The sequence below is a fragment of the Lolium rigidum genome, chromosome 1 (assembly GCF_022539505.1).
Source record: "Lolium rigidum isolate FL_2022 chromosome 1, APGP_CSIRO_Lrig_0.1, whole genome shotgun sequence".
NCBI classification, from domain to species: Eukaryota; Viridiplantae; Streptophyta; class Magnoliopsida; order Poales; family Poaceae; genus Lolium; species Lolium rigidum.
This window is the reverse complement of record NC_061508.1, coordinates 307,124,717-307,196,805: the sequence shown is the minus strand read 5'-3', so window position 1 is coordinate 307,196,805 and position 72,089 is coordinate 307,124,717. Positions and strand designations below refer to the sequence as shown.

The 72,089-nt window shown below is 44.5% G+C and overlaps 1 protein-coding gene and 1 pseudogene across 1 annotated transcript; one reads left to right on the top strand and one right to left on the bottom strand.

The window, feature by feature from the left end:
- Positions 1-56,833: 56,833 nt before the first annotated feature.
- On the top strand, positions 56,834-60,466 carry LOC124661077 (annotated as a pseudogene).
- A 335-nt stretch (positions 60,467-60,801) lies between these two features.
- Positions 60,802-66,172, bottom strand: LOC124697336 (MA3 DOMAIN-CONTAINING TRANSLATION REGULATORY FACTOR 1-like). Its single transcript, XM_047229946.1, has 3 exons — positions 65,885-66,172; positions 63,111-63,205; positions 60,802-62,913 (listed from the first exon to the last, which is right to left on the bottom strand). The coding sequence occupies exons 1-3, from the start codon at positions 66,156-66,158 to the stop codon at positions 61,123-61,125; spliced, it is 2,160 nt and encodes a 719-aa protein (XP_047085902.1). The 5' UTR covers positions 66,159-66,172; the 3' UTR covers positions 60,802-61,122.
- Positions 66,173-72,089: the final 5,917 nt, after the last annotated feature.

Genomic DNA, 72,089 nt, shown 5'->3' with positions numbered 1-72,089 from the left:
TTATATCCTCCAAGTGAAATTCACAAAGATCGGAACCGCATATATAATTTCCGGCCTCATGATGGAGAAAGTATTGCCCAAGCTTGGAGGAGATTGAAGTCTTTAATGCTCAAATGCCCCATTCATGAGCTTCCTGGTAATATTATTCTTGATAATTTCTATGCAAGATTGTCTTTTCAAGATAAGACTTTGCTGGATACTTCTTGTTCTGGATCATTTACACGCAACAAAGAAGAGTTTAAAAGGGACCTTCTTGATCGGATCCAGGAGAATACTGAAGGATGGGAGAACGACAAAGATAGAGAGTCAGGTATAAACTATGAATATAAATGCATTGAAGTTTTTATGGATACTGATAAATTTTGTAATATGAGTGCTACTTATGGTCTTTATTCTCAAGTAGTTGCAAATTTCTATAAAGCTTTTGCATCTCACTTTGAATTGCCTAGGAAGAATTTTGATAAGTATCATGAACCTTATAAAGATAAAGTTGATTGATCTATAAATAAATGTGCTATAATTGAAACTGTTGATCATATTCTTCCTAAAGCTTATATTGAGAAAACTCGTTTCCTTGCTAAAATGAAGGAGTACTCTGTTATATCTAGTGCGGTTAATAAAAGTGCAAAGAAACCTGTAGAACCTGAAGAACAAATAAAGGTTGAACGTGCTGTTGCAATAGTTAAAGATCTTGTGACTGAAAATGTAGAAGATGGTCATATTATTTTCCTGTGAAGATGCTTCTAATATTGTTTCGCATCCTAATAAGTCTAGGAAAGCTAGTGTTCCTATGCTCTCTGTTAGAATTGGTGATCATTGTTATTATGGTTTATGCGATATTGGTGCAAGTATTAGCGCCATTCCTTATGAGCTTTATACGGAGATCATGCATGAGATTGGTTCTTGTGAACTTGAAGATATTGATGTGGTTATTCGGCTAGCTAATAGAGAAACTATCTCTCCTATTGGTATTATTCGAGATGTGGAAGTTCTATGTGGTAAGATTAAATATCCTGCTGACTTTTTGGTACTTGGTTCTGCTTGCTAGTAAGTATTGTCCTATCATTTTTGGTAGACCTTTCCTAAATACTTGTGGAGCTGTTATAGATTGCAAGAAGGAAAAGATTGTTACTAAATTTGCTGGTGAATCTTATGAGTTTAATTTCTCTAAATTTGCCAAAACTCCTTATAAAGCTGATTTGCCTAATAATGATTTTAGAGTTGAACAAGTGTGCGTCTATTGCTCTTGCTCCTAATAATCCTTTTCAGCAACATTTGGAGAATAGTGAGAGTGAAGTCTTTAGGGAAGAAAGAAGTGAGCTTGATGAAATTTTCCTTCGTCAACCTATTCCGAAACATGACTTGCCGAGTTGAAGATCTAGGTACAACACCACCACCAAAGGAAGATCCTGTTTTTGATTTAAAACCATTGCTCGATAATCTTAAGTATGCTCATATTGATGATAAGAAAATATATCCTGTTATTATTAGTTCTAATCTTTCAGATATTGAGGAAGAAAGGTTATTGGAAATATTGAAGAAACACCGAGGAGCTATTGGCTATACTCTTGATGAGTTGAAGGGGATTTCTCCCTCTATTTGCCAACATGCTATCAATATGGAAGATGATGCAAAGCCTGTTGTTGAACATCAACGTCGTCTAATTCCAAAGATGAAGGATGTGGTAAGGAATGAGGTATTAAAACTTCTTAAAGCTGGTATTATACATCCTATTGCTGATAGTAGATGGGTTAGTCATGTGCATTGTGTTCCTAAGAAAGGAGGAATGACTGTTGTGCCTAATGATAATGATGAGCTCATCCCTCAAAGAGTAGTTGTAGGGTATAGAATGTGCATTGATTATCGAAAAGTTAATAAGGTTACTAAGAAAGATCATTACCCTTTACCATTTATTGATCAAATGTTAGAAAGGTTGTCTAAAAATACTCATTTTTGCTTTCTTGATGGTTATTCGGGTTTTCACGAATTGCTTTGTTAAAACTAAAGATCAAGAGAAAACCACTTTCACTTGTCCCTATGGAACTTATGCTTATAGGCGTATGCCTTTTGGTTTATGTAATGCTCCTGCTACTTTTCAAAGATGCATGTCTCGCTATTTTTCATGGCTTTTGTGAGAGTATTGTAGAGGTATTCATGGATGATTTTTCTGTCTATGGGAATTCTTTTGATAATTGCTTGCGAAACCTTGATAAAGTATTGCAGAGATGTGAAAAAACTAACCTTGTTCCTAATTGGGAGAAATGCCACTTTATGGTTAATGAAGGAATTGTATTGGGACATAAAATTTCCGAGAGAGGTATTGAAGTTGATAGAGCTAAAGTTGAAGCAATTGAGAAGATGCCCTATCCTAGGGATGTTAAAGGTATTCGTAGTGTTCTTGGTCATGCTGGGTTTTATAGGAGATTTATTAAAGAATTCTCTAAGATTTCAAAGCCTCTTACTAATCTTCTTCAAAAAGATGTACCTTTTATTTTTGATGATGATTGTAAGGAAGCTTTTGAAACTCTAAAGAAAGCCTTAACAACTGCTCCTGTAGTTGAACCTCCTGATTGGAATTTGCCTTTTGAGATTATGTGTGATGCTAGTGATTTTGCTGTAGGCGCTGTTCTTGGACAACGAGTAGATAAGAAATTGAATGTTATTTATTATGCTAGTAAAACTCTTGATGCTGCTCAAAGAAATTATGCTACAACTGAAAAAGAATTATTAGCTGTAGTCTTCGCTTGTGATAAGTTTAGATCCTATATTGTTGATTCAAAAGTTACAATTCATACTGATCATGCTGCAATTAGATACCTTATGACAAAGAAAGATGCTAAGCCAAGGCTTATTAGATGGGTACTTCTTTTGCAAGAATTTGATCTGCATATTATAGATAGGAAAGGTGCTTGATAATCCTGTTGTCGATAATTTGTCTAGATTGGAAAATATTACTTATGATCCTGTTCCTGTTAATGATAGTTTTCCAAATGAACAATTGGCTGTAATAAAGGTGAGCTCGCGAGAAAGTCCTTGGTACGCCGATTATGCTAACTTTATTGTATCCAAGTACTTGCCTCCAACCTTTTCAGCTCAGCAAAGGAGGAAATTCTTTTATGACTTGAGGCATTATTTTTGGGATGACCCACACTTATATAAAGAAGGAGTGGATGGTATTCTGCGAAGATGTGTTCCTGAATATGAACAACAGGAGATATTGAGTAAATGTCATGGTAGTGTTTATGGAGGACATCACGCCGGAGATAGGACCGCGCAAAAGGTTCTACAATCAGGTTTTTATTGGCCAACTCTCTTCAAAGATGCAAGGAAGTTTATTTTATCTTGTGATGAATGTCAAAGGGTTGGTAATATCTCCAGACGCAATGAAATGCCTATGAATTATACTCTTGTTATTGAACCATTCGATCGTTGGGGATTTGACTTCATGGGTCCTTTTGATGACCCACAAGTATAGGGGATCGCAACAGTCTTCGAGGGAAGTAAAACCCAATTTATTGATTCGACACAAGGGGAGGTAAAGAATACTTATAAGCCTTAACAACTGAGTTGTCAATTCAGCTGCACCTGGAAAAGCACTAGCAACAGGGGTGATGTGAAAGTAGCAGTGATATGAGAGCAATAGTAACAGTAACACAGCAGCAATAATAGTAACACAGGAGCAATGGCACCAGAAGATAGTTGATACTACTTCCAATGACATGAAGAACGAGTATATGATGATGAAAGATGGACCGGGGTTCCCAGCTATCTACACTAGTGGCAACTCTCCAATAACAAGTGTTGGGTGAACAAATTACAGTCGGGCAATTGATAGGATTGAAATAGCATTAAGACAGAATATCAAGATCATTAATCATGTAGGCATGTTTCCCGTATATAGTCATACGTGCTCGCAATGAGAAACTTGTACAACATCTTTTGTCCTACCAGCCGGTGGCAGCCGGGCCTCAAGGGAAACTACTGGATATTAAGGTACTCCTTTTAATAGAGTACCGGAGCAAAGCATTAACACTTCGTGAAAACATGTGTCCCTCACATCACCGCCATCCCCTCCGGTTGTCCCGATTTCGTCACTTCGGGGCCATTGGTTCCGGACAGCGACATGTGCATACAACTTGTAGATACAATCTAAGCAATAAGTATAGAGCTCAAATCTAAGATCATGCCACTCGGGCCCTAGTGACAAGCATTAAGCATAACAAGATTGCAACAACAATAACTTCATAAACTTTGTAGATAGACAATCATAACGTAACAATCCATCGGATCCCGACAAACACAACACCGATTACATCAGATGAATCTCAATCATGTAAGGCAGCTCATGAGATCATTGTATTGAAGTACATGGGGGAGAGAATACCAACTAGCTACAGCTAGAACCCGTAGTCCATGGGGGAACTACTCACGGAGCATGATGGAGGCGATGGCGTTGATGGAGATGGCTTCCGGGGCACTTCCCCGTCCCGGCAGGGTGCCGGGACAGAGACTTCTGTCCCCCGAATTGGAGTTTCGCGATGGCGGCGGCGCCCCTGGAGTCTTTCTGGAGTTTCGTCCAGAGTTACGGTGTTTTTAGGTCGAAAGGGGTTAAATAGGCGAAGAGGCAGCGCAGGGGGCACCTGGGGGCGCCACACCACAGGCCGGTGCGGGCCCAGGCCAGGCCGCGCCGCCCTATGGTGTGGTGGCCCTCTGGCCCCTCTCCGACTCTTCTTCGGTGTTACGGACGCTTCGGGAAAAATAGGAGGTTTGGTCTTCGTTTCGTCGAATTCCGAGAATATTGCCCGAACAGCCTTTACTGGAACCAAAAACAGCATAAAACGAGAACTGGCACTGTGGCATCTTGTTAATAGGTTAGTTCCGGAAAATGCATGAAAACATCATAAAGTGCAAGCAAAACATGTAAGTATTGTCATAAAACAAGCATGGAACGACAGAAATTATGGATACGTCGGGGACGTATCACCTTTCCCTTCTTCAGAAGGTAACACTCATATACGTGTCGCTGTTGATTATGTTACTAAATGGGTGGAAGCCATACCTACAAAAAGTGATGATGGTGAGACCTCATTAAGAATGCTTTTAGATATTATTTTTCCTAGATTTGGAGTTCCTAGATATATTATGACTGATGGAGGTTCTCATTTTATTCATGGTGGTTTTAGAAAAACTCTTGCTAAATATGGTATTAATCATAGGATTGCTTCGCTTATCATCCTCAAACTAGTGGGCAAGTAGAATTATCAAATAGAGAGATTAAATCTATCTTGCAAAAGACTCGTTAATAAATCTAGAAAGAACTGGGCTATTAAATTGAAAGAAGCACTATGGGCTTATAGAACTGCTTATAAAAATCCCATGGGTATGTCACCGTATAAAATGGTTTACGGGAAAGCTTGCCATTTACCTTTAGAACTAGAGCACAAAGCTTATTGGGCTGTGAGAGAACTAAATAAAGATCGTAAACTTGCCGGTAAGAAAAGATTGCTACAATTAAGTTCTCTAGATGAATGGAGAAGTGAAGCATATGAAAATGCTAAACTCTTTAAAGAGAAAGTTAAGAAATGGCATGATAGAAGAATTATCAAAAGAGAATTTAATGTTGGAGATAAAGTCCTATTGTATCGGTCTCGTCTCAGAATTTTTGCAGGAAAATTACTCTCAAAATGGGAAGGACCATATGTCATTGACGAGGTGTATCGATCAGGAGCAATTAAAATTAGCTCTCTGCAAGGTAATGCCACACAAGTGGTTAATGGACAAAGACTCAAGCATTATATCTCGGGTGATTCTTATAATGAAGATGTTGATGTTATTCAAGTGGTAACTCCGGAAGCTTTCATCAAAGGACAAATTGACAGTCCTGCAGAGTCCGACTTTGAATAGGTTACAGTTCTGGTAAGAAAAAGTCCGCGTTTAACTTTCCGAACAATGTTTTTGCAACTTTTGGAAAATATGAAAAATTACGAGATCGAAACGGAGTGGAGGAGACGCACGAGGGCGTGCCCCCACAGGCCGGCGCGGGCCCCAGCCTGGCCGCGCCGCCCTGTGAGGAGGCCACCTCGTCGCCCCTCTCCGACTCTGGTTCAACCTGGTACTTTCCGTCTGTCGTGAAAATTTTTGCTATATAATCCGCCGGACCCCTGGAGGTCCGTATATCGTTTTCTCGTCGTGTTTTGTTTCGAGCTGTTTCTGCCAGGATCTACGTCGGATCTAGAGCCACCATGTCTTCGTCGGGAACTCCGAAGGACAGCTTCCTTGAAGACGTCGTCAACCCGTACATGAGGGAGTTGAAGATGCACCCCAAGGAATTGTTGCTCGTCAATGGAGAGTTGCAGATTGAAGATGTCCGGGGTCCTAAGGGAGAAGGAAGCTTGGAAGACAGGATGGGGAAGCTAGAACAAGAGGTCTTTAACTACAAGAAGATGGCTGAGCGTGAAGTGGACATCTTCCACAAGATCGTGTCTGAACTTATTAATGAACAGGAGAAGGAGACTGCAAAGCTGTGGAACGACATCCTCTCACTTCACGACACCACCAACAAACTCCAAGCTCAACTCTATGATGTTCAGAATCAAAACTGTGAGTATGAAAACAGGTTTAAACACATAAGCTATGCTGCTAGTTTCAGGATCCCTGAGACCAAGATGTCGTTCGTTGATGGAGAGCCTCTTCCTTGGAAGTCTGATGATGGGAAGAATTCACCACCACAGGAGGAGTAATTCGTCATCGGTATTGGCATCCCCTTGGTTTGTTCCAAGCTTGGGGGAGTGTCGCGGTATCACATCATCACTATCTTTTACCTTTTTACTTTCAAGTAGTGTCATATCATGAGTAGGGAAGTTATCATATAAGATGTGTTGCGGTATGGAAGTATCTCTCTTTAGTTGGTTATCTATGTATCCCTTGGTGTGAGTTATCGTTATGGAATATTAATGAGAAGTTTTATCATTTACATATTGCACATCTTATTTTAGTTTGCAATCTCCATTATATGATTAATCTTGTTGTTAGTATTGGTATCACTTTGGGAGCATTGAGTAAATCTATTTGGTCTTGGCAAACTTAGCATTGGTCAATAGCAACAACACCTTGAGTTTAAGTAGAAAAGAGGAAATACATGTAGATATATTATTATCTTTCTTGTTAGTTCCCAGCTTTGTATTCCGAAGTTAAAATTGTTTGTGCTTACAAGTAAGATGCATGATTGTTTCTATCACATGTATATTTGTTTGTTTCCCTCAACTCTTATGCTTGCTAATTAACCTTGCTAGCCAAAGACCTGTACCGAGAGGAAATGCTTCTCGTGCATCCAAACCCTTAAACAAAATATATGCCATCAGTGTCCACCATAACTACCTACTATGTGGTATTTCCCTGCCATTCCAAGTAAATACTTCATGTGCTACCTTTAAACAATTCAAAAGCTATTACCTCTTATTTGTGTCAATGTTTTATAGCTCATGAGGAAGTATGTGGTGTTTTATCTTTCAATCTTGTTAGGCAGCTTCCACTAATGGACTAGTGGCTTCATCCACGTATCCTTTAATTTTGCAAAAAGAGCTGGCAACGGGGTTCCCAGCCCCAATTAATCAATTCTCATTAATAACTCTCTTCACATGTTTTTCCCTGATTCATCAGTGAGCAACTTAATTTTGCAATAGACACTCCTCCATGGTATGAGATTGTTGGAAGGCACCCGAGGATTCGGTTAGCCATGGCTTGTGTAAGCAAAGGTTGGGGGGAGTGTCATCCTTAAATAAACTAAAGTACATGTGTAAACAAAAGAGAAGAGGGATGATCTACCTTGCTGGTAGAGATAACGTCCTTCATGGGAGCCGCTCTTTGGAGGTCTGTCTGGCAAGGGGGTTAGAGTACCCGCTACCATTCGTTGACAACAACAAACACCTCTCAAACTTTACTTTTATGCTCTTTACATGATTTCAAAACTTAAAAAGCTCTAGCACATGATTTAATCCCTGCTTCCCTCTGCGAAGGGCCTGTCTTTTACTTTATGTTGAGTTAGTAAACCTATTTCCCTCCATCTCAAGCAAGCATTTGAGTTGTTGTGATCAAACCATTTATATTGTGATCTATTTCATCATGCCTTTTACTCTTCCTTGTTTAGTACAAATTTTATCTGAATGAATATAGCTTTGAAAGTTATCAATGATTATGAGGAGATTACTATGATTGAGTATGCAAGTTTACCATAAGCTTTAATATGAGAGCGCTGCTCAATAGATGAGTATAATATGTTAACTGTTCTCTGACCAAGAACAAAGTTTGCCATCACCAATTATGATTCCTTGTGCACCTTTATTTGTGATTACCTTCTACTTGTTTCAAACCAAATTATATGAGGAAGTTGTTTACTAGAATGTCTCGTGTGAATGAATATGATGCTTCTTGTCCGTATTTTATTTATCGACTCTTCACTCCATAAACATGTGGTCTTGTTTACCGAGTTCAGTTTCGCTTGGGGACAAGCGGACTCTAAGCTTGGGGGGAGTTGATACGTCCATTTTGCATCACTATTTTATATCATAATTTGCTGTTATTCATTGATATATTTCATATTTTGAGATGATACTTATGTTATTTCATCTATTTTGCATGTTTCGTGATTATTTGAGGATCGCGCACTTGGAGCCGGGATTACAGCTGGAAAAAGCACCATCGGAATGCAATATTTCGGAAGATCAACGGTTGACGGAAATTATATGAAAAATCATATTTTTCCAGGGAGACGAAGGGAGCCGGAAGGGGAGCCGAGGGGACCCGAGGTAGGCCCACCTCATAGGCCGGCGCGGCCCAAGGCACGGCCGCGCCGCCCTGTGAGGAGGGGGCCCACAGCCCCCTCTCGCCTCCTTTTCTTCGCGTACATCTTCGTCCCGAAAACCTAAGCCCCGAGAGGATAGTCGCGAAGAGTCACGGCCGCCTCTGCGGGGCGGAGAACACCGAGAGAGAAAGAGCTCTCCGCGAGAGCTGAAATCTGCGGGGAAATTCCCTCCCGGAGGGGGAAATCGACGCCATCGTCACCGTCATCGAGCTGGACATCATCTCCATCATCATCACCATCATCATCATCATCATCACCGCCATCTCCACCGCTGCACTTCGTCACCGCTGTAACAATTTGGGTTTGGTCTTGATTGTTTGATAGGGGAAACTCTCCCGGTGTTGATTTCTACTTGTTATTGATGCTATTGAGTGAAACTATTGAACCAAGGTTTATGTTCAGATTGTTATTCATCATCATATCACCTCTGATCATGTTCCATATGATGTCTCGTGAGTAGTTCGTTTAGTTCTTGAGGACATGGGTGAAGTCTAAATGTTAGTAGTGAATTATGTTGGTTAGTATTCAAAGTTGTGATATTTAAGTTGTGGTGTTATTCTTCTAGTGGTGTCATGTGAACGTCGACTACATGACACTTCACCATTTATGGGCCTAGGGGAATGCATCTTGTATTCGTTTGCCAATTGCGGGGTTGCCGGAGTGACGAAACCTAAACCCCGTTGGTATATCGGTGCGGGAGGGATAGCGGGATCTCGAGTTTAAGGCTGTGGTTAGATTTATCTTAATTACTTTCTTGTAGTTGCGGATGCTTGCAAGGGGTATAATCACAAGTATGTATTAGTCCTAGGAAGGGCGGTACATTAGCATAGGTTCACCCACACAACACTTATCAAAACAATGAAGATTAATCAGCTATATGAAGCGAAAGCACTAGACTAAATTCCCGTGTGTCCTCAAGAACGTTTGGTCATTATAAGTAAACAAACCAGCTTGTCCTTTGTGCTAAAAAGGATTGGGCCACTCGCTGCAATTATTTCTCTCGCACTTTACTTACTTGTATTTTATTCATCTCGCTATATCAAAACCCCACGAATACTTGTCTGTGAGCATTTACAGTGAATCCTTCATCGAAACTGCTTGTCAACACCTTCTGCTCCTCCTTGGGTTCGACACTCTTATTTATCGAAAGTACTACGATACACCCCCTACACTTGTGGGTCATCAGGTAGCGTATTGGAATTGCTGAAATGGAAGGCAGAGGCCTGTGTGACTGACTCGGGATTTGAAAAATTGTTGATAATATGAAAGAAGCTACTTCAAAGAAATAACGAATTGCCCGCCAGTACGTATGAAGCAAAGAAGCTTGTATGCCCTCTAGGATTAGATGTGCAGAAGATACATGCATGCATTAATGACTATATCCTATACCATGGTGAGAAGTACGAGAATTTGAATAAATGTCCGATATGCGGTGCATTGCGGTATAAGATCAGAAGAGATGACCCTGGTGATGTTGAGGGCGAGCCACCCAGGAAGAGGGTTCCTGCGAAGGTGATGTGGTATGCTCCCATAATACCACGGTTGAAACGTTTGTTCAGAAACAAAGAGCATGCCAAGTTGTTGCGATGGCACATGGAAAAAAACGTAAGAAAGACGTGATGTTCAGGAACCCCGCTTATGGTCGGCAGTGGAGAAACATCGGGAGAGAGTTGAAATAACCCAGAACATAGGAACAACGAAGGGTAGATTTAGAAATGGGATGTGCATTTCATCACAAAACGGGGGAAATTTTCGCGCCTTATTGCAACTAAACCTAAGAGGGATCGAGGTTCTCTCTCATTTTGCACTTAGGGTTAGGCAATATGAGTTAGGGAATTTCGACATGATCTCTTTTGTATCTTGTTACTTTGGGGAATGATTGCATTTGATAAGTGTTAAACATTTAAATATAAACATCAACACAATATAAACAATGAATTTAAAATTCAAACACAGGATATAAATTCAAATCACTTTGAATTTCAAAGTGAATGTCAAATACAATATTTAATCAAGATTATAAACATTACATCATACAAAAGCTCATAAACCAAAACTTGAGCTTTATTGATATACAACACAAATTACAAAGTCTTTACAGTATTCTTGATACAAGAATTGAGACATAATGATCAGAAATAAAGAAAAGGAAAATTACAAGTTTATTCTAAACTAAACCTAAACTAAGTGGCTTGAGGATGATCTTCTGGCCATAGTTCAAATCTGCAAAACAAAGAACAGATACTAGACAGAATATCAGTATTAGCAAAGTTCAGTTTGGATAGTTAGCAAAAATCACAGGAAATTCAGTTTGGATAGAGCAAACTGTCACAGCACACTTGTGCTTGTCCAAATTCCTGGACAGCACAAGATAGGCATAGGCAGACCAACACTGAGCAAGCCACAGAGGCTCAAGTTTCACCATATGACGGCTGTTGCTAGCCAAGCAACAGCAAGGCAATGCAAGGGGTGAGTCATAAAGTAAACAAGCTTGTGTGTCATGGCCAGGGGAGAAGTAGATACCATATAAATAGCACACAAACCCTAGAACCATGACAGTCGACCAGATATGCAAATCACCAGGTAAGGGTGAAGCAAGAACCAGCACCAGTTCATCCAGTTCATACTCAAGAACAGAAACCAACACAACCACTCAGCCCCAGGAATCATGGTGACCTGAGAAGATCAACCAGAAACTGGAGGTGAAGGGCTGTGCACAAAAACCCCAAGTCTGCATCAACCAAATATTTCACACTAGGAGCTGGAACAAGGTATACCAAGTTCCCGGACGGATCCAATGGACCTGATCCATCATATATGCATGATATAAGCATGGGAATGAGCGAGATGCTCAAATGAGTAGATCATCACTTGGTTTTCACCAAGGATTACTTGCCGATCTAAAAGCCACTAAAAATGAAAAGCATCTAGGTACGGATCTTGTACACGTAAACTAGCACACATGCACGGATGCACACACTAGCCGGATCGGATGCACGAGTTAGCACCCAGTAGATGAATTGCAAGGATTAGCAGCTAATAAAACTACACAGTAAATCCTAAGCTATGAACCATCAGTAAACCCTAGATTTTCATCAGGCAAGCATATTGGCATTCATAGCTAGTATGATCCCCAAATATGCAAGCAAAGGTTGAGTAGCCACAAGATCCAATTAAATAGGTGAGCAACCAATCAGTAGCAAGGCCACTGAGGTCACATCACACTTACACCAATTAAAAGAAAGCCAAATATAGCACATCATTAACCAGGAATGGATTCAGATTCAATTGCTTGCTAGACAATCATGAATAGCCAAATCATTTGCAAGCAAGTCAATTAAATCATTACTGCATAAGCAGTTCATCATAACTTAATTAATTCAAGCATGAATTTATAACAGATCCATGCTTAATACTGACAACAACATAATATAAGGCAACACAGTTTAATCACTGCATCCTAGCCACTGGAGCAAGTCCAGTAGCTTGAATGAGCAACAACACAAGTAAGCCACAGCATAGTGATGCTTGAGCATCCACATCAGCAAGGAAAGTGAATCACTTAGCCACAGAATTAGTCAGTAAGCCATCACTGACAATTAATTGATCAAATGGATCAATTGAGTCAAGTCAAGCTACACGGGAAGCTAGCCAACAAGAAAAGGGTGATCCAATGGATCACTAGCTTGCATAGGAAGCACGAAGCATATCACAAGCACCATCGGCACACACAAGTGTCACTGATGCATCACAAGTACACCTAGACAAGCAAGCATGATATGCCAGTAAGCAAGCAAGCCATAATCAAGTATAGCATGGCATAGCAAGCTTTTGAGCAAGCACAGCAGAGCATGGCAAGTACAGAGCATGCTAGAAGCAACAGATAAGCAAGCCAGGCATGAATTGCAAGCAAAGCAACACTGGCCAGTACCAGTAACTGGTAATTTGGCCATGAGCTCACTACAAGAAATATGCTAACTAATGACCTTTATCTTAAGGACCATGATAGTATTGGTCATATATTTACGACCATCTCCGGCCAGTTGGTTATAAGCCATATGGGAGAGTCCAATCCCTGTAGCATTATGACCTTCTCTATCAGGAAGGACATAATTTGCCTAGACCAGTTGGTCATAATATATACAGAAGTAATCCACGACCTTAATTCTAGACTATTACAACCAATTTAATTGGTCATGACCGCATGATCCAATAATAATGTCTTAAATTGTAATGTGTTGCCATGACTAAGCAGACACCTCAGCAATCTCGCCTATGTGTCACTGCCTATGTGTCTTTTTTTGCTTACGTGTCACTGCTTATGTTTCTTTTTTTTTGCTTACGTGTCATGTGAGATCCTATTGACAGGCTATATATGTACTTAATGGGCCAATGTTTTTTTTTCACTGATTATTTTCTGGGCTGACATTATCCTCAACCGAATGGGCCAGCCCATACATGACAGCATAGGGAGGGTGGAATGGGCCAGCCCATACATGACAGCATAGGGATTTTATTTCGCAAAAATATGTGCGCGGAGCGGGGACTCGAACCCACGACCTGGCGCATGGTGCTCGTGTAGTCCTACCACTACGATAGGAAGGTGTGTTTGATGTTTCCTCGTAAGGTAGGGATAATATAGGTTCTTTCTAGATTGCCTTCTAACATGTAGGGTTCCTGTGACATGTAACGAGGAGAAAGAAATTCGAATCCCCATCTCGCCCCCGACTTCAAACCCACGACCCACGACCGGCGGCGGCGGGGGCGGCGGCGGTGGGCGTGGCATCGGGCGGCGGCGGGCGCGGCGGCGGTGGGCGTGGCATCGACTCGCTCGAGCTCTCGCCCCCGACTTCAAATCCGCCGCCCAACCTCCTCATCGCCATTGCCGACAGCACACACAGCGGAGGTCAGCCGCCGCTCCAATCCGCGGCTACGCGCCATCTCTCTCCCTCCCTCTCCTCATCGCCATTGCCGCCGCACTCCTCAAGGTGCTCCGCTGCTCCTCCTCTTCTCCCCGATGCTTCCGGTCAGCTTTGATGCTGATTCTGATTCTGCTGCTCGCTTTGATGCTGCAGGGGCTTCAGCGGCGGGAGGACTTCCCACGCCATCCGGCGGCCGCTCGCTCCTTCGCCCGTGCGGGCCGGCTCCCGCCGTGCCGGAGGTAACTGATTTCGCCTCCTCCTATATACGTGCTCTACTAGTTTTAGTTCGGGAGATACTTGTTTCTAGTTCGTGTTCGCGCAATAATCCGCCGGTTTTATCCTCCGCATTATGTTCGTCAATCGATTCCCAAGTTTCGGAGGCTTAATTCTGCGGTTACATGCTCCTGGACATGAAAAAAATGTGCTTTAGTTTAGTGGTTCTACGGTTACATGCGGGCGAGTGAAGACAATGTATATGTGCTTTAGTTTAGTGGTTCTAAACAGCAGACTCAAAAATTTATATGCTCAAGACAATGTATATGTGCTTTAGTTTAGTGGTTCTGCAGTTACATGCTTAATTCTGCAGTTACGTGCTCCTCGTACCTGTCAGGTTTCTTCACTGCCCAATTGTTTAGATTTCAGCCCATGTTCTTTAGTTTAGTGGCCTAGCTAGCTTGTTTGGTAGGAGACTGCGGGTTATTTTGGGAAGTTGCATAGATGAATCATACTCATGTTTGCTTGGTTGTGGTGCCGGTCTGTGAGCAAAATTATACTACCATGTCGGTGCAAGCTTAGCTACTGAAGTTTACGGTTTGGTTTGATTCTTAGTATCTTCGATTGAATCCTAACAATTTTCTGGTCCTTTGCATGCGGATGGACGAAGCTGGATTACAAAAGGAGTTAGAAGGCTTTCCTATGAACACCTAAGGGGAGTGGATGAGTTCATAGTGTTTGCTCGCAGAAATGCTTGCGGGGGCTGCTGAAATTCTTTGCCCTTGCCCCAGCTTGTAATAACACGTACTCGACAAACTCTACAAGATGTAGAGTCTCATCTGCTGTTGCGTGGGATGGCAGCCACCTACGATAGGTGGATCCATCATGGGGAGCCTTTACATGCTGAACCTGGAGCTGAACCTGGAGCTGAACCTGGACATCAACCTGATGCACACCATGCTGATGAAGGCGGCGAGCATCTAGAAGATGATCATGTTGTGCTAGAGAATTCTTTTAATTTGGTGGAGGAGGATGGGGATGAGGATGACAGGATCCCTGACCTGTTTAAGGATCTCTACGAGTCCGAACCATAAGGTGATGGACAGAATACAATCTATGCCGAGCTAATAGAGGAAGCGAAGCGGTCGGCTAGTGATGGTGGGACAATGTCCGGATTTGCTTTCACCGTGAAGTTACTCCATGTCAAGTCCTTCTACCGGATGAGCAACGCCGCCTTGAACGGAATACTCCATCTCTTGGCTATCCAATACCCCAAAAGCTCAATTCCCAAAAATTACGATGAAGCATTGAGTATCATCGGCAGATTGGGGCTTGGTTATGAATCAATCCATGTACGCCCAAGCAAGCCGTGTCTTGTTTCGGAAGACGTATGCCAAGCTTGACAAGTGCCCTAAATGTGATGCGTCTAGGTGGAAAGATGGGGATGGCAGGAAGCGGATATCGGAGAAGGTATTGAGGTACTTTCCAATTATTCCAAGGCTGCAAAGGATGTTTATTTCAAAGAAACAATCGAAGAAGTGCAATGGCACAAGCTGAAGCGGAAACCTGTGACTAATGAGCTTAGCCATCCAGCGGACGGAAAGGCATGGAAAGACTTTGACAGTCAACATAAAGACTTTGCCGCCGATGCGAGAAACATAAGACTCGGCCTTGCCACAGATGGCTTTAACCCCTTTGGCATGAGCAGGAAGTACAGCATGTGGCCAGTATTCATCGTGCCGTACAACCTGCCACCATGGGCATGTATGGATCAGTCCAACTTCATGATGGCTTTGCTGATCCCGGGTCCAGATTCTCCGAGGAAAGGATTTTGATATCTTTATGGAGCCCCTCGTTGAAGATTTGTTCAAGCTATGGAATGGTGTGCAGACCTATGATGCCCCGAGTCCCGATAAGTTCAATCTGCGTCGCTGCGGTTATATGGTGCATCCATGATTTCCCGCGCTGCACACTTTGTCGGGTAGGTTCACGGCTGGTTATCAAGCATGTGTGCGTTGTGACAAGGACCCGTGCTCCCGGAGAATAAGAAACAAGTTATGCTTGGATAGGGAGCCGCCGTTTTCTTCCTCCGGACCATCGTTGGCGAAAAAGCAAAGGGTTCAATGGCAATACTGAACCACGTGACCCTCCGGCAGAGTTTACTAAAGAGGAGCTCAAGCAGCAACTTGACAAGGTGAAAGATGTCGGTCCGGAAAGAATCAAAGGAAAAGGAAGCGGGAGGAAGGTCAATGTTGGGACCGGAGGTCTATTGCTGTGGGACCTCCCATACTGGGCAGATCTGAAGTTGAGGCACAATCTGGATGTAATGCACATTGAGAAAAACATATGTGACAATCCGCTTGGGACATTTATGAACATCGACGGGAAGTCAAAGGACACACTTAACTCGAGGCTTGATTTGGAAGATATGGGCATAAGGGAAGCTTTGCACCTACGGCCTGTTGATGGGGAAAGTCGTTTGAGATGCCTGGAAGCATGGTATACAATGACTAAAGAAGAAAAGATTGCATTTTGTGAGTTTATAAGAGCGGTGAGGTTTCCAGATGGGTATGCCGCTAACCTCGCAAAGTGCGTGTCTCCCGATGGATGCAAGCTCCAGGGGCTGAAAACCCATGATTGCCATATCCTCCTCCAAAGGATCTTACCGGCTGGACTCCGTGGAATAATGGATAAAGAAATATATGAAGCGGTCGCTGAGTTGGGAAATTTCTTTAAAGAGTTGTGCTCCAAAACACTGAAGCCTGTCTGTTCTTGAAAGACTCGAAAAAGAAATCCCAATTATCCTCTCGCAAACTTGAAAAGATCTTTCCACCAGCCTTCTTCACCGTGATGGTTCATTTGGCGGTTCATTTACCCAAAGAGGCAATTCTTAGAGGCCCCGTACTGATGCGAGCTGGATGTATCCCGTGGAAAGATGGATGCTTACATTTAAGCGCTATGTGCGAAACACGGCCGGACCCGAGGGGTCAATTGCTTGAGCATATATTGTTGACGAGTGTCTGACTTTTTGCTCTCGGTACTTCGATGATCTGGAAACTAGATTTAATCGGCCAGGCAGAAATATAGAGCGGGATGATTCGCATAGTGGTGATGTATCGGTTTTCAGCCATGGTGTCAAATTTCTTGGAGGGTCACAATACTTGGAGGCGGGGGATGACTACGAGAAGATGCATTGGTATGTGCTTGAGAAGTTGCCAAGAGGTCCTACCGTATATCGAGTATGTCATCTATCTTGTGCACTCGTATTTTTTTCTTGGGCTGGAAGAAACCAATATTTTAATTAACAATATACATATTTGTTGGCATTGCGAGGTTGTGCAAGAAGGAACCTGGAGGAGCAAGATAGCCGCATCAATGTTCACAAGTGGCTTGCGGATGGATTTGCTTGGATGGTTTAAGAAACATGTGAGTATTTGCTACTTGGACATGCACCTTAATTGTTAGTCCATTCCTCCTAGTACTCCTATTTTTAGCTACTGGACATGCTACTGGACATGCACCCTTTATTTCTTGCACTTGACATGCTACTGGATATGCACCCTGGTTTGTTTGTGCAGATTGGAAAATTGCACGAGGAAGATAAGGTGAGTGATGATCTCTTTGCTCTGGCATGCGCGCCGGATAAGAGAGTGGGGGTATATACTGCATGTGTTGTTGATGGTGTCCGCTACCACACCCTTGACCGTGAGAAAAATAGAAACACACGAACGAGTGGAATTGTCACCGAGGGAGAACACGAAAATACCTTAATTGACTTCTACGGTCAGGCTGAGAAGCATCATCGGGCTCCAATATAACTCCGGCGGAGGCGTCCATCGTTCGGTCGTCTTGTTCCGCTGTGATTGGTTTGATCTTGGCGGGAAGAAGAATAGCCGAGTCCGGGAGGATCGACACTTCAAAAGTATAAACACCGGAAGGTTCCGGTACAAGAATGATGCTTTTATCCTAACAACACAAGCAACAAAGGTCTTCTATCTTCACGACACTGATTTGGGTGGCCATTGGCGAGTTGTGCAAAAATTCCAGCATAGACATTTGTGGACTTGTGAAGGAAAGTGAAGTGGACAAGGGTCCCGGTGGTGGTTCGCTATCTTACCAAGATGATGACACACCGGAAGTTCCGAGTGCTAACCCGAGAACCCACTGTGGAGACCAGATCGCAAAGGCGCCGTGAACAAATGTTAGTTGATGCGGCGGTTGTGGAAAGAATGAGGAAAAGAAGGAAGGAGGTAGTGGATCTACGAGAAAGCGACGATGAAGTAGATCATACGAGTACACCAATACTTGTGATGATGATGAAGATAACAGGCAGTTCGATGATGACTAGTTTCAATTTGGATGTATGCTGTTAAAGATTTGTGTAAACTAGAAGTGAATGTTCAATTTGGATGTATGCTGTTAAAGATTGTGTAAACTAGAATTGAGCCAGATTGTGTGATCATGAATATTCCTGTTGATATTTGAATTTGGATGATCATGAATATTACTGTTGATAATTGAGCCAGATTGTGTGAACTAGAAGTGTTCTGATTGTGTGATTGTGTGATTTACGTTGATAATTCAGCCTCGTGATCTTGTGCTATCTGTCAAGTATGTTATGCAAAAAAGGTGTGAGACCTGGGAGTCGAACCCAATAGCTCAACTTAGTTTCCAGACTGTCTTGCCATTATGCTACTGTAGTGATCTTGTTACCTTTGGATAACCCAAATTTTTATAGTCTCTCCTTTGTCATCAGCTACAAGAAACTAAATCTCTGATTTGTTTGAAACAACAGAAACATGAAGCTATAAGTAGTACCATATTTGAAACAACACTGGATACCAGATTTCAAACAGTGGAGTAATAGTTCATAAACCATCCATATTTCATACCAGATTAAAGTAGTAGCATAAGTACTTCTTAATTTACAAAGGCATGCTAACAGCAACCATCCATCTTCACAAAAGCAGTCAAGCACTAACAGCAATCATCCATCTTCACAAAAGCAGTCAAGCACTAACAGCAACCATCCATGTTCATAGCATAACTACAGGACGACCAACACCAACAACAACCTAGCACTGAAGTAGTTACATGACCTTCGTAATGGCCAACTTAAGTCCAACACGAGCACTACGACGGAAGCGGAACATGAAGACATCGCCGCTTTGCATCCCAGCCGCCTTCACCACCTTGGACCACTTGCTTGTAATCTGAGCTCCGGCGCCCTTCCCTTTGCCCATAATCATTGTGACCACAATGGGTTTAGGGGCCTGGCAGTAGACCTCCAACTTGGGGTGCAAGTCCAAGTACTTCTTGATGTAGAGGCTGAACTTCCTTGGGAAATACTTGCAAAATAGAGGAATAGTCAAGTCTAGTTCATGATCGAGAAGCAAAACATCATCATACTTTAGCAATCAAAGACACTCATCGGCGATAATTGGTTTACCATTTTAGCTTTTGGCTTCTCGGTGTGGGTTGCCGTCATAGTGCATACAAACACTTTTATTGAGGGTCTCATCCTTGCAAGTTCTCTGCAGGAATTGCACCTGGCAACGTTTCAAAGCAACCTTGTTGCCATACACACAACACTTATCAAAAGAGGCATTGCCAGTTATCTTGGGACCTACATGCAATGCAAAAAAGCATAAGTAAATGAACAATGGATAAATTGGCAGCATAATAGTCTTAGCAGAAAAGGCCCTTTACCTCGACGCATAACTATCTTGTTGGCAGCGGCGGCGGCAGCAGCAGTCGCTGCTTCCCTAGCCTTAGCAGCCTCTTTCTTGGCGCGCCGCCTAGCCTTAGCAGCGAGCTCGCTGCTTCCCTAGCAGCAGCTCAGGCAGCAACAACCTCTTCGTCATCCGAGCTAATATCGACCAGCTCGTACTGTCCATGGTCACCTACCAAGAAAAGAGGGAAGAAGTCACAATCGGTCTAGCATGCTCGATATGAAGCCGTATCTTGTTTATTAAACTACCAACTAGTAAATCAATCACGTTGACAATGTATAAGGCTTGGATGCTCAAGACTGCGAGACTCACAAATTTGTTGCATGAATAGAACACGACAATGTTCAGTTGAGTTTAATGGAAATCCTAATCCACAGGTATATACATCCTACCAAAATGGGGACAGAATGATCGTGGATCCTAATCCACAGGGATATAGGTACATTTATCAATTAGCAATTCTCCCGCATGCCCAAATATACGGTTCAAAGGCTCAAAGGAGCGAGTGAATATTGTGTCCCCTGAAATTTGACAACCATGTCACACACGGGTGCATCCATAGCAAAAGCTCCACCTCTTCCAACAAACAAGAACCCTAATCCGTGTAAACCGTCCCAATCCCGAAACATCCGACGCGGAGAGATCAAATCGAGCAACCTATATCAAGAAAATTACATGATATCCAACGCGGAGAGATCAAATCGAGCAACCTATATCCAGAAATAACCGCAGCGGGAAACTCGTTCTTCCTCTACGGGGACATGCAGCGGGAAATTCCTAGAGGACGACGGCGGCCACGCTCGGTGCGCCGCATCCACCCGTTCAGAAAACCCCCAACACTAAACCCCGGCGCGGGGAGACGAAGGAGGGGGAGGGGGGCTGACCTGAGACTCGGCGACGCGGCGACGCAGCGGCAGGGGTGGATCTGACCGGCGGCGGATAGGCGAAGAGGCGGAGAGGCGGAGTGGTGGAGTGTGCGGTGCGGTGGAGGCGAAGAGGCGGAGTGGTGGAGTGTGCGGTGCGGTGCGGTGGATGCGGCCGTTTTTATTGCGGGGGAGACTGGAAACTTAAAACCTAATTTTTTAAATTTGCTATTTGAAACTTATTTTGAGAACAAGGTCACACCAAATACTTGCATTTCTTCAGGTTTATAATTTTTAATAGAAACTAGGTCACATACAATGACGCCACGCGAAGGTTTTACCATTTTTCGATTCTTTTTGAATTACTTATGCCGTTTTCAAAATGTGGTCAAAACGGCCGGCGTTGCCGTCTTAGCTAGGGTTGGAACCTATCAAAACTAAAAGTGTATCTCCGATGAAATCACATGTTTTGAACCTAAAAATATTTTTTACCAAAAATAATGAGCAACAAATGAAGCACCTCCAGTTCAACTGTCTCGGTTTTCCTGCTGAATCGGCGGGGATTTGCCTTTTTTGCCGGGAGTGCCTAAAAAGGTTGGAGTTCTCAACAGTTGCTTAGTTGTACATAAAATAGGTCCTATTATTTAAATTAAATGTGTTGGTCCATTTCCGCGGCATGTTATGGGTAGCTCCTTCATAAACCGCCGCCTTTCTGATGCTTAGAAAATAGAAAATGGCTTTTTAATATGGTAAAGTCGAAAAGTTCGTGAGACGACATTTGTACTCCACGACAAGGGACACACGTGTGCAAAATATGGGGTCAATCCGACAAATCATCCAACAATTGCGGCCGTAACCTTGGTCATTTGCCTCGAAAGCCATGAAACTTCATAGACGATAGCTCATTTTGAGAACACCTTTTCCAAATACTTGCATTTCTTCAGGTTTATAATTTTTAATAGAAACTAGGTCACATACAATGACGCCACGCGAAGGTTTTACCATTTTTCGATTCTTTTTGAATTACTTATGTCGTTTTCAAAATGTGGTCAAAACGGCCGGCGTTGCCGTCTTAGCTAGGGTTGGAACCTATCAAAACTAAAAGTGTATCTCCGATGAAATCACATGTTTTGAACCTAAAAATATTTTCTACCAAAAATAATGAGCAACAAATGAAGCACCTCCGGTTCAACTTGTCTCGGTTTTCCTGCTGAATCGGCGGGGATTTGCCTTTTTTGCCGGGAGTGCCTAAAAAGGTTGGAGTTCTCAACAGTTGCTTAGTTGTACATAAAATAGGTCCTATTATTTAAATTAAATGTGTTGGTCCATTTCCGCGGCATGTTATGGGTAGCTCCTTCATAAACCGCCGCCTTTCTGATGCTTAGAAAATAGAAAATGGCTTTTTAATATGGTAAAGTCGAAAAGTTCGTGAGACGACATTTGTACTCCACGACAAGGGAAACACGTGTGCAAAATATGGGGTCAATCCGACAAATCATCCAACAATTGCGGCCGTAACCTTGGTCATTTGCCTCGAAAGCCATGAAACTTCATAGACGATAGCTCATTTTGAGAACACCTTTTCCTAATACTTGCATTTCTTCAGGTTTATAATTTTTAATAGAAACTAGGTCACATACAATGACGCCACGCGAAGGTTTTACCATTTTTCGATTCTTTTTGAATTACTTATGCCGTTTTCAAAATGTGGTCAAAACGGTTCGGCGTTGCCGTCTTAGCTAGGGTTGGAACCTATCAAAACTAAAAGTGTATCTCCGATGAAATCACATGTTTTGAACCTAAAAATATTTTTTACCAAAAATAATGAGCAACAAATGAAGCACCTCCGAGTTCAACTGTCTCGGTTTTCCCGTTGAATCGCAGGGATTTGCCTTTTTTGCCGGGAGTGCCTAAAAAGGTTGGAGTTCTCAACGGTTGCTTAGTTGTACATAAAATAGGTCCTATTATTTAAATTAAATGTGTTGGTCCATTTCCGCGGCATGTTATGGGTAGCTCCTTCATAAACCGCCGCCTTTCTGATGCTTAGAAAATAGAAAATGGCTTTTTAATATGGTAAAGTCGAAAAGTTCGTGAGACGACATTTGTACTCCACGACAAGGGGCACACGTGTGCAAAATATGGGGTCAATCCGACAAATCACGCAACAGAAAATATCAAAATTATTTTGAATCCTTCTAAAATTTTCCAAAGTTGCAAACACTCTACTGAAATTTCCCTGAGCCAAAAATTTTTTCTCCCGCCTTCCCCTCCCGCCTTCGTCTCCCGCCTCTCTCCCCAAAAATTTCAGTACAAAAAGAGAAAAAGGGAAAAGACCAAAATGCCACACCAAAAGAGAAAAAGACATGGCATTTTGGACATTCCTCCTCGATCCCCGCGCCATCCCCATCCACTCAGCGCCATCCGCCCCCAATTCCCCATCCACTCCGCGCCATCCCCATCCACTCCGCCCCCAATTCCCCATCCACTCCGCCCCCAATTCCCCATCCTGCGACGACGGCGAAGGCGAGCGACGAGGAGACGAGGAGACGAGGAGACGACGGCGAAGGCGAGCGACGACGGGCGGGTAGCTGCGACGCCGACGACGAGCACAGGCAGAGGCGGGTAACTGCGACGCCGACGACGAGCACAGGCGAGTTGATCTCCTCCTCTTCTTCCATGCTAGGGTTAGGGTTTTGTGCTGCCCCAGTGTCGCCTCATCTCCTCTTCTTCCATGCTAGGGTTAGGGTTTTGTGCTTGCCATGGTTAGGGTTTTGTGCTTGCCAAAGGTCTATCCCTTCCGCCACTCGCCCTTCCACCCCACCCTCAATCCGTCACCCCAGCCCGAATTGTTTGGATCCGTTGTGATCCGTGTGTGACCGCAATCCCGGCCATCAATTGTTTGGATAGTTATTTATATGTTGGTACTCGTAGGATGCATAATAGAACCGAAAAGTATGAGCACAATCATCCAATCCAATTAGTTCATGTGAGGTATATGCTTCGCTTAAATCTTACTGCATGTTTCTCTTGTCTAACCAGTAACTACTGAGCATCTATTTGGTTGCCCTATGTGTCTTACAGTTAATTGATCTTGTTCTTTTTTCATTTATATCGTTTAGCTGTGAAGTGGGCACTAATACATGTGTATATGGTTAGAGGTGGTAATGCAGTATTTGCTAAGTCCATTAAGTGTATATGTTCAGATGTTGTGCTCTTTCAGTGCATTGTGCTACCGCTATCCGACCACATATTTATTGCAGGAGCCGATCCAACCACTTGGAGATCGAGCAATGACAAGGAACACGAGGAAGAAGCAGCCCGCAGTATGCAAATTGTTCCTCGTGCATTGCTCGCAAGTTATCTTTTTGTCTATGTGCTTAGTGAGGGCATATAGAATGCACTAGGGAGTTCGGGTGTACTAGTGTACTAGGCGTTCACAGCCACACGATCAAAATATCGGTGGCCCATATATAAAGAGGGATAACTTATGTACACTTCATAGTAACACCTCGCAGTTATGCTTATTCAGCCAAAGAACGTGTGTCTTTCTTTTTAAAAGAAGAACGTGTGTTCATATGGGGTTGATTGGTGGTTGAGCACAGTTGCCAAAATTCCACAGTAACTTTTCATAATATTTAGCATTTCCCAAAGTCTAGTGCTTGCACATATTCACTTAATATTTCGTTCATGTTTCTTACAGGAGCATGTGTTTAGCACATGTTCATCCGAGTGAAACACAAACCACCATGGAATTCTCGTCGTAACTCATATGCAAGTTTTATGGAATTCTGCTGTAACTAGATGTAAGTGGATTGCGGGTTAGTTTTGGTAAGGCTAAGTCTGTAACTGTAAAATCGAGTGCATGCATCAATCTGGATCAGTAACTCAGGATCCAACGGGCGGGGAATAGCTTAGTGCATTAGTACACTGGATGCACTTAGTGCACACTATATGCCCCCGTGCTTAGTATAGCTTGTTTTGCTGATCTCGCCATGTTTCTTACCCGGGACTTGTCTTACTTGCTTTTGTATAGCCTCAACACATGCTTGAATACTTGTTAGCTTTTAATTTGTTCACTAAGTTTTTATTTTCAAGTATAGAAATCTGCACGTTAATCCACTATAATTAAATGATACTAAAAGCTGATTTAAATACCTTGGCTGATTGTGTTGTCTTGCCCCCTATGCATTTCAACCATTCATCTAATGGTTATCTGTTTTTTATTCATGTAAAGAGGAACCTCTAACCGAAATCGAGAAGGCTAGGGCTAGGACAATGATGAGGAACAACAACATGTTCCAATCCCTTGGTCTCCCTGCGTTAGTATCAATGTTTAGGAAGGCTGGTGGTAAAGAAGGTAGTGCAACTATCGCTGCCTCCTCTCGCATCCGCCATAACACAAGCTGAAAGCTCGGACTACGATCCTAGAGATGATGAAGTCATTGACGAAGAAGTCGATGACAATATAGTGGACAAGACTGTTAAGGTGCAAAACTCTTATCTTGTTTGGATGGCTAGGGTCACTTGTTTGCTATCTTTTTCCTTGTTTTTTTTTCCCTTCATACTGTTCTTACAAAATTTTATTACTTGTGATCTAATGTTGTTGTCCCTGCTGTTTGTACGAGGCCCTGAAGGTTACTAAGAGGAAAAAGAAGTCAGCTGTTAAGAAGAAGAACAAGAGTAGGAAGAGTCCGAAGATACATCTAGTAAAATGGCCCCAGGAAGGATCTTTGCGGTACCTCCGGGAGGGTCAAAGAGACTCGCTAGAACTCGGAGACACCTGCTCCTGCTAGAGTCACTAGACGTAGAAGCCAAGGCGGTTGCTGCAGCCATCCATGAAGACAGCCAGCCTTCATGACAACCAAGAAAGGTCACCGCAAATTGATGATGAGGAAGGAAGCACCGTCCGCATGGAGCCCGACCATGTCGGAATGGAGCTCGGCTCCGTCCGCATGGAGCCCAGCCATGTTGGAATGGAGCTCAGCCCTGTCCGCATGGAGCCCAGCCATGTCGGAATGGAGCAAAGCCCTGTTGCACCTTTCGTGGACAGGAACACCTTTCCTGAAGAAACTGAGCAGGCTACTGGTGATGAAGGTAAGTTCATCTTCGATTGTTCTCTTGTACACTTGCATTTGCTTCTGTTCGATTAAATGCTACTGTTAGCAACATGTTTCCATGTTTGGTTGCTTGTATTCATTCTGTTTGAGAAAGAATGTGAAATGTTAGGTACTAATCAAAGTTTGTGTCCTATTCAGACGATGCGATTGTGGCTGTCAAGCGTATAAGAAAAGGCAAAGGGCTGGAAAGGATGACAAAGTCAATGGGTAACAAGGTGACCATTGAAATTGTCGAAGGGATGAACGGGCCTGAGAAGCCTTTGCAGGCGGCAATGTTTGCTTCGGAGTGTGGATACAATGCAAGAACCCACACACCAGTTCTTCCCCACTTCAAGGACTACAAAAAGGAACCCAACCTAATTAAGGACTACATTGGCAAAGTTGCAGTAAGTTAATTTCTTCTTTTCTCGAATTGTTTTTCTTTCTTCCCGTTACAACTTTCATATGACCGCTAATCATGCCCGTTCATTGTTTTCTTTCTTGTAGGGAAATTTTGATATGGACACCAACTCGCGGGCCATCAAAAAAGCGTGCACCGAGAAGCCGTAGAAAATATCAAAGAATAGGCGGCACCCGCATCAAAAAGGACTTCTTCGACAACGCAAGCACTCGGTGACCTCAGCATCAAGTCTCCCGTGGAAGGCTTGCCGGATGCTCAATGGCAGGAGCTGCTGAAGTTGTGGTCAACAGAGCGACACAAGGTATGTTGCCCTTGGTCTCATTGCATGCAGTCTTTGATGTATCTGATGATGTTTGCATGTACATGCTCTCAGCTTTTGTTCACATCTAAGTGATCATCTAGTCTTCCTTGATGTATATCTCGTGGCATGTTTTTTAGTGCTATCCCATGGTAACGAGTCTTCTTTTTGTAGAAAACCCGTGAATCGAACAAGGCGAATAGATTGAAGGTGAAATTTCAGCGTAAAACCGGTTCTAGGTCCTATGCGGCACATATCTATGCCACTCGTAAGGACAATGCATATTTTCTCTTTATTAGGCCCAAGTATCTTTTCTCTCGAAATCTTGCCGTTTGACTCTTGTTCAATAACATTTCGGAAGGAGGAGCGCAATGGTGAGGAGCTGATCTGCGCTTGACTTGTTCAAGGCCACACAAAACAGCACAAAGAATGGGTTTTCGAAACAGACCAAGATTGCTATTGTAAGTCATTTCAAATGCTTGGTCACGTACTTCCGCCTTAAAGATTGTTGGCAATGCTCGGGGATACTTGTCTGTTTGTGTCGCCTTCTTGAATATACTGTTTTTGTAAACACTTGATTGAAACATGTGCCTTTCTAGTTTAACTTGGGCGCTTGGTTTGGTTTTCTTAATTACTGATGGTCATGTAATTGTGGCTTGTTTGATTCATACTATTGCATCTAATATCTGTTCATGAAGGCTGAGATGGAGAGGAGGATGAATCAGCCAAGTACTCGAAGGTCAACATCCCATGTCGGATGTCCAAGTTGTTGGCCAAGTGTCGAAGGAGAAATGCCCCGCAAGCACATTCGTGGTGAATGTCGGGCTGGAGTCAAGGTCATCCGCCACCAAGTCTATCGCCATGTCTCGCCCATGTTCGTGACCTCAAGGACAAGTTGGCAAGGTCCGAAATGCAAGGTGAAGCTATGCGAGAAGAGGTTGCTCGCTTTGAAGAAGAAATCGGAAGAATCCGATGCTGCACAAGCTGCCCGCGACGCTGCAGTATGAGCTGCTGCCGAAGAAGACACAGGAGCAGGAAGAGAAATTTAATCACTTCATAGCTCTTTTTGGAGCTAGGGCTATTGGTAACTAGGCTCGAGCTGCCATATGTGATCGTAGTTCTCGTGAACAAGTTTGCCATGTGTTGGACTAGTTCACGTAACTATTTGTTCAACTTCGTGTTGGCTCTCTTTTTTGGCTGGAGACTTTTGAATCCGTGATGAATGTGATGATGTGAACCTCGTGAGAATTTTGAATCTGTGATGAATGTGATGATGTGAACTTGTGAGATGAAAGTGATAATGTGAACCTGTGAGAATTTTGAACCTGTGATATGAAAGTAAGATGGAAGTGATAATGTGAATGTGTGAGAAGCTGAAGTATGTCTTATGTTATTGTTGAGTTTATTGTGGTATTTGATAAAATTCTAAATTCTCGAGTTCAAATCTTTATGTGAATCTTGGCCATGGCCCAAATGTCAGAAGTGGTTAAATAGGCCTCGGCCCAAATACCGGTCAAGTAAATGGGCCGTGAAAGTTGTAATGGATAAATTCTTAAAAACATTTTATATAAATCTAAAAAACAAAACTGGTTGTAAAAAAGGCCAAGATCTGAAAAACAGCTTGGATCGTAAAAAGGCCAAGGCCCAAAGGGAAAAAGGCTGCAGCCCAGGAAAAATTGAAAAAAACTAGCTCATATGGACTCGGGAAAACACAACTCACTAGGGCTGAGTAATTGGGCTCGGCCCATTTAGAATGCTGAATTGGACCGGGCTGAATCTGCCGCCACGTAGGATTGGCCGACGTGGACAGTGGCAGATAGACTTTGACCAAAATAATTGGTCATAGGCCCATGACCTTCGTTTTGGTCGTAGAAGTCCATGACCAATTAGAAAAAAAGGTCGTGACTTGCAATTACTGACCCTCAGTATGTGACCTACTGTTTTTGGTCAAGAAAAGGTCATGAAAGGACTACTAAGACCTTTTCTACGACCAATAGGGTGGGTCACCAGTGAGCATATTTCTTGTAGTGGCTTACAGTAGATAGCAGCACTGGATGATTAAGCAACTATGGCATAGCTCTGTGTGATCACATGATCACCAGAGAGCAACAGAGCATGAGGAGGAAGAAGAACAGTAGCAAGGGAGGCGCACAGAAGAGAAGGAGAAGGTGAAGTACTTACTTACGCCTGGAAGCAGAAGCTAGGGCATGGCGAGGCAAAGGCTCGCGCGGCCCTAACAGCTGCAAATCCAGGGTAGGCGCCGACGTTACGCCGGCGAACCCAACACCACCGTAGCATGCACCTGAGGCGACGGCACGAGTACTGCGAGCAGCACCCGCGCCAGGTCAACCCTAGGAGCGCACCCATCGTCGGCGAGGACGAGAGCTCACCGGAGTTCGTCGAGGCGATTCTCCACGAGATCCAGAACGGAGGCGATTCGCCAGGAGAGGAAGAAAAGGGGAAAACCACGCGGACAGATCGATAGATCTGCACGCGGCGGTTCTGGTTTGGTAGGTGGCTACGGCGGGGGAGCTCAGAGCTGGTCGGAGCGAGGCGGCGGCCATGGCGGCGACGCCATCGCCACGGGCGTCGCAGGAGACTAGGGTTAGAGACGAAGAGCGAGAGAGGGCCGAGTGAGTGAGTGAGGTGGGCCGTTCGGCGCCACCGACCCATAAGGGTATGGCCTTAATGGGCTGTCCCTGGGTTTTAGGTAAATGGGCTGGCCCAATAGGGGCCAGGGGGCATTTTTGTCTTTTAATAATTAAAAAAAGGCCAGAACGTTATCAATTTTTAATAAATCAAATACAACTCTAAAAATCCATTAAAAATTGGATTAATGAATGAAAAATAAATCTGAACAAGAATAAAATATGAAATAGAATTTATGAAACAAATTCAAAATTATGAATTTTAAGAATTTAAATAATAACTTGGAATTTTAAACTATTATTTCCTTGTATTTAAAATTCAAGGAAAAATCTCAAATAAGTTCAAATACTTATTTTCAAACAATTCAAAATGAAATTCTACTATTCCAAGTCATTGACAAGAGTATTTTTCCAAGAAGAATACTATATTCCTTTTTATTCCAAAAACTATAGAGGTAACTCTATGATTTCAAATTATTTTTGGAATGATTAAGGGAATCGCCAAGTAAAGTAGTTTTACTTTGAATTATGTTTCTATATGTGAATTAAAATGGTTTATACTTTTAATCCATTGCAAGTTACTGTCAAAGACATAATTCTTAAAACGCAACCCTAAATTGCTTTAACTCAGCGGGGTAAAGGGAATCAACATAAAATAATACACCCATGATTGCATTATTTGGATTTTATAACATTGTCCTTACCGGACAATGATGCTTCTTACAGAACCCGAGGTCCAGGTTCCATCAACTGCATTGAACTGCACTATCTCGCAGTCCACGAGCAAGTTCACCCTTGCTCATGTCAACTTGAGTATTTTCTATTACTTTAATGCAAAGCTATATACTTATCATTCCCGCATCGCAAATGAAATGTTCCTTTCCAATTATGAATATGACTATGTGGCCGGCAATGGAACCATGGTATGTGTTGATATGGTGGAGGTTCCATTGCAATGGGTTATATCACCCTAGGATTAATTACCAATGCCGTCCAGTTGATTCTAGCGCCGTACAAACCGTGTTGACCATGAGATCTATAATGGCTCCGGGAAGCCAGCCGTATCTTTTCCCTTCGCACGCCAACGGATTGGTAGAGCCGGTGGGGTGTTGGAGGCACTGCCGCAATAGGTTGGGATATCCTTTTAAATCCCCATCCATTAGTGATGATAATCTCTACCATCTATGAAGGATTGTCCGGAGTACACCGTGAGTAAAGCCGTATTATCGGGGGAAGTCTATTGGGGGTGTACGGTTGGAAAAAAGGGTGGGTTTGCAGTCGCGGAGAAGGCGGTGTGGGCTTGGATCTTTATACCTGGACTCACACCAAAGGAAGTGTGAACGGGGGCAAGTCCCCGCGGATGGCAAAAAAGGGTGAGATCTCTTGTGGGAAAAGTAACGCAACTCTGCAGAGTGTATCAAATTGTGGCTGTCACTCCCTGTTCCGGGAAGGGAACTGCGAACGCGGCAGGAAAGGAACTCCACGAAGTTCTAGTCAACTCGTGAAGACCGACGGGCATAGTTTTCATAATAAAAGCAACCTTTTGAAGAAATGATTTCGAAACATGCATGGACTCGCGATTTCTCGATCAATGGTCGTAGCTAGTGCATAAACACCTTTTTACTCTTTTAGAACTTGCCGAGTACCTCTCGTACTCACTTTCTTTCGACACCCTTGCTAGACTCGTGATCCGGAAGTGGAGGCCATCAACGATGGAGCACCGTAAGGAAGTTACGAGCTGGTCTACGAAGAACCTGATCTTACCGGCGGAGTGGAAGGCGTAGACTATGGGATAGTCTACGGACCAGATGACACGAAGGTGGAGGAGTAGTGACATACCCTAGCATCATAGAGCCGAGCAACGTAGAACTTACCTAAATAAGTTGTTGAGCTCTCTTTATATTTGTTAAGAATTGTAATCGTACTTAAGTAGTATCTTAGGGTGTTCTCATAGGACCTGTGAGAATACCAACTTGTAAGACAATGTTTGTAATAAAGTATGGAGTGTTATGACCTGCAATGTTTCTGTTGTACCACTCTGAGGGATATGGCAATTTGTGAAGAAGTCCCTTCACAAAGATCATATCAACGACTTGTATACTACAACATGCAGTGGTATGCTGGGTCACCGCAAGAGTTCCCGGATTTTGCAGGTGAAGCAAGGAACTTATGGTTTGGTCTAAGTACAGATGGCATGAATCCTTTTGGGGAGCAGAGCTACAGTCACAGCACCTGGCCCGTGACTCTATGTATCTACAACCTTCCTCCTTGGTTGTGTATGAAGCGGAAGTTCATTATGACGCCAGTGCTTATCCAAGGCCCAAAGCAACCCGGCAACGACATTGATGTGTACCTAAGGCCATTAGTTGATGAAATTTTGGAGTTGTGGGCCGAACCAGGTGTACGTGTGTGGGATGAGCACACCGAGCAAGAATTTGACATACGAACGTTGCTATTCGTAACCATCAATGATTGACCTTCTCTTAGTAACATTTCAGGACAGATGAACAAGGGATACAATGCATGCACACAATGTTTAGATGAGACTGAAAGTAAATGTTTGGGAAAAAGTAGGAAAAATGTGTACCCGTACAATCTCCATTTTCTTCCGCGCAAGCATGCCTTAAGGAAAAAAGGCAACCATTTCAATGGCGAGGCAGAACACCGTCCGAAGCCTGTCCCCCGTAGTGGTGCTGATGTATTTGACATGGTCAAGGATTTAAATGTTATCTTTGGAAAGGGTCCAGGCAGTCGACCTGTTCCGAAAGATGCTGACGGGCATGCGCCCATGTGGAAGAAGAAATCTATTTTTTGGGAGCTAGAATATTGGAAAGTCCTGGAACTCCGCTCTGTAATCGACGTGATGCACCCGATCAAGAATCTTTGTGTGAATATTCTAGGTTTTCTGGGCGTGTATGTGAAGACAAAAGATACAACAGAAGCACGGGAGGACCAGGAACGTCATAAAGGACGAGACGGCAATCATCCAGGGCAGTTTGAAGGGCCTGCCAGCTACGCTCTTACCAAACAAGAGAAGGAGATCTTTTTTGAAGCCCTATTCAGTATCAAGGTTCCGTCTGGTTTCTCGTCGAATATAAAGGAAATAGTAAATACAAAGGAGAAAAAAATTCCAGAACCTAAAGTCCCATGACTGCCACGTGCTTATGACACAATTGCTTCCGGTTGCATTGAGGGGACTTCTACCAGAAAATGTTCGACTAGCCATTGTGAATATATGTGCATTCTTGAACGTAATTTCTCAGAAGGTAATGGATCCAGAAACTTTGTCAGGGTTACAGGTTGATGTGGTTGAATGTCTTGTCAGCTTCGAGTTGTTGTTCTCACCATCCTTCTTCAATATTATGACGCACCTCCTCGTTCACCTAGTTGAAGAGATTAGAATTCTCGGTCCTGTATTTCTACACAATATGTTTCCCTTCGAGAGGTTCATGGGAGTCTTAAAGAAATATCTTCATAACCAAGCTAGGCCAGAAGGAAGTATCTCAAAGGGCTACGGAATAGAGGAGGTCATTGAGTTTTGTGTTGACTTTCTTCCTGACCTTAAGCCGATTGGTGTTCCTGAATCTCGGTATGAGGGGAGGCTGACTGGAAAAGGCACACTAGGAAGGAAAGCAACGGTGTGCAGGGACAAGCTTTCTTTCAATCAAGCACACTACACAGTTCTATACAATTCCATCTTGGTGGCTCCATTTATCGAGAAACACAAGAATGTTGTACGAGAAATAAACCCGGGCCAGCCCGAGTCCTTGATTACACGTCAACACATGAATACCTTTGGCAGTTGGTTGCAAAGACATCTCATGAGTGACACCACTATTGGAGAGCAGCTGCATTTGTTGGCCAGGTTACCATCTTCAAACATATGTACATTCCAAGGGTACGAGATAAATGAGAATACATTTTACACGATCGCCCAAGATAAAAAGAGCACCAACCAAAACAGTGGTGTCCCCTTCGATGCAAAAGACGAGAATGGGCAGACCACCACATATTATGGGTACATAGAGGTGATATGGGAACTTGACTATGGACCCACTTTTAAGGTCCCTTTGTTTCGGTGCAAATGGGTGAAGCTCAGCGGTGTACATGTAGACGATAAGTACGGTATGACAACAGTGGATCTCAACAATCTTGCGTACATGGACTAGCCATTCGTCCTAGCCAACGAGGTGGCTCAAGTTTTCTATGTGAAGGACATGTGTAGCAAATCGAGAAAAAGAAATCAGCAAAAGAATACATCAACCGAGGAGCCAAAGCGCCACATAGTTCTTTCGGGGAAAAGAAAAATCGTGGGAGTGGATGACAAGACAGACATGTCAGAAGATTATAATAAGTTTAAAGAAATTCCGCCCTTCACGGTGAAAACTGACCCAAGCATCTTGCTAAATGATGAAGATTCTCCATGGCTATGGCGTAGAAGAAAACCACAACACTAGATGGCGATGTTGGTGATATTTAAACCTGTAATGTAATAATGTATTCTTAATATATAGTTTCCAAGACTGTTGGAGGAGATGGAGTCATTCACGGGCTTGCAGGAAAAATTTCCGAGGCGGAACTTCCGAAGATGTCATAGGGCGTGTGCACCAAGGGCATCTTCGAGAAGTTCCGCCACGGGAGATTTCCCAACCCTTTCCTCCATCCATGGGGATGAAACTCTGCCTACCTATGTTGGCTTGTTATGCTCGCTTGCCATGGCGTATCGATGCTCCTTTTATAGGCACGGCACCGCTTCTAGTTTATCTTGTTCCTCCGATAGGACGTCGTGCGCTACATGCTTTATCTCATCGAGCAGTGCGTCCACCCACGCGTCCTTATCATGTCGTCATCTTTAGTCCTGGTTGTACCCACCAGCTGGGATTAAAGGTTACCCACACGTCCTTATCGAACCGACAGTTTTGTTAGATGACACAAAAACCACCTTTAGTCCCGGTTGTACCCACCAGCCGGGACTAATGGTTGCCCGCACGTCAGCCACCCCCCAGATAAGGCCCTCCCAGATAAGCCTCCCCCAGATAAGGCCCCCCATCTTTTGTCCCGGTATGAGCCCCCACCTGGGATGAAAGTTTCCCGCGCCACTGCGTTCCTGCGCTTTCTACCGCTTCCCGCCTACGCCTTCCCGCCATTTTTTCACTATATATATGTAGGCTTGGCCTCCATTTACATATCATATCTAGACTCATATCTGCAAACCTCATCACTCTCTCCCATGGCTTCCATCGTATCTCTAACCCCCCGGGAGGCGGAGGAGCTTCGCGACTCGAACTACCCCTGCCCACCGGGCTACCGCGTCCCGACCAGCTGGTTGCTGAGCGTCGGAGGCGTACCGGTACCTCCGGTCCCTCTAGGTATGGCGAGCGAGATGGAAATCACGAACCACTACTACTTCGAGCTCATGCCAGAGCAGCGGAGGAATCCTCAGTGGCATCCCTGTAAGGGTATATTGCCCCTATGTGTGGTTTTGGTAATTAATGACAACCCCTATGGACTAATGTTTTCATTGAGTTTATATGAAGGAATATTCCATAGGTACTACTTGCTCTCCATGTGTTGGATTCAAGTATGGATGCCATGAAGATAAAGATATACCTTGTGATTTGGCATCAAGATCATCGGTATGAAGATATATTTGTGATATGATCAAGAAGAAGAAATGAAGATGAAGTTCTTATGTGGAACTCAATATTAGCCATGCTCTATCTCAAGTGAGTATGAGAAGATACAAGGTTGAGTTGGGCAAGTTCAAGATGAGCATCTTGAGCGGATCACATGCTTGAAGCTTGCCGTCCATTTGGTGATAGTGGACATGTGAAGATGTGCATCAATGAAGCTTTCCCATCATTGTGTATGGGGAGCATTTGTGAGTATACACGAAGCGACAATGAACAAGTGATGGGATGCGCAAGGCAAAGGTATGACCTTGATAGGTTTTCCTTTTACCGGTCTCGAGGTGGTTGATGGGAGACCGGATTATAGGATAGATAGCCGCACTATCAAGAGGGGCTTCCGGTTGGGTAACTTGATCACATCGTCTTAGGGAGCTCAATCCTTGCATGCGTTGCATATTCTTATTGCTTCTTGGTATTTCTCGGTGTGAGGTTCTTGAGCTTGTTGCTAGCTTTACAACAAGCCCAAGTTCATCGAAAACGGAGTTCACATGCATCTTCTATTGCGTTTTCGAGGTTGGGTGATTTTACCGGTTATTCATGAGATAAGGTTCTACCTTTTATATTCATGATAAAATCCCCTCCTACAGATTCTTGGGTTTTCACTTTCTATAAGATAGCATTTGTTGTTATCTTCCAAACAAAATTGGTTTCATGCGATTCGGAGTTCGGGAGCAATAGTTATTAAAGAAAAGGGAAAAAGGAAAAAGAATAAAAAGAAAAAGAAAAAATGGGAAGGGGCAGCCGGTCGGCCTGCCGGCCAGCCGGGCCTGGCGCCGGCCCACCCGGTCGTTGACCGGCCCGGGCGCCATTGCCATCCGGGCAATTTCCAGTGGGCCTGGCGGGTTTGTCCGGCCCAGGCTCCGGTTTCCTACCGGGCCGCCCGGTGGAGGCCCCGGCCGATCCGGCCTCTGCGCCGGCTGGGCTTCAAGCTCCAGCGCGGCCCACCTGCCCCGCGCCCTTCCCACTTATCCGCCGCCCAGCGCGGCCGCTGCCCTGTCCGGTTGCTGGGCCGGTCGGTCCGGGCCGCCGACCGGGCCACTCAGTGCCCAGGCCGGTCAACCGGCCTGGCAACCGGCTGGGCTGTTTTTTAGCTCGTTTTTTATCAGTTTTTCACCTGGTTTTTTCCCCAACAGCTCTATTTCTCCCTTTGCTATAAATAGGCTTCTTCCACCTTGAGCCAAGATAGTTCTTCCTATTCTCTCTCCTCCATTGCTACCATTTGAAGAACTTGCTCTCTCTCTTGTTCCCCCCCATGATTCTTGCTCATATTTGAGGATTTGAGAGAGGAGATCTAGATCTACACTTCCACCAAACCAATTCTTCTCTAAGTGAGGGAATCTCTTGGGATCTAGATCTTGGAGTCTTTAGTTGACTTTCCCCCTTGTTCTTCCTCTCCAATCTCATCCTAGCATTCGTTGCTTTGGTGGGATTTGAGTGTGAAGGACTTGAACACCTCCGGTGTTCTTGCTTTGCATCATTGCATAGTGTTGAGCTCTCCACCACGATTAGTTCGAGTGAGAGACCGTGAGCTTGTTACTCTTGGAGGGAAACCTCCTAGTTGGCTTAGCGGTTGGTGCTCCGGTGATCTCTTCAAGAAGATTGTGAAGAGGCCCGGGCTTCTCCTTCGTGGAGCTTGTGAAGTGGTTGTGGAGCTTGCCATCTCCGGAGCGGAGGAAAAGCTAACCATAAGGAAAGGGCCATTATCCTTCGTGGGTGTGGTTCGGAGAATAGGGTGAGCCTTCGTGGCGCGGGGAATCCTTCGTGGGACCTCCACTCCTCCAAACGTGACGTACCTTGTTGCAAAGCAAGGGAACACGGGAATACATCCTCGTCTCCGCGTGCCTCGGTTATTTCTATACCCGAGCTCTCTTTCCTTGTGATAGCCATCGTGCTTGAAGTACATATATCTTGCTATCACTTGTGCTACATATATCTTGTGCCTATCTTGCTTAGCTCTAGTTGCCATTGTCACACTTAGTTGAGCTTAGCATATTTAGGGTTTGTGCTTGTAAACTAAACATTAGTTTAATTCCGCATTATTACAAGACAAATCCGCAAGAGTTTGTAATTGCCTATTCACCCCCCCCTCTAGGCGACATCTCGATCTTTCAATTGGTATCGAGCAAGGTCTCTCCTTGTTTTAGGCTTCACCGCCTTGAGAGTAAAGATGTCGGCTAGTAATTTAGTGCACAATGACACAATTGTCTTTAATGGCACAAATTATCTTTTGTGGAGAAATTGCTTGCTTTGTAAGCTTCGGACCTTGTGTCCACATATAGAGCAATTTCTAGATGTCGGTTTTCTCCTCCGATGGATTCTCAAAATCTATCTTTAGAGGATGAGAAAAACTTACATCTTGAAGCTCAAGTATCTAATGAGCTTTTATTCTCTTTGAGACCCGATTTTCGTAGGTTCTTGATATATATAAAGCGAAAATCGTCTCATGAGATGTGGATCAAGCTTAAGGAAATGTTTGGTGGATCCACTTCTCATTTGGTCGGTGGTGTCTCCAGGAGCTCTCTTCCCCTTCACATCATGAAGAGCTCCAAGTTGCTTCCACCTCCGGCCGTGATGATATATCATCTTCTTCCACTTCACCAACGTGTTGCAAGACACAAGGTAATGATATGGTGAGTGGTGAGGGAAATTGCAATGTTGATATTGTGCTCATTAGTGATGACTCTTCATCTCTATCTCATTGCAATGGTTCCTCTTTGGACTTAAACACATCTTGCATTGAAAATAATCTACATGCTTGTGTTGATAGTTCTTGCATATCATGTGTAAATTTCTTACATAGATCTCATGAGGATATGCTTGCCTTGTCTTGCTCCCATAATCAAAATGCTTCTATTTCCTCTAGTTGCTTGTTGACTAACAATGTAGAGGAAACCGAACACTCTATGGATCAAGACATGATTTCAAATGAGGATTCAAGAATACCTTCATCTTCATCCTCCGGTATGCACATGTGCCTTATGGCAAATGGATCAAAGGTATCTCCTACTTTGACTCCTAACACATCCTCTAATGATGAGAGTGATGATGATGATAATGATGAAGAACATAATACCTTGGTGCATGATATGGCAATGGTATATGCTTCTCTTCATGGTAATAAAGAAGCTCGTGCTTATCTCGAACACTCTATGGATACCTTGAATAAATATAGGGAAACCATAGGGGAGTTGGAGTCCCATATTGAAAATGGGGAAATGAGATTCACTCTCCTCAAGCATGAGCTAAAAGATGAGAAGCATACTAATTTCATGCTTACACAAAAAATTGAATCCTATATGCATGAAAATGAGAAAACTATTGTTGATGCTTGTGCTACTAACTCTACTTCTTGTGAAGCATCTATCTTAAAGGAGAATGTTGAGTTAAGGGCTCAACTTGAGTTGCTAACTAGCAATTGTAGGGAATTGGAAGAAAACAATAAAATGCTCTCACACTCTCTTGAGGATCTTCTAACTTCCTACGATGAGCTAAAGTTAGCTCATGAGGCTAGTATCACTAAGGTAACATCTTGTGAGCCTCATGTGGACATTAGCACAATCTCTACCCAAAATGTTATATTGCCATGTGCTAGTCCTTGTAATCCATCTAGTCAAACTAGTGATACACCTTGTGTTGGATTACTTGATTTGCCTTGTTGCTCTAACAATGAAGCTTCTACTTCCTCTAGTACTTGTATTTCTACTAACCATGTAGAGGAAATAAAAGAGCTCGAGGCTCAAGTCCTTTCTTTGAAGAAAGACTTGGAAAAGCGTCATGAAGGGAAATCCGCACTTGACAAGATGCTAAGTGTGCAACAATCCCCCAATGACAAGAGTGGACTTGGATTCAACTCCAATAACAAGAACAAGTCCAAGAGCAAGAGCAACAAGAAGAAGGGCCAAGACAAAGTCAAGGATCCGGCCAAGTTGGTTTGCTTCAAGTGCAAGGTTGAAGGGCATCATGTTAGATCATGCCCATTGAAGAAGAAGAAGCACTTGAGTGAGAAACAACAAGGGAAACGGCCACAAGGTAAAGGTCAAGCTCATGCTCGACCTCAAGGTGAAGATAGGCCACTTCCCAAGAAGAATCAAGATAATGTTCCCCAAGAGAAGAAATCAATAAAGAAGAGAAAGGGGAACACTTGCTACTTATGCCGTGAGAAGGGGCACTTTGCTTCTTCTTGCTTAAGTGGTACCTTATCTAACCCTATAATTGTTGATGATGATTATTCTCTAGGGAAGGATAAGGATGGCAATGTGTTTGCCAAGTTTGTTGGAACTCAAAGTGGTTTCAAGAAAAGAACCATTTGGGTTGCCAAGCCTATTGTGACTAATCTCTTAGGACCCAACTTGGTTGGGGACCAACAATCTCAAACTTGATCAATAGGTACAAATGGAGGGCATTGGAGACTTGGCTACTTCATGAAGAATTAAGGGATCTTCATATATTATATTTTTACCAAGCCAAGTCGTATGGATTATCATCTATATCTTATATCCAATGTTCCTCTTTACGGTAACTTATATTTCAACTCTTCATGTTTATTGTAAGTTACTTGCCCCTTTGCATGTTTGGTTTTTGTACCAAATATGTGTATGTATGTGTTGTGTCTTACTTGCCTATCTTGTGTATTCAAGTATGTTTGTTTGACTCATCATATACTTGTGTATTGTTTTGAGCCTAATACATCTTGATGATATTTTATTTGGCTCTCTTTGAAGTGATTAATGGAACATCCCATTTTGGGGGAGTGATATGCTTTGTGCATCTCTCTTTCTTTAAAATGTGTGTACATGGGTACCACCACTTAGTATTGATATTGCAAGATTATCTAGTCACTATGTGGTGTTCCATACTCATGAGAAATTCAAATTCTAAATATCCATTAATCATCTCTAGTTGAATTTTAGTTGCCTCTTATTTAGAAGAAATGTTTTATCACATTATGGGGGAGTAATATGTTTTGTACATATCACAAGCCTAGAAAATGTGAACATATGAGGTTATGCCACTTAGAGTTGATGCTCTTAATTATCTTGTTCCTAGGTGGCATGTTTGCTCAAACAAGCTCCATTCCTAATAAAAATATTTTATTACTCATCTTGTGGGCTTTTGTTTGAATATGAAATTCTTGGTGCGGTTTTTCCTCAAATACATATCTCTATATCTTATTTGGGACACCGTTTGCTTCAAGTTATTCTAATCATTGCCGTGCGTGATTGTGTGACTAGTTGAAGCTATCAAGAATCTTCATCCGTGCATAGTGCTCAATTCTATATACTTATCCTATGCCTTTTATTGTGAAGTTGATCCTTTCTAACATTGTCAATACTCCACCGGAAATTATTTCCAATATACTCATTGTCTTTGACAATTGATAACCTTGTATGTGGTTGAATTTTTGGATCATCTTCACCTTGGATTGTTTATTATTGCCTTATTTTATTTCCAACAAATCTTTGTTGCTCCCATTTGTCTTCCTTGTCCCTTTGAAAAATCTTTTGATAAATTCTCTTAATTCATATCAAGTGTTTGTTTTGGAAGACAAACCTTTTCCTTACGGTACATTGTGCCATTGTGAAAAGTGTAGAGGGTTTGGTTTATTTGTTTGAACCTTGCTCTTTTTGGGAGTTTTGCTATCTCATTCCTTCTTCTATGCTTTATTTGTTGAATGAGATAAATCCTTGAGCATGTTTGCTTTATTTCATCCTTTATGCTCAACGGTTTCTTCTTAGTTCATTTGTTGAACTTTGTTGAACAAATCTTGTGTGATTTGCGTCTTTGATATATTTTGGACAACAAATTTGCTTGGTGACACCTTTATGCCTTATTCGATTCTTTTGGTGTTTTGTCCAAAGTATATCTTTCTTGGATCTTTAAAGTCTTTATGTGTGCTTATATGTAATTTGTTTATATTTGTAGCATGCTTGCTTTGTTTGATCCATTATATAGGGTATACTCCATCAAATCCTAAATGGCTAAGATGTGCATGAAATTCAAATTTCATCTAAATATGCACATATTTATATGGAGTGTGTCCTATATATTGTGGTTTGTCTAACCATGTTGGACCCAATAAGATTGGGGGCCAAGATGTACTTGAATGATGTTTTAGGTACATTGGAGATGCAATGGAGGCTTGTCTCATCTATAAGGAAGGTGTTATCACCATATGAGAATTGGAGTCAAGCTAGGATGATCGATGAACTCTTATCAATTACATCAAGCCATTGCTATCTCGGTAACAAGTATCTTATTCATGCATACTCATATAGCATCCAACCTCTTGTAGGTTGCATCTTGGCATGAAATTCTTTATTTCAAAAATGTTGCGATTCTTGAAAAATACTTTTAAAAGAAAACTTCTTATTGTACATTTGAGTAATTTGAGAAGATGCATATGATAGGTTATATATATATATCATATTTATGATTCACCTATCACAAATATGCCCTCTAGCAATTTATTGCATATCAATTCCTCAAAGAGCTCATGTGTACAATATTGATGAAATTGTGAAATAAATCCGTATTTGTGATACTTGTTGCCTCTCTCAAAACATTCCAACTAGCTTTACTTCCCTTATTGTTAGTTGTGATGTTTTTGAGATTTTCTTGGTTGAAGCTCATTCATATACCACAAGTGTGTAAATTGGAGCCATAGGCTATATATGCTTTTTAAGCAAACATCCTTGGTATATTTTATGACTTCATCTTGGATATCATGTCTTATTTATTTTTGTTAACCTCTTGTGTGTGCATGTTTCTTTATGGATCACTATGTCCACTTTAGAAACTTATATACATGAGAGCGTTAATCCATCAACTTGATATTCTTGTTCCTTGCCAACCATCTTTTACCCTTTTGCTTTTAGTGGTGTTGGTAAAGAAGATTTATGAGTGCTTGGTTTATTTGTTTTCCTTCTTGCACTCATATCTCGTAATTGTTGGACTAAAGTTGTTCTTGATAAGCATACTCTCTTTATCTTAGTTGTGTTCTAAATGATATATAGGGAGTGAGGATTCCATGTTTGTGCATATTGTATTCAAATGCAAACATTATAAATTGTGCACGAACCTTGGGGAGCTTTCTTATTTTTAAAGAGCACTATATCTCTCTTATCTTGATATCTTTGTTCGTCCAATTGGATCTTTGATTGCTTGCTTTATTTGTTGAAGCTCACCTCACCATGTTATCTTTATGCAATCTTTGATCCTCAATATAGTTTGACTTCCTTCAAGTATTCATCATTGGATATGTGCACTTGATTCCACTCAAATTATGAGAAGTGCATACTTTGGGGAGGAACTCACATTATATTGGCCTTCTAAATTTTTCACCCATTTTGACAATCGATGCCAATGGGGGAGAAGTTTAGAGGGTTTAAGGGAATGGTTTTATACTTAAGTTTGGTTTGTGCTTAAGTGTTCTGCCTCTCATGCATTCCATATTTATATGTCTTGCATGGTTGTATATATATAGTGGAAACTATCCCAAAGGTTAATCTTGACAATGTATGCAATGAATTCATGTTCATCACACGTGCATACATTGTGGGGGAGTTTTCTCTATATATATTGGTTCTACTCACATCCATTGCATTTGTTGTAGTTGTGTGAGTAGAGCCGGTTTTGATATGGGCTAGTAGCTTTGTGTTACTTGACCATATCAAATACAACCTCTTGTATACAACTTATTCTCGGATAAGTTGCGTACTTGTCACTAATATTCATTATATAAACCCTCTTATTGTGGTTGTCATCAATTACCAAAATGGGGGAGATTGTAAGGGTATATTGCCCCTATGTGTGGTTTTGGTAATTAATGACAACCCCTATGGACTAATGTTTTCATTGAGTTTATATGAAGGAATATTCCATAGGTACTACTTGCTCTCCATGTGTTGGATTCAAGTATGGATGCCATGAAGATAAAGATATACCTTGTGATTTGGCATCAAGATCATCGGTATGAAGATATATTTGTGATATGATCAAGAAGAAGAAATGAAGATGAAGTTCTTATGTGGAACTCAATATTAGCCATGCTCTATCTCAAGTGAGTATGAGAAGATACAAGGTTGAGTTGGGCAAGTTCAAGATGAGCATCTTGAGCGGATCACATGCTTGAAGCTTGCCGTCCATTTGGTGATAGTGGACATGTGAAGATGTGCATCAATGAAGCTTTCCCATCATTGTGTATGGGGAGCATTTGTGAGTATACACGAAGCGACAATGAACAAGTGATGGGATGCGCAAGGCAAAGGTATGACCTTGATAGGTTTTCCTTTTACCGGTCTCGAGGTGGTTGATGGGAGACCGGATTATAGGATAGATAGCCGCACTATCAAGAGGGGCTTCCGGTTGGGTAACTTGATCACATCGTCTTAGGGAGCTCAATCCTTGCATGCGTTGCATATTCTTATTGCTTCTTGGTATTTCTCGGTGTGAGGTTCTTGAGCTTGTTGCTAGCTTTACAACAAGCCCAAGTTCATCGAAAACGGAGTTCACATGCATCTTCTATTGCGTTTTCGAGGTTGGGTGATTTTACCGGTTATTCATGAGATAAGGTTCTACCTTTTATATTCATGATAAAATCCCCTCCTACAGATTCTTGGGTTTTCACTTTCTATAAGATAGCATTTGTTGTTATCTTCCAAACAAAATTGGTTTCATGCGATTCGGAGTTCGGGAGCAATAGTTATTAAAGAAAAGGGAAAAAGAAAAAGAATAAAAAGAAAAAGAAAAAATGGGAATGGGCAGCCGGTCGGCCTGCCAGCCAGCCGGGCCTGGCGCCGGCCCACCCGGTCGTTGACCGGCCCGGGCGCCATTGCCATCCGGGCAATTTCCAGTGGGCCTGGCGGGTTTGTCCGGCCCAGGCTCCGGTTTCCTACCGGGCCGCCCGGTGGAGGCCCCGGCCGATCCGGCCTCTGCGCCGGCTGGGCTTCAAGCTCCAGCGCGGCCCACCTGCCCGCGCCCTTCCCACTTATCCGCCGCCCAGCCGCGGCCGCTGCCCTGTCCGGTTCTTTGGGCCGGTCGGTCCGGGCCGCTGACCGGGCCACTCGGTGCCCGGGCCGGTCAACCGGCTCGGCAACCGGCTGGGCTGTTTTTTAGCTCGTTTTTTTTCTCCTGGTTTTTTCCCCAACAGCTCTATTTCTCCCTTTGCTATAAATAGGCTTCTTCCACCTTGAGCCAAGATAGTTCTTCCTATTCTCTCTCCTCCATTGCTACCATTTGAAGAACTTGCTCTCTCTCTTGTTCCCCCCCCATGATTCATGCTCATATTTGAGGATTTGAGAGAGGAGATCTAGATCTACACTTCCACCAAACCAATTCTTCTCTAAGTGAGGGAATCTCTTGGGATCTAGATCTTGGAGTCTTTAGTTGACTTTCCCCTTGTTCTTCCTCTCCAATCTCATCCTAGCATTCGTTGCTTTGGTGGGATTTGAGTGTGAAGGACTTGAACACCTCCGGTGTTCTTGCTTTGCATCATTGCATAGTGTTGAGCTCTCCACCACGATTAGTTCGAGTGAGAGACCGTGAGCTTGTTACTCTTGGAGGGAAACCTCCTAGTTGGCTTGGCGGTTGGTGCTCCGGTGATCTCTTCAAGAAGATTGTGAAGAGGCCCGGGCTTCTCCTTCGTGGAGCTTGTGAAGTGGTTGTGGAGCTTGCCATCTCCGGAGCGGAGGAAAAGCTAACCATAAGGAAAGGGCCATTATCCTTCGTGGGTGTGGTTCGGAGAATAGGGTGAGCCTTCGTGGCGCGGGAATCCTTCGTGGGACCTCCACTCCTCCAAACGTGACGTACCTTGTTGCAAAGCAAGGGAACACGGGAATACATCCTCGTCTCCGCGTGCCTCGGTTATTTCTATACCCGAGCTCTCTTTCCTTGTGATAGCCATCGTGCTTGAAGTACATATATCTTGCTATCACTTGTGCTACATATATCTTGTGCCTATCTTGCTTAGCTCTAGTTGCCATTGTCACACTTAGTTGAGCTTAGCATATTTAGGGTTTGTGCTTGTAAACTAAACATTAGTTTAATTCCGCATTATTACAAGACAAATCCGCAAGAGTTTGTAATTGCCTATTCACCCCCCCCCCTCTAGGCGACATCTCGATCTTTCAATCCCGACTATAGCCCGACTTGGGACAGCTTCTTCATCAATCGGCGTAAGAGTGCGCTTGCCAGGCACGAGGAGGACAGCCCGCCTCCTTCGTACTACAATGAGGCCGGTCGTCGGCTGTGGTGGCGCGGTCGGACTCTCTAGAGCGTCATGGCCTACCGTGCCCCCCGCCTGCGCTACCCTCAGTCCCAGCCCACGCGTGCTCACCCGCCGAGGTTCGACTACCGTGACCCCGGTGCCAGCGACGACAACGTCGGCGACTACGACGACTACAGTGGCGACGTTTATAGGGCTAGGCACGACTATGACTGAATGTCTCCAACATTCGAATTTGGCCATGTGTCTTAATTTTCAGCTGATCTATATACTTTAATTCCAGTTCAATCGTAATAAAATTTTATTCCCGCCCATTGTTTCCTGCCCTTTTCCTCCCGCGCGGCGTCGTGGCAGGAATCTTTCTCATCATCAGGATGAAGCCACCAACAACGACTTTATTGAAAACAGCTCGTCAACGACTTTATTGAACTAAAACAATCGACAATGACTTTATGAACTAAATTTAAACTAAACACAACAACTTTATTAAAATAACAATTAAAATAGATAAACGACTAGTCTAGTCTCTACTCGTCGTCGGAGGTTGTCTCCGTCCAAATGTCGTCCCACCGAGGGTTGTTTTCGGCCCAAGTTGTATACGGGTTGTCGACCTCGAACTCGGCGACGACCCGATGGTGGCACCTGTTGGACCTGCGCTGTGCCCTGAGGTCAGCGAAGAACGCTTCGGTGTTATCGACGTCGTTGGGGAACTGTACCCTCCACTGGCACATCAACTCCTCGTCGTGCTCGGCGATGGTGATCCGGCGCTGCACATGGCGGTGTCGGCGACGGTCCTCGTCGTCGATGAGGCACGGCGCTGGTGCGAGGAACTCCGCCTCCTTTAGCGATTCGACATCCGGGAAGTTCATGTCGCGCCGTGACCGCCGAAATCGCCACGCGGCCGCGTCGTAAGCGCGCGCTGCCAGCTGCGGCGTGTTGTACGTGTCGAGGGTGAGCCGGAAGCCACCGGCGCTTATCTCGGCGTAGAACCTACCGCTCGGACGCCACGAAAACCGGACGATCTGCGACGGCACAACGGCATCCCAGATATGAATGAGCGGAGGCGGCGACGACATGTGGTTGCGCGCGCATGCGGCGCTTTATATAGCGCATGCGGGGCATGGCACGTGTAAGCCGCGGCCACACGTCGCACGCCGGCGGCGGCGGGGCGAGGCACGTGGAAGCGGCACGTGTGGCACGGCGGCGGTGCACAGTAGAAAAGAAACAGAAACGGGGCTGATCCGTGGCCTTTTTCATCCAACGGCTCCAGGCCGTTGGATTAAAACGGCCGGAGCCGTTGGATGCTAAGTCCCACGGACCAGCCCCTTTTGTCGCGGGTGGTGGCACGACCCGCGACAAAAGCCCCCCCCTTTTGTCGCGGGTCGTGCCACCACCCGCGACAAAAGGGGTGCACCTATATAAGCCACCGCGCGTCGCGGGTCGAGCCACAACCCGCGACGCTCGGAGGCCAACCCTAGCTACAGCGCCGCCAGGCTGCCCAAATCTGCCGCCGCCGCCGTGCCTCGAGCTCCTCTGCCGCCGCGTGCCTCCTCGAGCCTCCTCTGCTACGCGCGCCTCGAGCTCCTCCGGCACCACGCCGCTCAGGTAGCGACGCCTCGAGCTCCTCCGGCGCCGCCGCCGCGCCGCGCCTGCGTCCGCCGCCTCATCATCCTAGGCCACCGCGCCACGCCTGGAGCCACCGCGTCGACCGCCGCGCCGCTCAGGTAGCCACCAGCGCGTGGCAGTAACGGCGGCCGCGCGCTCGCCCCTTTTTTTTGATTTTTTTTAGTTTTTAGTTAATTAGTTTTATGTATTTACTTAATTAGTTTTTTAGTTAATTAGTTTTATGTACTTAGTTAGTTAGTTTATAGTTTTTTTAGTACATGTATTTTTTTATGTATTAAGTTAGTAATTTAGTTAGTTAGTATTAAGTTAGATAGTTTTTTAGTATATGTATTTAGTATAGTTTTTTATAGTTAATTAGTTCATGTATTTAAGCTGGTCATAGTGGGGTGGGGAGTAACTTAGACTAGTAACATATGCTATGTTACTAGTCTAGGTTACTACCCATAGTGGATAGTAACTTATATGTGGTGTCATGTATTGTATCATTTATTATGTTGTAAACTCATCTTGCCTTGAGGTGTGTGATGTTATGGCAACATAGCTAGTTACCACCTCACTCTCTTTCTTCATTTATTAGCATGTCATGTCACCAAAATTCCTTGAGATGTGTGATGTTACTGGCTATGTTACTCCCACTATGAGCAGTCTTAATTAGTTAGTATTTAGTTAGTTAGTTAGTTTTTTAGTATATGTATTTAGTATAGTTTTTTATAGTTAATTAGTTCATGTATTTAGGCTGGTCATAGTGGGGAGTAACTTAGACAAGTAACATATGCCATGTTACTAGTCTAGGCTACTACCCATAGTGGGTAGTAAGTTATATGTGGTGTCATGTATTGTATCATTTATTATGTTGTAGACTCATCTTGCCTTGAGGTGTGTGATGTTATGGTAACATAGCTAGTTACCACCTCACTCTCTTTCTTCATTTATTAGCATGCCATGTCACCAAAATGCTTTGAGATGTGTGATGTTACTGGCTATGTTACTCCCACTGTGAGCAGTCCTAGTTAGTTAGTATTTAGTTAGTTAGTTAGTTAGTTTTTTAGTATATGTATTTAGTATAGTTTTTTTTATAGTTAATTAGTTCATGTATTTAGGTTGGTCATAGTGGGGAGTAACTTAGACTAGTAACATATGCCATGTTACTAGTCTAGGTTACTACCCATAGTGGGTAGTAACTTATATGTGGTGTCATGTATTGTATCATTTATTATGTTGCAGACTCATCTTGCCTTGAGGTGTGTGATGTTATGGTAACATAGCTAGTTACCACATCACTCTCTTTCTTCATTTATTAGCATGATATGTCACCAAAATGCCTTGAGATGAGTGATGTTACTGGCTATGTTACTCCCACTATGAGCAGTCTTAGTTAATTAGTTTATAGTTAATTAGTATATGTATTTAGTCATTTAGTTTAAGTTTTAATTAGTTCAAGTTTTAGTTTTAGTTTTAAATCTGACGACTCCTCCACCGATGAACCCGACGCCGACACTGGCCCTCTCCCTCTCGCAAACACCCCTGTTCTCTCCCTCTCGCGAACACCCCCGACGCCGCAACTCCCGATAGAGAGAAAGACTTGCTGACGCTTGTCCTCGGTAATCCTGAAAAGGGAGGACGAACAAGAGGCTTCGGCCCTAGTATTCCTTGGTCGCTTGGGTTTCCGGACGACGCGGAGACTTATAGAAGCCGAGCGAGAGCAAAACAACGCCAGCTGGGGGTTCAGAATGACCGGATGGCCGAGTTCCAACGCCAACATGACCAGCGGCAGCGGGAAATTCAGCGGCAGCGGGAAATTCAGCAGCAGCGGCAGATTAATGAACTTAGAGGATAGCGCGAGCCAGATAATACCGCCGGCATATCTCAGCGACGAAGCAGCAGCGTGGCTGACTCGGAGGCCCCACCTGAATGTACACAGATGATAGATGGCGGTCCTGGCTACCCCATGGATGGAATCAAGGAGCAAACACCTTGTGATCTCCATGAGGTGTTCGGGAACATATCTCTTAAGGTGGCGGTCGGCTATGTTTTACCTGCATTAGGACCTGAAGGTGAGCCGGCACTATGGCATGGCAATGAGATTCCAGCTGGCTATGCTCGTGTCGGGGTGGATTCAATTATATCGACGTTTGAGTCATTGCAGCTTGAAATCCCGGGAGGTGAAGGTCAGGTTACACTCCAAGACGTACTGGGTGACCTCATTCTTTGGGAGAAGAAAAACATGAGGCTTCCAGGCTGGGTAACCCCTACTAGTCATCGCAGGTCACCATCATCTCCTCCAAATGATCGCATGTCACCATCACCTCCTCCGAGTGGTCACATGCCACCATCACCCCATGAGTATGACCACCACATCCCTAGTCCATCTCCATCTCCTGCACCGCCGCATGCGCCCACTAAGACTTGGAAGGCACCCAACAAGCGGAAGCGTTTCAAGAGTCCTGTCCGCAAAATGTTGCCACTCCCAAGAGTACCAAAGGTTCCCCCCCCCCGTCCTTACGATCTTACCAAAGAGGAAAATGAGGCCGTTGTAAAGGAACACAATTATGAACATTTTCATAAGGAGAAACCCAAGTCCCCAGCACCATACACAGAGAAGCAAAAAGCATATGCCCTTGATTTTCTGAACACACCATCGCAATATGACTTACACGAGAAGAAGGATGACTATACACGCACACTTGCGAGGGTAATTGAGGACAAGGATAGTGCTAGGGTAATTGAGAAAAAGGATAGTGCTAGCACGAGCAAATCATCAACTAGAAGTGTAGCCGGGAAGAAATCAAGTTCAACCAGTGCACCCAAGGCCAAGCAAGCGACAGCAAGCAAAAAAAGAAAGGAAGTTCTGCAGCTCGGAGACCAGGACAAACAATCGATCCCACCCCTCAAAGTGTTAGATGTTCCCTCGGTGTACCAGGAACATGGTGATTTTTATATGGAAGCAGCTGCGGCGCTAGCGGCTCAAGTTGGTTCTACCGTGGAGGAATTGTTGAGTGCTCGTGATGCAGTACCCATTGTTGATATAGCTCGTAAATTTGTCTACGGGGCCGACTTAGTCAGCAAAGAGAGGCTGCATCAACTGCCAACGCATATGCGGAATTTGCATCAGTGGTACCTTGATGAGTGCAAGGACAACACAAGCTACATCGTGTTGAATATCCCAGAAGAATATTACTTCCGAAAGGAGGAGATCCATATTGAGATTTCCGAACTCTGGCAGTTATTCAATTTAGATACCCTCGACAAATCTCTCATGAGTTGCTATTGCTTGTAAGTTGTAAACTACATATGAGCTCATGTTCATTCAGTTGTTCCTGTTCATTGCATATACTCATTGTATCTTATGTGCTCTCTTATACGGATCGAAGATCGGTGAATGCGAAGTAATAAGATGTTCAATATTGGGTTTGTTGACCCGGGTAAAGTACATCAAGGCACGGTAAGGGATAATGACGAAGAAACGGGGGGAAACCTACTAATGTTTATAGGGGAGCAACATTTCTGTGATTCAATACTGTTTCCTTACAACTACAGGTGAGAGTCTTACTAATCTGTTGTGCACATTCTGTTTTTCTTACTCGATGTTAAGTGTAATTCATGACGTATATATCAGTTTTCACTGGATTCTGCTAGACATTCAAGTTGATAAGGGAATAGTTGAAGTAAGGGACCCATTGAGTAGAGGCGTGGAAGGGTTCACCGACTTGCAGCGCTTGCTCCAGAGGTAATTTCAATCACTAATGACGCGCTATATCTTTCGTGAGATATAAATTAATTATCCACTCATTTAATTATTCTTTTGCCTGGCAGGGTTTGGAGAGCTTTCAAGAAGAATTTTAAGGGAGGTAACTTCGCAGAGAAGCTAACATTTACTCCTGTACTATGCGCCCCGTAGTCACAATGGACGAATCTATGTGGATACTACGTTTGCGAGTCCATTCGCATGTTAACCACTGAGAAGCACAACGATAATAGATTCAACGTAAGCAATAACATTCACAACTTTAATTTGTTATCGTCAATATTTTGTTATCAAGATTGATATAGTCATATTCATCTCATTTCCCTATATAGGTCGACTTCATGCGGGAGAAGCTCCAACTACACGAACACCTACAAGGAATTACGGAGGAAGTGGCGGTACTTCTGATGAGAGAAGTAATAGACGACAACGGATTGTTTAGTCCAAATAGGCGCATCAAATGATCCCCATGTAATAGTTAGAACAGATGACGGGCTTTAGTCCCGGTAGTCGTGAGCTCCATGCATATGTAAGGGGAATCTACGAATAGACTTTTGCTTCCAATATTTGTTTGCTCGATCTACATATAATGAATGAACATGTACAACTTGTAGTAGCGTACAAATATATGCAACTTTTATTTTAAAATGAAAAAATGAAATAGAAGGGGGGCGGTGGCGGGAGTGCTGCACCCCTCAAACCCTAAAACAGCAGCGTTCTGCGCGCGCCACGTAGAGGGCCTTTTGTCATACGTTGTATTACCACTTGCGACAAAAGGGGGTGTCCCCTTCGCGCCCCCTGCGCGCCCCGCGGCTGCCACGTGGTGGACCTTATGTCGCGGGTGGTAAGCAACCCGCAACAAAAGATTGGGTCTTTTTTCGCGCCTCCGTTGTCGCGGCTGGCCGCCCGCGACAAAAGGGTCTTACGACCCGCGACATAAGACATGTTTTCCACTAGTGGTATGCTCATCCTGAATGCAACTTGGTTTCAACACAAGCACCCCTTCGAGTTCTCGGGAGGGATAAGGGCCCTCCTAAGCTGCCTGCCAAGTGGGCTTACCCGTAGGCTTCCTCCGACAACTCGGGGTGGATGACGAAGATGGGAGACAAGGGAAGTGCTTGGGATTTCGCCCATCGCGTCTCCTAGGAACAGAGCAAGCGTCATGGGTCTTCAACTATATGTAGATTAGTCCATGTGATTTGAACCTTGGGTCAACACCCCACCATAAGTTCCATTTAAATTCAGAAGATGAATGGTAAAATGCAGAACATGCATTTTTGACAAAAATAATATTAATATCAAGAAGATACCAATTGCACGCGGCCTCTGCAACAACGCAGTGCCCCAATGATAATACAGATGCACACAACTAAAAAAAAGAGAAAATTTACATAAAAGAAAAGTCCCTACGGTGATCTATTCCTTGTTGTACGGAACCAAACATCACTAAATGGCACCAGAAATCTAACTTCTCCGAAAACAATGCCTTCAAAAAGGAGATAGTGCACAAACGGCATAGCCAGACATAACCAATTAAGGTCAGACCTTACATTTTTACCCTTCAAATTTAGACTCTAAACTTCTCGTGTGATGTCAACCCCTCTTACCGTTGCTCCTAGTCACAAATCACCAAAGCTAATTCCTCATTGCTAGCAGTACTTGAACTACCATTACTAGTCATCAGAACTTGGATTCCATGCCATTCTCCGCGGCTGACTTTACCATGAAATCAAGAACATATCCCACGAATGCAACCTGCAGAACTTTGTGCTGCTCCAACCAAACCAGACTGAAGAACGTGCATTTAGAGACAGACAACTTCAAAAGAATTTGTGTAACTTCTGGTTTTCACCATGAGGTTCTTGTTGTTCATGATTTTGTGGGTTTCTTCGATCTAGTCTACTTCCTTGTTGATTATGATTAAGAAAGTCATATCGTTTGCCGAAACCCGTGCTCGTTTGATGACTTTTTCTCGCTTTATGCCCAATGTGTGCCCTTATTTAATGGGAAACTAGTTCTCATTTCACCCAACTTATGTCTTCATTTCATAGGTTCCTAGTGGTTCATGGCTCGGTTATTGTGTTGAATCTTTTGTCGAACTCGGTATGAAAACATAAAATAGGGTTAAACAAAACGATGTAGTAACACAAAGCTAGTTAGGTGAGGACATTATAGTGCCAAAGGTAGCTTGAGTTGTACAAGGCTGATATTACACACACTAGTACACTACACTGCCATCACCACAAAGTCGATAAAATGGAAACAAAAGGAAAGGCTGACCTTATTTGCAACCCATTATTTTTGGCTCCAACTCCGCAGAAACATTTGACAAGACTGTAATTTTAGCAAGAGTAAGAAATTCCCACATTCCAAACTGTGCTTGCTTAGGCCATACCACTACCATTAGCAGCTTCTCACTTTCAGTAGTTTTCCATTTCTCTGAAACGTGGCTAACCGGTTTGCCTGTTCAAGTCTTTTGAGCTACAGGTGAGTGGTCCATGCAAATCTGAACCCCAAAGCGTCTTCTACCCCCCTCCATAATTTCCTTCCCCGGCGTCCTTGTACAGATGACAGGCAAGTACTCCATATTGATTGACGAGGCGTTTAAGTCCTGCCAAAATCTTGCATCTGCTGCCTCCATGGAGATCCTACACTGTAGCAGCAGCATTGCCATACAAAGCTACCAGCACCATGACCAGTGTCCAGTCGATGGAGAAGTTCAGTAAAGATGGGTTTTGTCTGAAGGAAAGCTGGATTTTACCCTTTGCCATTTGCCATCAGATGGAACATCTCTTGGCAGGCATGTTTCCACGGGCAGCGCACCACACGGTCCACACAGTCTCCTCTCTGTCTTCACAGCTCATGCAGAGGCATGTGCGTCTTTTTCACAAACCACAGAGAGAGAGAGAAATAAACAAGACAGAGAGAGCACCATGGAGATGAGAGGAAGATAGGATTCTTTTCCAGTTTTCCCTGCCATCTGTCTGTAGCAGAATTGCAATCTGATTCCATTCCATCCCGTTCCAGCATTTTTTCTTGTTAAGCTCCATTACTATAGCTCCCCTTACAATCAAGGACATGGAGCCAGCATCACATAATTTAATGGGGTGCTCGACACTGTTTGCCCCTACTACTAGACACTAGCTCTAATGGAAGCTAAACGAAGGGTCAAACCGAAAATCGCACATTGTCACCGCAAGCTACACTGTCGCTGTTAGTTCCTAGGATAGGTCAGCCTCCTGTTTTTAATCACAAGAAACTTAGTAGTAGATTGAAACTAGAGGCACTAGACGTCGAGATCAAGCGGCCCAAATTTCTGGGCTTTTTCAGCAGGGACTAATTTTGCACCCCCCGCAACTTCACCACTAAGAAAAACACAAACAAAATCTTGCGAATTTAGGCATGATGATGATATCATTTCTTATTGATAAGGCGACATTTGTTTCAGCAGCGCAGTGAGTGGAGTTGACAGAGTGAGACGAGCTCATCATCAGCAACCCTGCCTTTTCAGCACTCTAATCTAATGGTGATTAGAAAAACACTAAACAGGTCGCCGTACGCAACTAACCTTGGTCCCCCCCTTTGTCGTATCGCGCTTAAAAGTTGAGACAAAAATAATACCATGTGCTGAGAAAAGAAGGTCCCAGACATCAATGCTGGCAGAAGAAACAAGTGCTGAATGCGCTGCATACAAAACAAAACGTACAGAAACATGAACACAGGGGAGGTGCAGCAGTGGAACCATCACATTTGCGTAATGTGAGTAGTCTCAAAATCAATTGATTAACAATTGCAGTTAGTAGTGTTTCTACAATCATGCAAAAAAAGGCTTATGTACTAGGTTTCTTTTTCCGAGACTTATTATAGATGGGAAGCAGTATATCTTTGATGGAGGACGATTTCTTGAAATTATAATCTTCTAATAGATCGGTCTTCTCTTTATCGGATAGTACTCCCACTTCCTAAAACACCTTATAGTGCCCACAACTTTTACAACAGGTACCCTAGAAGAGATCGCAAAAAAGCAATCAAGTCCTTGCTCGTCACCGCCGAGGGAGAACCTGCAGCTGCGGCCTTTCTTGTCACCACCGAGGTCGAAGAAGATCCTCCTCAGGAGGAAGCGAAGCTCTGAGTCGCACTCGAGCATGGTGAGGCCATTCCTTTGGTTGAGGATAGCGGCAACCCGGCAACGACACCGCTTGGATATCGCTGGAATACGCGTAGAAATCGCAACTCCCCAGCACCTCCCGACGCCAGCGACAACCAAACCCTCGCCCCCCCTGCCACGGCAGGCCAAGAGAGGGAGCAGAGCACATAGTACACTAATGAGGAGATGGTTGCGCTTATTGACAAAGCCTATGCTGGAGCTCTCCCCTTTCATCTTCCTCATTGGAGAAGGCCAGCAACCACCGCGCGACGACACGCAAATACACCAAAATGGAGAAGCTCGACATGGCCTTATTTTCCGAGATGCCTTGCTGCAGCTCCCCCACTTGCCCCAGCGGAGGGAAGCAGTGAAGAACAACCAAACCAGAACGAGCCAGATTTGGCCAGAAAGATCATCTTCCTACTCCAAGATGCCACTTAAGGACCAAGTCCTAACCTACTACCGGCCCTACCAGATCCGGCACCTCCCCTCAGTCATTTCCAACCAGTAACGATAGCGAGAGAGGCCTTGGTTCGGTCCGGGTTACTCGAGAAGGCTCTCAAAGCACTATAGATGAGCGAGACACAAGGGGAGGGGAAAGTGGTGTCTTCTTCGTCATATATGCATGCATTAGTCGACGACATTGTCAACACAAACTCAGTTTACCCGATGCATCTGAAGAACACAAAACAATATGTAAGCAAGTCTCTATCTGTCTAGCTGTACAAATCCGATTCACATTTTGAGTTCGGTATTTTGCCATCAAAATGGCCAACGAAAAATAAATTATATGCCACAAAAAGTGTATCAATGGATTCACATTTGAAAGACGTTTCTAATGTACTTCCTCCGTTCTTTTTTAGTTAACTCAAATTTAGTACAAAGTTCTACTAAATCTGAGTCAATTAAAAGAGACCGGAGGGAGTACATTTTTGTGACATACTTTTATTTATGTGTCTCGATGGTCATAAAATACTAGGATTCGTATACCAAAGCGCCCGTTTGAAACACAACTCTCTACCATCTTCACAGATATTAAACAGTTTGATCCAAATCGAGCAAAAAAAAAGAGCCAAAATATGTTTTGGCAGAAACAGAATAACTTTGGCAGCATATAAATGAGGAAGAAAGGACGAGCAGCGGTGGGGTCACGAGCCCCCAGCATCAGCAACAGTAAATCTGACGCGAGGCAACCCCTCTCCGCTCCGCACATCCTCACGCCTCGCCGACACGTGGGCCCGGGCCCAGCCTGTCATGGACTCGTCCCACCCGCGGCGGCCACTGTCCCGTCCGTCCGTTACGATTCGTCTTGTACAATCCTCACGCCGAAAAGACGAAGCTACCCCTGACACTCCCCGTATTTACGGGTGCAAGCCACCGCTGGCACACACCACGAGGCGAGGCCGGCCTCCGTTTTCCTTCGCCTCCAGTACCTCGCGGATCAATCGGGCCTTGACTTGCGCGTATTTACGTACCCTGCCACTGCGCTGCCCCTCGTGTCTTCTTCTTGCTCCTGCCCCGCTCTCCCCCCCTTTCGCTGGTTCCGGTTATTAATGCCGTGGTGGTGGCGGCGGTGGTAGCGGTAAAGACTGGGAGCGGGCGCGTGGAGGTGGAGTGCGGTGCCTAAACTCGTCGGCGGCGGCGGCGGAGGGTGGTGGTGTAAGCTTCGATTCCCAATCCCCCACCTTTCTCATCTGTTCCTGGGATGGATTCGGTGCCAGTTTTTCTCTTCAGGTTCTTGGGTTCGTGTGTCCCTTAGAGAGATGCGCCGGCTTCTTGTTTGTTTGTTTGCGTTGTTTGAGGTGCATTCCTCTGTGGGGAATTGGGCTTCTGGCCCTCTTTCTTTATTCCCCCCGATGCGAGGTTTTTCTTCGAAGAACCCGGATTCCCATGTTGGTATTGTTTCCATATAGTACTAGTGTTCTTTATTTTATTTTTTATGTTTCCTTTGTTTTCATGTTCATAGATGCATTCGGCATTCTCCATTACCTTCTCCCCTGCGAGTTCTTTTTCCTACTGCAAGATTGATTCGCTTCAAACCGTACGCCCAATTTATATCTTTTTCCCCCCTGCTCGAGCTGCCTGCATGATAAGTTGATACGCTGGTTAGGGTAAATCTTACCAAACGTTTGTTACCTCAAAAATCGCGGTATATGGCCCGCATTTCTTGTAACCGAGATTGAGAAAGGATGGAAATTTTAGATAGGGAATCTGCCTCATGTCCAAACAATTACTTTTCTACAGCGTGCAATGCACATCTCCTCTTGTGTCAAGGCAGAATTGTTCCTGAACACTGGTCTGCATTGCAGGATACAGCAGAGTTTCAGTTCTAGACGCAGCCTGTTGCAAGATGATTGAGGGGAGGAGGCATTCGGTGGACATCCCGATTTCGAGGGCGCTGGTGGCAGTCATGAGGTCCAGATCTCTGAGGGACCCCGACACCAACTCGCTGGCCAAGTTCTCGGCCAAGAAGACCATCTGGGAAGGGTGCTCCCTGGAGGAGGACGACGCGGACGCGAGCAACTACGGCAGGCACAGCTTCAGCTACAACATGTACGACCATGCCCAGAGGAGGAGGGAGGAGTTCGGGGCCCGGCTGGCCAACTCGCCGATCAACATCATCAAGGCCAACGCGAGGGTGAAGGCGGCGCTGCACAACCAGAACTGCTGCTCCGCGATCTCCGGGATGTCGAGGGCGGCCAAGGACAGGGCTTTCTCTCTGGTGATCGAGGGGGAGGAGCTCGGCCGGAGGGAGCCCCAGGAGAGCGCAAGAAGCCTGCTCCAGAAGTACCGGCCAAGGTCTTTCTCTGAGCTGGCTGGGCAGAATGTTGTTGCGCAGTCTCTTTCGAGCGCCGTTTCGCAGGGTAAACTTGCTCCAATCTACCTCCTCCACGGTCCGCACGGCACTGGCAAGACATCTGCGGCTAAAGTGTTTGCAGCGGCGCTGAATTGCCTCTCTCCAGGTGGGAACCAGCCGTGTGGGCACTGCGAGGAATGTGTGGCCATATTCTCAGGAAACAGCAGCAGTGTGGTTGAGATTGATGCCTCCAAGCTGGATTGCAAATCTAGAGTTGCTGTCTTGCTCAGGAATGCCTGCGAAGTTCCTGCTTCGTCGCATTTCAAGGTTCTTATTGTTGATGATTGCCAGCACATGGATAAGGAAGCATGGTACTCCATCTATAGTAGCCTTGAAGGGATCCCCGACAGATCGATATTTGTCATGGTGACATCTGACATTGATAAGCTACCAAACAATTCTGCTGGATGGTGCCAGAGCTATAGGTTCTGCAAGATAGATGACACAGAGATTGTCCGCCGATTGAGCAAGATTTGCACAAAAGAAGGTATGGAGTTTGAAGCCGAAGCGCTTGAGCTTCTTGCTCGCAAGGCCAGTGGTTCCATCCGGGATGCAGTTCAAATGCTTGACCAACTAACTCTGCTTGGAAAAAGAATTAGCAAATCAGTAACATACGACCTAGTAAGTTGATCCAATCCAGTCATCTAACCTTCATTTATATATCATCACATACACAATATCCCCATACTTCTTCGAAACCTACAAAATTAACCCCATTGATATATTGGCAGATAGGTGATGTCTCGGACGAGGAGTTGCTTGATCTTCTTAATCTGTCCATGTCATCGGATGCTGCTACCATTGTCCGGAGGGCTAGGGAGCTTTTGAGCTCAAAGGTCGATCCCCTGCAGCTATTAGCTCAGCTTGCAAATCTTATCATGGATATTTTAGCTGGGAAGCACCACTCGGATTCTTCAGAAGTTCGGAAAGTTACAGGCAAAAATACATGTATGTTCCCTTCCCTTTGTAGCCAAACAATATGAAAAATACATGCAAATCTGTTATTCTGTTGATGAATTGTGTAGCTTAGCGATACCCAACTGTGCATATAGTGTACTCCCTCGCCAAAATATAGTGCACACTGGTTTCCACGAAAGTCAAACTGCACTAACTTTGACCAAATTTATTGAGAAAAATATATATATCTACAATACCGAATGTATGCCATATTAAAACATACTTCGTGATGTTTCTAGTGGTATTGATTTGACATTCTAGATGTTGATATTTTCTTGTATAAACTTGGTCATACTTTACTCGGTTTGACTTCGAAAAAGGTAATACACGCTATATTTTGGCATAGAGGGAGTACATGCCTCTATTGGTTCTTTATCCATCTAACCTTGTGTGCAACTTCTCAGCTGCTGAGGTCGACGTGCACAAACTTAGGAATGCACTGGAAATACTTTCTGAAACTGAAAAACAATTGAAGACCACAAAGAACCAGTCTACATGGCTTACTGCGGCTCTATTACAGTTCAATATGAGAGAGCCTTACTGCCTAGAGGCCCTGGACGATACTGCAGGTTCAAGCATGTTCACAGAGAGTCAGACAGGTAGCAAACATTCTCTGCCTGAAAAAGCATGCTTCATTACTGCCAAAATATCTCAAATCATTATGAAACAAAATGCTTATGGTCACCAGATCAATTATGCATTTATGCTATTCATCAGGTGCCTGTTTCCTGACAATTATTAATTCATTACGCAGATGATGGGGCTGCTGTCCTGAAAGATGAAAGCTTAGATACCAGTTCTCATCTTTGCTATCAGAACAAAATCGGCTGTCTAGACATGAATTTAGGAGACCCAGATGTGCTGGAGACGATATGGATGAAGGCTCTTGAAAACTGCACATCTAAGTCACTCCATAGTCTGTTGCAGAAAGATGGGAAGCTGTCATCGCTGTACACAACCCAAGGTAAGTCTTCAAACTGGGTGTTAGACCTTTTTCATCTGTTTTGTTGGAAGGAATATTAGTTCGTCGTTCAATCTAATGAAAACATGTCCCTACTTCATATGGCCCTTATTTCCTGCTGATCCATCATACATCTTATCCAGCCAGTGGCTCAATGCTGCATCTCGAAAGACGCATATAGCACATGTCAATAAGTTAGTGCCCTTCATCAGATGGCATATCATAGCCATAGCCCCTGTTTCTTTTAACACATGTGCCATGCTCAAAGCTCTGATCTTCTGTATCAATTGGCATTCAGTGTGAGCAATCAGCAATTGCCACATGCTCTTATTAGCATGCTTAGACTGAGGATGTTTTAAGTCAGATTTTCATTTTGTTTATATTCGGGTTGCAGGCGTAGCAGTTGCTGAGCTACAATTCTGTCATCCTGAGGATGTACCAACATCAGAGAGCTTCTGGATGCCACTTGTGGTCTCTCTGCAAAATTTGCTAAAGTGCAACGTGGACATCCGGATCAACCTTTCTCCAATCCCCGTCAGCAACAGGGTTGTATCCAAGAATTCCTCGGTCAGCCTGGTCATGCAATCCAGAGAAGACCAACAGGCACGGAATGCAGTCGCCACGGACTGCAGAACTGTAGCTTCATCCAGAAGGGAGTGCCCCTCGCCGCCGCCGCTCCCAGGGCAGCCCAAGGAGAAAGCGTCCCACATTCTAGGATGCCTTCACGGCGCGGACAGCGACACTGGAGACGCCGAGTCGAGGATCCTGAGCTATCAGAAGATATCTGTCATGCCTGAAGCTTCCACCACAGGAAATGTCCCCTCGAAAGCCGGAGAGTACACACCAAAGGTTGAAGAAGGCAGAACTCGTCGTCGCTGTGGCTGCTTCTCGAAGATTCTACCAAGTGGTGCGTGCACCGCTTGTCGGGAGTCCAAGCTGTGCGAGAAGCACCGAGCTCAGCGGCCTCGCAAGGGTCTCTTCAGCTGCTGTTTCTGCAAGATCAGACCAGACTGCAGAACGAAAGCTGACGCTGTGTACAGGTCAGAAACCTAGAAGGTTTTCATGTTACTCAAAAGTTAGGAGGCGGGCACCGTTGAAACAAGGCTGATAATAGCCTATCATTTGGTATGGATGTGGTTAGCCAAATTCCTTGAACATTACACCAATTTAGGCGTATCTATTTACTGCAGATTGCTCCTGAGTTCTAACAGATGTGTATTGTAGATGCTAGCGTCAGTCCAATCTGTTTTCTAATTTAAACTCTACTGGTAGCGCAGTAGTAGAGCATCCATCAGATAACATCCATTTTTTGCGTTCATGAACAATCTGTCCTTTTTAATAACCTACTGGTAATTATGCAAATCAACTTGAGAAAGGTTGATAGCAATAGAGAATCAACTACAAGTAAACATGATATTAGACCTAATCAAAAAGCAGAACTATATCCATAGAATCACTAAACAACTGTCGATTCACGTCTGAAGTCGCCACCACACGATAATGCCAAAATCACAGGCGCAATGCAGAGGCAGAGGCAGAGACATAGTGAAGAAGTTTACATAAAATTCTTTTTCTGCTCTGTTTTACTTGATGTAAAAAAGAAAAGGTCTATGAAGAAGTTGAAATGGAACAACGCAAGAACAGCAAAGGGTATGTCCAGAGATGCAAAGATCTAGACATGAGCCACCACCACAAGCAAGAGGGGCTCCTTGAGCTACCTATGATGCATTGTCCAGCGACGTGCATCAGAAACGAAAACGCAAATGCACACGAACTAGGTGGCCAGCACCACACCACGGCTGCCTGCGTCTTCCGGTTTGTTCCTCAGTCCAGCTTGACGCTTCCTGCTCGCTCGGTCATCGGTTCAGGTCGAAGCAGCACCACTGAAAGAGAGTGCAAGCCATCCGTTCTTTTTCGCATACTCCACATAGGAGAGGAACTTCTCCCTGGCATCAGGGATGTCAAGAGCCAGATCATCAAGCCCGTCCCTGACCCTCGAGAACCCCTTGGTCATCTGGTTGATGGTTATGATCCCTTCGCCAAAGCACTCATGGAGCAAAACGAGGGGACGCTCTCTCTTCTTCTCCATCGCCATGACAAGCGCCTTCTTCACCACCTCGTGATTGAAGAAAGGCATGCCCATCTCACGGATGCAGTTGCATGCTTCCCCTACATCACCTCCGCTCTCATATTCCTCCAGGAGTTTTGCTATCTTGTCCTTGGCATCCTCAACGGCCTCTCCTGTCCCACCGCCCCAGCATCTCAGAAGCCTCTCTCCTGCGTGACGGGCAGAGGCAAGTGAGCGTGCCATGTTCAACGTTTCAGCTCCGCTACATTTTGGTGGAAGTTCGCTGCCAATCTCATCTAGGTTTAGAGGCGCAAGCACGTCATCAATCACTGCTCTGGCTAGGAACAGTCCCAGCTCATCTGAGGCATCCAATATGTCCAGTGCAGTATCTTCTGCAGATTCAAGAAGCATTATGAATCCCTTGACAATGTCTTCAGTAGAGAATAGCTCCATGCTTAATGAAGATAGGAGAACTGATGCCATCTCTTTCTCCCTGTTCTTGCGGTCCATAGCAATCGTTACAAGTTTCTTGATAAAGATCGGGTTATACTCTGGAACACCAAGCTCTTTGAGTGTGCGAATAAGCTCTGGTGTATCATCAGAAAGGAAGTACTCATGTATCATAGACACAGCGTCCCTCTTGTACCTCCTCAGCTTCTCATGGTCATCATCTTGGACATTACCGTTGGCACCTGAAGATACATATGAAGAGTCAAGCCATCCCTCAGAAACTGCTTTAGATACCAATGTCTGGAACTGAGATTTTGCTGATGGTATATCAAGGGAGAGATCATCAAGACTCTCGGTAATACGGGAGAATCCCTTCACCATCTGACTAGAGCTTATCAAGCCTTCTTCAGATGCTTCCTTCAGAAGCTTGATAATAAGAGCTTCTGCAGCTGGACTTTCCATTCCAAGAGTGACAGCTCGCTTGACGACCTCGTGGTGGAAAAATGGCACAGCCAACTCTCTTATGCACCTACATGCCTCAGCTGTATCACCATTCCTGATATATTCCTTTACAAGATCAGTAATCCTCCTCTTTACCTCATCCACTGTGACGTAAACTGAACCACCCCAGCGTCGCTCAAGTAACTCTGCATGGTGAGGTGCTGAAAGATAGCTCTTCGCTGCAATCTGTAAAACCTGCATGCCCTTTGAAGACTCTGTCAGACTTCCTTTTGCCTTATTGAGAAAAGCAGGTGGGAGAATGTCGTCGACAACTGATCGTGCAATGAAAAGAGCAAGGACATCAACCGCATCAGGTATGTCAACAGACAAATCATCAACAGCCTGTAGCAGCATCACAAAGCCTAGTTTGATTTGAGTTGAGCTGACCACATCACCATACAGACATGATAACAGCACTGAAACCATCTCCTTCTCCTTGTCATGCCTGTCCATTGCCATGGAAACAAGCTTCTTGACAAAGTAGCGGTGGAAGTCATCATAACCCACCTCTTTTAGATCAGAAGCTGTCTGTTTAGCATCACCAGTGCTGAAATATTCCTCAATGATTGTGACAAGAGATTTCTTGTAGTCCTCTAGTGGGGTTGTAGCAGGGACTTCAATTAGTTCATATGGCTCCTGATTAGCCAAACATAACAAGATAAGTGTCCAAAGTTTGGCCAAGTACCGAGCATTAACCCCATAAACAACGTATATGCAGACAAATCTCAATATGATTACGTTTACCAGATTCTTGCGACTAATTTAAGGTCGAACAGTTAAGCATTGCATGAGAAAATAACTGGAGTATACAGGTCAAGATCATAAAGTATTACCTCATCACTATCATAGTTTGGATCATTTTGGTCAAGGAATGTGGCTGTATCAGCATCGATAAGTCTTCCCCAAGTGCCTTTGCCACCAGCACCATCTGCAGTACAAATGCAGCAAATCAGACATTTTGCATCTTATTTATATTACAAAAGTAGAAAAAAAAAAGTAAGGCCTATAGATAGTGCAAAACACATCTATTTTCCTGCAAGTATTTGACAGAACCTGCAGTAGTATTCAAGAACTCCCCAAATGACAAAACACCCAACTATTTATTGGACTTGGATTGTAAATGGGTAATCATTATTTATATAATAATGGCAGAATCATCGACTGAAGAACTGACACTCCAGATCATGCTATCATGTACATAGTATTTTTTTAATAACAAAAGAACACTCTTATAGTACAGATTTAAACTCCATATGTTGCATAGTTGCTTGACATACAAGGCCACACAGCAACTAGATGTTGTAGTGTATAGATTGAGTGACCCATTCTAGATTCTTATAATACAAGAAGAGGAAAGTTCAAGACAGTATTCCTAACATCTGGTATTTGGTAATAGGCTAATAGCAACTAAAGTCAATGTACCGACAGCTACAACGTAAGACATCCGACCATGTGCGTTCAGGGTGAGTCTAGGAAGTAACTAAATATTTAAGACCCAAATACTCCACACCAAATGTGTATAGAAAGTAAATGGAAATTAAACAAGCAATAAAGAAAGGCACCAGTAACTCAAAACATCCAACCATGTGCATCCAGGGTGAGTCCAGGAAGTAAATAACTAAATACTGAAGCCCAAATGCCCCATGCCTAATGCATACAGAAAGTAAACGGAAACTAAACAAGCAAGAAAAAAGGTACTAGTAATTAAATGTACAAAATGGCGACCCTATATTCTAACGATGCGCAAAGTCAAATATCAAACAGAAAATGGGAAATGAATAACCGTGCAAAGCCTGTCAAGAGAAACCCATAATCAAGCAACGAAAATTGCTGGAAGCATGCCTTGACACACTACATAGGGTCCAATAAAGACAGAAGTAATAATGAACTAATAAGGATATCAATCAGCTTTCCAGATATTACAAAATAAAGCAAAACGGTAGCTGAGTACCTAACCTATGAATCCGCTACCGAAAAGCTTCTTAACAGGAACCATATATCAGATCCTAGGATCTGAGTACCTAACCTAAGAATCCGAAAAACATAACCGACAAACAATCCTAAATGGTAACAGACGCAACCAGAATACAGATAACTACTTCAATCAACAGAGAAGAGTTCTAGGCTGCCAGATTATAGCTGTCGTCATCTGACGAAATCGATCCTCTATAGGCAGCTCAGGAGCACCAATTGACACACACACGGAACAGCTGATTTGCTTTAATCCATTCATATGCAAAGCTAACCCTCTAAGTAGCAAACAGCAGCTGTAGCCATCAAAATTCAATGCTTATCAGTTTAACTAAACACGACATAGGGTCCAATAACAGCCAGAAGTAATAATGATATCAATCAGCTTTCCAGATATTACAAAAAAAAAAAAAGAAGCAAAACGGTACAAACATGTAACAAGCCAGAAGTAATAATAATGAACTAATAAGGATATCAATCAGCTTTCCAGATATTACAAAATAAAGCAAAACGGTACAAACATGTAACAAAAATAATGAAAACTAATTAGCAGAACCAATAATCATATAATGGATTAATCGGGGGCTAGCACAAGCTTCCAGCATAAGCTACGCACAGATGAGGACCAAATTTCTATCGGCTAGAGTTACAAACTGAAATGTTAAAAGTACAAAAAGCATGCCCCAACAGGCGAAAAATGCTCAATTGCTCATCCTACAATATGATGATCACAAGTGCAGCAGAGTTCACACAACAACAGTATAAAGGGGGTAACCATCACAGTCAGCTCATGGTACAATTTATACGTAAGAAGAATTTGAAGTGCTTGGATTAGCAAATGTCTTGGAAAAGATGGTTGTCATGTTGCCCACACAGGACAAGTCAGTGGTATCAGCTAACCAAAAGCTTGTTACCAGGAACAAGTAGATGGTACTCAGATAACTTATGAGTACCATATATCAGATCCTAGGATCTGAGTACCTCTATGAATCCGAAAAACAGAACCAAGAAATAATCCTAAAGGGTAACAGATGCAACCAGAAAACGGATAACTACTTGAATCAACAGAGAAGAATTCTACGCTGCCAGATGTTAGCTATCATTATGTGACGAAATCGATCCCCTATAGGCAGCTCAGGAGCACCAATTAACACGCAAAGCTAAATCCCTACATATCAAACAGTAGGTGCAGCCATGAAAATTGAACACTTATCAATTTAACTAAGTAACTAACCTACTGCAATTGAATGGTCATTCAGAGCAACTTGATGACCCCCTAGTGAAGTTCCATGGGTGATGTATTATTTATAGGCCAGAATGTGACACCCTCCATACAATGAGAGCCCCGCCTCTATGAGACAGAAAACTCGCAGCACCAGCACGGTAGAACTAGAAGCACAAGTTCGAAATGAACACCAACAAGCTAGATCAGGTGAAGCTGCTAAACCTGCATTCCCAAAACCCTAGACCAGATCGAGTCCAGACAAGGACAGGGTAAGCAGCACCGGCATTCACCAAAGCAGCAGTAATAATAACTAACTAACAGTAGCAGCACAGCAGCAATGGGCACAGCTCATCACGTCCTAATCAAGCACGCACGCCAGGCTCTCAAAAAACAGATCGAGCGGCGCCTCACCTTTCTTAAGCTTGACTGCCTTCCCCGAATGCGACCTCCGCGCGTGCCTCACCGGAGCCCCGCCAACACCGCCCCCGGCCGCCCTGGCTGCTGCCGCCGCGGCGCGCCTCTCCTGCTGCTGCTGCTCGTACTGCTGCAGCAGCGCTGATGTGGTCCCCCCCGTTGGCGAGCGCGGGGACGCGAGCGAGAGCGTCTCGGCGTTCTGCACCGCGACGCGCAGCTGCTCCCGCTGCTGCTGCGTCAGGAACCCCGCGTCGTTCCTCGGCGACGACATCCCCAATCCCCGCCCGCCAAAAACCTGCTGCTGCAGCCGCAACCACCGCAAACCGAACCGAATCAGCGCCGGAATGGGGAACGAACTAGGGTTAGCGAGCAAGCGGCGTGCGTACCTAGGGTTTCCTCCGCGGATCGAGCGCCCGTGCGCGAGATTTGCGCCGCGGCACCGGAGCGAGCGGGCGAGTGGTAATGACTGCTGGAGTATTTTTTTTCTCCTCCCCTATCGCTCTCGCTTTTGGGTTTTCTCCTGGAGAGAAGAGACTGATGAGACGACGGATTTTATACGGAGGCGCCGTGGGTTCCGGGACACGTCGCTTGCGCCAGACAAACCCTGCGTTCCCGCGGGCCCCACGTCGGGCGGGACCCACATGTCACCGAGACATCGTGCGGGCTCGCCGGTTTCAAGGCCCGCCGGTTTGGGCCGCGGATCCCTATCCCGTCGTACCACGCGGCGCCGTCCGCTTCGCCCGCCACTTCGCGCACGCGGTTCGAGACCTCCCTGGTTCTCTGACATGTGGACCGGGGTGCATGGTGGGCCCACGTGTCGGTGGGAGGGTAGGATGTTTTAGGGGTGGTCGGTGGGAATGGGAGGATCAGACCGTGGGAGTTGTTAGGGTTTTGCTTTGGCGAGCGGGGAGGGTTCGGGATCTTCTGTGGCAAGCTACAACGGTGGCGTCACTGGCAAGAGGGAGTGTGTGGTTGGTCCGGGTGGACGGGTGGTGTGGATAAGGCGGGTGACCGGATGAGCGTGACGCGTCGGACTCAAGTCAAGGTTCAGCGTCATATCTTTTTTTTTTTTTTGAGGATGAACCATAATATATTAGGCAAGCAAGCCGCCTCATTAAAAACCTTCCAGTCCCCTTTGGTACCCTGGTAAGGAAAAGAGTGCGTAAGAAACTTGCTGCTCCGGAGAAACAGAATGGTTTACATCAGGTGGGACAGAACCCTAATCAACTAGGGGCTCATCGACCCAATTACAATCCTTTTCGGCTAAACCCGCCAAAGGCGGAGGTACAGAACCACGAACAGACCCAGAGTCGCCCTTCTTGCCCAACTGCGCCAAACCATGTGCCAGGCCATTGCTTGCACGGTCAACTTTGCATATGGAGATAGACTGATAGAGATTCAGAAGCTCCTGTCCTTCAGCATATAGGCTCCAACAGGAAGAAGTATCCTTTACTTTGTATTGTAAAGTCTTGACAGTGCGCAAGCAATCAGATTCTAAAATTCCATATGGGGCTTGAAGCCTGATTAGGGATTTTAACCCTTGAAGACACGCTAAAACCTCAGCCTCCTCTGCACTCGCACACCATGAAATGAATTTCCATTCACATTCCACCACTTGTCCCAGATGGTCGCGGATAATAACTCCAATACCAGCCTTCTTGGTGGACACATCCCAACCTGCATCAACGTTCGCTTTTAGTTGGCCTTCGGTTGGTGCTGTCCGAGCTAGAGAGCCTAACTGAACCTTCAGGTAATTGATGTTCAGGAGAAACTGTTGCTTTGCCCTTTGGGTCCGACTTTGCTAAATTGACTGAAGAAAAAGACTCCAAGTAATTAGCTATGAAGGAAGCTGATGCAACTACTGATGCCTTCCCGTCTCCATGAACGATGTTGTTTCTAAGATGCCACGACCGCCAAAGCAGAAATATAATCTTCGCTCGTATGGAGGGTGAGGATGTACTTAGCAGGTGCAGCAACCATTCTTTGCTATTAATTTGGAATGCTGACTCCGGTGGGAGAGTCCAAATTTTCCTCATCTCTTCTCGCAAAGCTCTGGCCAAAGTGCATCTTATGAGCGCATGATGGCCATCCTCCACTTCAAGACCACAAATAATGCATGTTGGGTCAATCTTGGGAATTCGGTGGTGAAGGCCCGAGCGTACCGCCAAGGTTGATGTCGCTGCCTTCCAGGCAAACACCCGTAACTTTTGCGGAACCTTTGCTTTCCAAACCAGGTTCCAAATTCCTCTATCACCACCGGGTTCTGCACTAGATTGTCCTTCGCTCAGTAAATCAAGAGACGGTTGCAATCCCAATCTATACGCAGAGCGGACCGAAAAAATACCATTTTTCTCTGGGAACCATGCCACAAAATCATCACATTGTCTCTGGGGAAGTTTGATTGCTAATATGGCATCCGCATCACTAGGCGGACAGCAAGACCTGACCATCCCTTCGTCCCATGTTCTTGTGCTGGGGTTTATAAGCTCTGATACCCAACGACGACGGGAATTTCCCACTCTTCCAGAAACTTTCAGAGCATCTCCTCTTGGTATCCAGTTGTCCCTAAAAATTTTCACCTGTGTGCCCGACCCAATGCGCCATATAACTCCTTTCTTTAACAACTCAAGTCCATGCATGATCCCTTGCCAAGGCTGCGATGTATTATGTATGAATGCTGTGTCAAGCAGATTACCAGAAGGGTAGTACTTAGCTTTCAGAAAGCGTGCACACAAACTGTCCGGCTGATGGATAAGCCTCCACGCCTGCCGTGCTAGTAAAGCTTGGTTAAATATGCGCAAATCTCTGAAGCCAATCCCGCCTTGAGACTTCGGTCTAGTCATTTTTTCCCAAGACATCCAATGCATACGTCGGCGATTGTGTTCATCGCCCCACCAGAAGTTGCGGACAATCTGAGATAAATCATCCACCAGACCAACCGGGAATTTAAATATGCCCATTGCATAGGTGGGAAGAGATTGCAGTACCGATTTTATTAGTACCTCTTTTGCCGCACTAGACATATATTTCTCACACCAATCATTTGCTCGCTTGGCGAACTTCTCTTTAGTTGATCGGAGGCGACCCTTTTTTAGTTTACCTTCGGGAACAGGAAGGCCAAGATACTTTTCCTCAAAGCAAATTGTCTCATATTTAAGAATATCTTTGATTTCCCCTTGTATATCCGTAGCACATTGATCTCCATACAGTATTGAACATTTACCAAGGCTTACCATTTGCCCCGTACTCCGCTCATATCTATCCAGGATGGATTTCACCACATTGGCCTGGGATATAGATCCTTCAAAGAATAGAAGGCTATCATCTGCAAATAACAAATGAGAAATGCCAGGTCCATGACGACAGATATGTAGCTCATGCAGTGCACCGTCCTCAATCTCTTTTCTGATTAGGCAAGATAGGCCATCAGCAACGAACAAGAATAAATATGGTGAAAGAGGATCACCTTGGCGAAGTCCCCGGGTTGGTGTGAAGGAGTCCAACATATGTCCGTTAAAGCGAATTGAGTAGCGTACGGTGGTGACACACGCCATCACCCACCGAATCCATTGACTATGAAAGCCCGCTTCGCTAAAACCCCTTCCAAGAATTTCCAATCCACGCGGTCATACGCCTTGGCCATATCCAACTTATACGCACAAAATTTCTTGCGTGCAGCTGTTCCGGTTTGGATTGCATGAATACACTCAAACGCTATAAAGGCATTATCGGTGATGAGGCGCCCAGGAATAAATGCACTCTGGGTCGGTGAAATGATATCCTGCAGAAAAGGGCGAAGCCTATTAACAAGACACTTTGAGACCACCTTAAAGATGACATTACAGAGACTGATAGGCCTGAAATCTTTGAGCTCTTCCGGATCATTTTTCTTTGGAATCATGACAATGGCAGTGTCATTAACATCCTCCGGCATAAGCCCCTCTGAGAAAAAACGTTGGACAGCACGCACGACATCGTCCCGTAATAGGTCCCAATTGCGTTGGAGAAAACGCGCCGGGAAGCCATCGGGCCCTGGGGCCTTGAGAGGGCCAATTTGGAAGAGTGCATCGCTGATTTCCTTCTCAGTAAAAGGAGCACACAGTTTTTCATTGATCTCACTGCCAACACACTGTTGTAGCAACTCTGTAATAATTTCCGGTTGAATATCCTCCTCCCGTGCATACAGATTTTTAAAGAAGTCTGTTGCCATGCATTCCATCTCATGTGTATCCATTGTCCACGTTCCATCTTCCCTCTTTAATTTGCATATGCGATTCTTTTTGCGCCTCCAGGAAGCTCGCCTGTGGAAATACTTAGTGTTCTGATCACCTTCCCGCAACCAAGCCACGCGCGAGCGTTGGAGCCACATTATTTCTTCTCTGTACAGAAGTTCGTCCATCTCTTTAGTTAACTTCGCCTTTTTTTCTAGACTTTCCTCATCCGATGCTTGGAGGAGAGACTCTAGTTCGTTCCTCCTTTTTTCAAGTTCACGTGGAACTGATTTGAAGTGCTGCATCTTCCAGCTATACATGCTTGACATGATCGATTTCATGGACGAGTGCACATCTCCCAGGTCCTGTACAGGGATCCTACGTGACCAGGCTTCTTCCACAGTTGCTGCCAAAGATGGCTCCCGTTCCCACATGACTTCATAACGCCGTAAGGGCCGTTCTGGTTTGTTGTTATCCATCTTGTCGACTGCCAAAAGAAGCGGACAATGATCAGATCGTGAAGAGCTTATATGGCGTAGTCGCATATTTGGGAATAGCGCAGACCATGCAGGGCTTGCCACCGCTCTATCAAGGCGAACTTTGACGTTGCGATCCCCTTTTTGTTTATTATCGTATGTCCAAGGGGTGCCTGTGAATCCAATATCATGTAGATCACAGTGCGATAGGACCTCTCTGAAGTCCATCATCAGTCTTTCCGACCTCTTTGTCCTCGAAAAATGCTCTTCTTGCCACATAGCTTCATTGAAGTCGCCTATCATCAGCCATGGTTCAGCAGACCGAGGTTTTATTTGTCGTAGCTTTGCCCACATATTATGTCGTTCACTCGGTTTCGGCTCGCCATATACGAAGGTACCCCTCCACTGACGCTCAAAAGGACCTCCACTTATATGTACATCGATGTGGCGCTTGCTAAAAGATAGCAAATCGACCGAGACCTCTTCCTGATAATACAGTGCTATGCCGCCACCGGAGCCATCTCCTTTCACATGAAAACAATGTTTCATTCCCAGCCGAAAACGCAAATCTTTACTCTCTCTTCAGATTGCCTGGTTTCGCAGATGAAGACCAAGCAGGGTTTATAGGTCTGCACAAGGCAGTCCAGCTCTTGAACAGTCGCGGATTGCCCCACTCCCCGACTGTTCCAGCCTAATATACTCACTGGGCCCGGCGGTCCTCCTCCACGGAGGCCGCCGATGTTGCCAGAATATTTTCAGATGGTTCCGTCTTCCTCAACTTAGCTCTCGATCTCTCTTTATCCTTAACATACGTTGGGGGGAGTGGCGGGACTGCTGGTTCGCCAGTGTTCTCTTGAGGAAGGATTACATCGCCCACCCCACCAGAAACATCATTGCCAAAGTCTAGTTGCCTCCTTGTATTTGTGTCATTGTCATCCCCAACTTGACCAGCGTTAGGATTTACTTTTAGTGGGCTTTCAGCTGTGTCCTGCAGGTCCTCCTCCTTGTCCAGGTCTGCATCACCTGAGGATCTTTTTCTCGGACCAACATTATGCACCTCTCCTTTTCCTGACCAGCCACCCCGCGCTGGGGCACGTGGAACAAAGCGGCGAGGTGCAGGAGCAGGCTGAGAATCCCTACGAGTAGCTAAGAGCCATGAGCCATATTGAAGTTGCTTTTCCTCCCATACCCCATCACCACACTCTTCATGGTCGTGGCCAAACAAACCACACCGTTTACAGAAAAAAGGAATCTTCTCATATTTCACCGGTAGTCTTCTTCTTCCCTCCACCGGAATTGTGAGAGACACGAAACGCATCAGAGGTTTTGTGACATCAATTCTAACTCTTATGCGAACATAATTACCCTCGAAGAATAGCTTCGGAGAAAACTGAACCTCCTTCACCTTCCCAACACGACGAGCTAGATCATCAACTACCTCCGCCTTGCGGTATAACTCCGGGATGCCATGGATCTGAGCCCACACATGCATGCCATCGAAAACAAAATTCTCCG

Bases quoted from the DNA above. Each gene is read 5' to 3' on its own strand.
- LOC124697336 (XM_047229946.1), bottom strand. From the start codon at position 66,158: ATGTCGTCGCCGAGGAACGACGCGGGGTTCCTGACGCAGCAGCAGCGG. The intron at 63,206-65,884 runs GTGAGGCGCCGC...TTTGTACTGCAG, and splicing joins GGCAGTCAAGCTTAAGAAAG to ATGGTGCTGGTGGCAAAGGC. The intron at 62,914-63,110 runs GTAATACTTTAT...TTGGCTAATCAG, and splicing joins CAAACTATGATAGTGATGAG to GAGCCATATGAACTAATTGA.